This window comes from Copadichromis virginalis, linkage group LG3 (genome assembly GCF_057382275.1).
Source record: "Copadichromis virginalis isolate Kocher_CV1m ecotype Utaka linkage group LG3, C_Virginalis_male_GT1.1, whole genome shotgun sequence".
NCBI lineage: Eukaryota > Metazoa > Chordata > Actinopteri > Cichliformes > Cichlidae > Copadichromis > Copadichromis virginalis.
In genome coordinates this window covers 23,395,333-23,456,138 of record NC_140620.1, presented here as the reverse complement: position 1 = coordinate 23,456,138, position 60,806 = coordinate 23,395,333, and the positions used below count along the sequence as shown (strand labels likewise).

At 40.2% G+C, this 60,806-nt stretch overlaps 5 protein-coding genes and 1 long non-coding RNA gene across 6 annotated transcripts; 3 read left to right on the top strand and 3 right to left on the bottom strand.

Moving 5' to 3' along the window:
* Window positions 1-5,029: 5,029 nt before the first annotated feature.
* On the top strand, window positions 5,030-9,576 carry LOC146713511 (high affinity immunoglobulin epsilon receptor subunit alpha-like). The gene is made up of 7 exons (XM_085438412.1): window positions 5,030-5,060; window positions 5,259-5,300; window positions 5,523-5,783; window positions 5,865-6,110; window positions 6,266-6,418; window positions 6,582-6,641; window positions 9,494-9,576. Exons 1-7 carry the CDS (start codon window positions 5,030-5,032, stop codon window positions 9,574-9,576), a joined length of 876 nt encoding a protein of 291 aa, XP_085294538.1.
* A 1,604-nt stretch (window positions 9,577-11,180) lies between these two features.
* LOC146713510 (cell adhesion molecule CEACAM20-like) lies at window positions 11,181-13,147 on the top strand. The gene is made up of 5 exons (XM_085448517.1): window positions 11,181-11,223; window positions 11,425-11,469; window positions 11,799-12,059; window positions 12,142-12,387; window positions 12,832-13,147. Exons 1-5 carry the CDS (start codon window positions 11,193-11,195, stop codon window positions 13,026-13,028), a joined length of 780 nt encoding a protein of 259 aa, XP_085304643.1. The 5' UTR covers window positions 11,181-11,192; the 3' UTR covers window positions 13,029-13,147.
* A 9,015-nt stretch (window positions 13,148-22,162) lies between these two features.
* LOC146713507 (G2/M phase-specific E3 ubiquitin-protein ligase-like) lies at window positions 22,163-42,993 on the bottom strand. The gene is made up of 5 exons (XM_085438398.1): window positions 42,887-42,993; window positions 42,596-42,685; window positions 42,176-42,480; window positions 41,882-42,060; window positions 22,163-22,387 (listed from the first exon to the last, which is right to left on the bottom strand). Exons 1-5 carry the CDS (start codon window positions 42,991-42,993, stop codon window positions 22,163-22,165), a joined length of 906 nt encoding a protein of 301 aa, XP_085294524.1.
* Window positions 23,821-27,772, bottom strand: LOC146713509 (uncharacterized). Its single transcript, XM_085448520.1, has 4 exons — window positions 27,051-27,772; window positions 25,561-25,716; window positions 25,390-25,479; window positions 23,821-24,547 (listed from the first exon to the last, which is right to left on the bottom strand). Exons 1-4 carry the CDS (start codon window positions 27,156-27,158, stop codon window positions 24,236-24,238), a joined length of 666 nt encoding a protein of 221 aa, XP_085304646.1. The 5' UTR covers window positions 27,159-27,772; the 3' UTR covers window positions 23,821-24,235.
* On the bottom strand, window positions 38,913-40,507 carry LOC146713508 (uncharacterized). Its single transcript, XR_014917992.1, has 3 exons — window positions 40,351-40,507; window positions 39,524-39,616; window positions 38,913-39,151 (listed from the first exon to the last, which is right to left on the bottom strand). It is a non-coding gene; the product is annotated as an uncharacterized LOC146713508 (long non-coding RNA).
* Window positions 42,994-49,961: 6,968 nt separating the features above from the next.
* Window positions 49,962-58,123, top strand: LOC146713506 (uncharacterized). Its single transcript, XM_085438383.1, has 3 exons — window positions 49,962-50,032; window positions 57,386-57,711; window positions 57,832-58,123. Exons 1-3 carry the CDS (start codon window positions 49,962-49,964, stop codon window positions 58,104-58,106), a joined length of 672 nt encoding a protein of 223 aa, XP_085294509.1. The 3' UTR covers window positions 58,107-58,123.
* The last annotated feature ends 2,683 nt before the right edge of the window (window positions 58,124-60,806 follow it).

The following is a 60,806-nucleotide window of genomic DNA, read 5'->3' as shown; positions in this document are numbered from 1 at the left end:
GTGGTCGTGTACCCAGACAGAAGAAGTGGTGTCTTTTTTCATGCTGCAGCAATATCTATTAGAAAGCCGAAATACAATGCAGCCAAAAAATATCATGTGCCTGCATTTGTTTGGCAAAACTTTATGAAAGCAGAAGTCATAAGCTGAGTCAGAGTTTTTCCCACTTCCACTTAACATATAACCCTGATAACCACATGCAAAGTAGCATATACTGCTACATGTCTGTCAACACTTTTTGTGGCTGGTTTGTGGACATAAGTGACCTGTGACTTACTTTGCACTGAAATGTGTGTCTCCACTATCACATATTATTTTCATGTACTATGTTAGAGAATAAAAACAATTTTCTATTTTAGAAAAACATGGCCACAAACAAATACGCAAGTCTCTTCACTACTGTTTCCAGCTTCAGTTCAAAAGTGGTGTGTTTACTGGGATCAACAAAAGCTTCATCACAAAATGTGAATGGACTTTTTAAATATGGAAAACAGATGAATGAGGAACTCATCAGTGTTATAAAGCAAGCACAAGAAGGTGCAGGTTAAATGACAACAGCTAGTATTGTAGATGGGTGAAGGAGCCATGATTACATCCCTCTCTGGTCTGTGGATGAAAAAAAAATAAGATGTAATCTGCACAATGAGGAGGTTAAGCTACAGAAAGCTAGAAACACCATTTTATACCATACTATGTTTCTTTAGTTGTTCACAAGTTGTAATTTTAACAGTTTGGACTTGCAGGACATGCATGAGGAAATGCAGTTTCTGGGAATTTTCACCCCCTGATTTTTATTTAATTTCTGCTATCCCAGTCAGCTGGAGACTCAACGCACAGAGTGAGACATGTTCAGAGCCCACCTGTTATATTTACCTCATGTTCAATCTTTTTTTTAAATGTAACTTTCATGATATAGGAAACTGCAGCAAACGATGATTAGTAGCACAAACAGATTGTTTCTATAAGTAGAAGCATTTGGTTTAATTAAATGTAGTTTTCTTTATATAGCGTCAAATCCTAATAACAGTTGCCTCAAGGTGATTAATAATTTTTTATTCTTTACTAAAAACCAGAATAGGATATATTTGAATTGACAAAAATTAGTTGTCTTGTTGGTATTTCCTGCATCTTTGTTTGTGTACGTGTTAAATATTCAAGGCTTTGTATTTTGTTTTTTGTTGTTTATTTTATTGGTATTCTATATTTTTCAACGTTTATCCTCAACCTCCCGTTTTATTTTGATAATAGTTCGTTTTATGTTCACAAACACAAAGAATACAAACTGCTTCTCTTTAAGAGATCTACTCTAGCACAAGGTTGTGAGTTACAATAGTTACATATGGGATGCTTGACAGAATTTGATTTCCCTTGCCTTTCTGTCTTTACCACCGGCACACACTCAACTCTGGAGTTCTGACATCCAATGTAACTGTAACGCAGGAGGTGCAAGGGAAAACTATGTTTACTCAATCTCCATTAATGATTTTATTTAATCTGAAACATACGTAAACACACACTCCCACATGCTCATACACTGCAATACAGCAATGATCTAAGAAAAAATTGGGATCAGACACAATTCCCTCTAATGATACCTCCTGTCTTCTCTCTCTTGCGCTATGTGATCACACAGATCATGTTTGCTGCCAATTAGTTCAATACTGTGTCATTTACACTAATTTAAATGTTTCCTCTTCTATCAAGCAACTGAACAAGTGGTAAATAAGTGACTTTAATAATGCCCATTAAATACCAAACAATATTTCCTAATCATTATTATTTTAAACATTGACAGAAATCACAATACACCGATATTTTAATGGTTTTAAAGATGCTATCAGGCACATGTACACACTGTCAAACTTGTAAACTTTTTGTGCCCAAAAATAAATCTTGCAATATTTCATGACGACCAGCAGATGGCAGTTGGGCTAAAATGAACAAATTTTAGCCCAACTGCCATCAATAAAAATAACTCACTGGAAAACTAAAAACAAAAGTACAGACTGTACTTAAATAGAACTACAAATACTGATTCATCTTCTTTACTCAAGTGAAGGTGAAAAAGTAGACGCTCTAAAAAGTACGCAAAGCAAGAAAGTAAAAGTAGCCCCATAAAAAAAACATTTCCATGAGCTATTTTTATGCAGAACTACCTGCACATTGTGCTAATGTAATGTGCTGGAGCCACTATAGGGAAGCTGTACAAACAGATACTTACAAATAGCTCTGACAGCACTGAGCAGCTCCTTCAGTGGCTGCGGCATCCACGATGTGGGATGGAGAGATTTCGTAGGTCTTTCCTCCCCACTGCTGTCAGACTCAAACAACAAAGACTTCAACTGATCAAACACACACTTCCACACATGTGCAATAGCAATAACACTAAGTGCAATACTCTTTTCTGGCATTGCTGTATTATACTCAATTGTATATAGCATTTGTATTCTATTTTATTGATTATACATAGTATTTAATTTTATTTTATTCTATTCTATTGTGTACGGTATCTTATTGATATCTTATTCCAGTGTTTTTCTGTAATTTTTCTAGGCAACTTTGCACTGTTCACACCTGTAACAAAACAAATTCCCCACACGTGGGACTAACTTTTTTGTTTTCTTTTTTTCCTGTCCTGTCCAGCAGTGTAACAATCAGAATTGTTGTCTGAAGGCCAAAGAAATGCCCAAAAGATTTATTTCAAAAGTGGATAATTTTGGCTGTTGCTTTACTTGTCCACTATCCATATTTTATTAGAAGTGAATTAGTTTTTTTTTTAGTTTTTTTTTAAATTTTGAGTTATTAAAATCACACAAGATGAGGAGAAGGAAAAGAGAAAAGAAAAAAGAATCAGGAAGAAAGTTAACAGAAGGAGAGGGAGAGAAAAAAAACTAATAAATTTGCTTGACCTCCAGCTGAAGAAAAAAAAATGTGAGAAAAAGCAACACAGCAGGAAATCCACAGAAACAACCAACATTGTATAAGTAACCGTAAATAAGAAATATTAAATGTTATTGAGCAGAATACAGTATTATTACAGTTTTTTTCTGATTGCTTAAGCACATTTTTTGTAACTATTGGCTAATTTTGCAAAACTCTACACACAAATAAGAAAACCTGTCACCCAATAATCAAAACATTGTAGTTCTCTTGCAAAAGCAAACACAGCTAGATTAACTCTTCACACCTTCATAAAAATGGTGTTTCCGTATCAAACAGTACACACAAGCCATCATCTACTAAGCACACAATGCGCCAACTGCACACTGATGGTATGAATACAAAACACATCTGGCTTTTGCTTTCTCTGTGCACAAGGTAGGCTATGTCAGTTTGAGCTCATACTTCTGTCATAGATCCATAAGCATAGAGGGATCCAAACTTCAAGTACTGGTGTTTATTCAAACACATCAAAACAAACACAACTGTTTATTTCCAAGTATAGGATTATTTGCAATCGCCATAATGACTATATGGGTTACTTGGTCTGCAGTGAACATGCTTCCTCTGCCCCAGCATCTGGTCATCTAGCAATTCTGTAAAGTAACAATTTCAGTATTTTCACATCAATGGTATTGGTGTGTTTCTCATTGGCATATGGCAGTGCTACAAATCTTTGTGCGAAGTGACTGTACTCACCGATTCTCATTTCAAGATGTCCTTATGGTACTTGCTACAGTGTAGCGGCTCGAGTTAGGCTGGACCCGTTGGCCAGCTACCCTCAGGGTCATTCCACGGTTGATTACATGGTCCACTATTGTAGCTCTGATGTCATCAGCAATTCTATTTCTTACTCTTCCTACCCTTCCTCTCCCCCCCTCCTCATCTTCCTCTCCCCCCTCCTCATCTTCCTCTTGCTCCTCCTTGTCCTTGTCGTCCTCTTCATCCTACTTCTTCACCTCCACGTCCTCTTCCTCGGCCTCCTCTACTTCTCACTCTTTCTGCTCCCTCCATTGTACTCCGCACACACAGCTTACCTGTATTATAGTGCTTAGGCTGATTGCAAAGTGAACTAATTATCTAAAAAAGTTTTCACATGTGAAAGTGTGCCAGACAGTTGGCAAATTAGTGTTAATGATAGCCATACATGTGTATACTTTTGCTAGGAGTGTGTTGGAAATTTGGTAATTGAGTGTTGTGCAGTGAATTGTGCCTACAGTTTTGCAAAGTGTGTGTTACAAAATTGCAAACTGAGTGCAAAGCAGTTTTTGTGCTTTTAGTTTTGCAGACTCAGTGAGTGGTTTTGCTATAAGTCTGAATAGTTTTAGAGATTGTGCTACAGGAATCACAGTTAGGGTTTAAGCATTCAGAAAAAACTGTAATACATGACATGTTTAGAGTCAGCAGCCGACCAAGATCAAGCCCAAGAGTGTGTCTGTACATCACTGTTTGTGCACCTGTGTGAACATGTGAGTGTTAAGCGTGCTTGTGTTCATAAGGTTTCTCCTTTTAAGTATCTAATAGTAGGTGTGGGGAGCCACAGTCCTGCCCTCCAGGACATGAAGCAGGCATGGAGGGGACTCAGGCCCCAGAAATCCAGAGGCCTCCCAGACCAGGAGGATAACAGCAGGGGCAAACCCCTCAACAGGTAAAATGGAGAGGTGGGCACCGACACTACAGGTGAGGCTGAATAAACAGACCGTCTGGACTCCGTTCAGGGTGCCCACCCCCAAGGCCCTATATGTATGACAGTAGGGGTGAGAGGACAAATAACAACAGTGATATAAATGATGAGGATTTGTTTATTACTGTCACAATGAAAACCATGTGTTAACATGCTGATGCATGAAACTAAGAAGGCAGACATGATAGATATGCAATGACTGCAAGTTGTATTAAAAGCAGCAGTTTGTTTTCTCCCCTTTTATAGTGATCTGAAACTGCGGGTAACTTTAATGTAACGTAGCTTATTCAAATACTATTTTAAAATGTTTAGCATCGCTTCAGCTGCAGAAAGAAGCCACACAGGAAACACCCCCTGCTCACTGACTTAACATTTGTCAAGTGTGCACATAGTCAGCAGCAAGACAGCATGGAGGTCAGAGCTCTGTGCATCAAACTGTGTACGTACTTTTTTCTTTTTCTACATTAGAGCTAAATTATAAATAGTTTAGTAAATTTAATAATGAGGTTTAGATGTAATACTTTTCTTTTTTTTTAACTTTCAGAAAATATTTTCTAATTTAGTTGTGCCATCCTGAGACGTTATTATTATTGCACTGTAGGCCTCAATAATTTGTATCTCTTTTTTGTCTCTTCAGTTATGACTCTTGTGGTCCTTTGTGCACATGGTCAGAAAGTTGGCAAGTATCAAAAAATTGCTTGTTGATATGGATGTTGTTTAGTATTTTGTGTTTTGTGGACCAAATATATGAAAAGTAGGAAAAAAAGTATTCTTTTGTGATCATGTATATAAAGAGTTATGGTGCATATTTTCAGTTCATTTTCCTTTTTTCCTGAAATGTTGTTTTCTCAATATTTAGGTAAAGCTCATCAGTGAGTCTTTTCGTTTGTTCTTTTCTCAGATGCAGTGTCCTTTCGAATCAGTCCAAACAGACTGCAGTTCTTTGAATATGAACCAGTAACATTTTACTGTGATGGGGTCCTTTATTGTCAAGTTGTTCATAAATTCAAAGGGAAAATAGAATCATGTAATAAAACTAACATGAAAACACCAACAGGATCATACTGCACCATTTCAAATATTTATCCAGATGATGGTGGAGAGTACTGGTGTGAGACTGAAGGAGGGAAAAGAAGCAACAAAATCAACATAACGGTCACTGGTATGTTTACAACAAGGTAACAATATTTTGTAATTTTAAATTATTTTATTGTCACATGAATCACAGACTTGTCTCATACAGTTGGCTCTGTGATCCTGGAGAGTCCTGCCATTCCTGTAATAGAAGAAGGAAATGTGACTCTGAGCTGCAGAAACAAGATGGCTTCTTCCAACTTCAAAACTGATTTCTATAAATATGGACATCCCATCCATAATAGCTCCACAGGAAACGTGACAATCCACAGAGTTTCCAAGTCTGATGAAGGACTTTACAAGTGTGGGATTTCGGGAGTTGGAGAATCATCAGAGAGCTGGCTCAGTGTCAGGGGTGATTTGAAGCCTTTATAACCTTCCTGTTGTGTTGTCTGATTGTCCGTCCCTCAGGTTTTTAGAAGCTTTTAATGCCAGATATGTAACGTTTTAAACATCATCTCAGTATAAGGAAGCTTGAATTAACATTTTATCTTCCGCTTATTTTTTTAGCTTTTAATAATTCAGCAACTAATCCAGACATTTACAAAGATACAAGACTTTTCACCTGTGATGCCACACCTTGGATCATTTCCACTACTGTATTCGGTGCTCTGTTGTTGTTGGTGGGACTGTACCACTTTGGCAAATGTTGCTGGGAGAGAGGTAAAAAAAAAACACCAATTGCTGCTACCTAAATGTTTTTACATGGATTATGTTTATTATGTGGTTAAGTTTAGTTGGTGCATAATGTTTGAAAACAATGTTCATTTCTTTCTCGCTGGCTATGTTAATACAGTTTATTTTATTATTCTTTTTTTCCCTTCAGCAAATTTCTTCTGTCCATCAACAACAGTCAATGGTTCAGGCTCAGCCAACGATCAAACAGGTCAGAACACAAACACTGTGGCAGTGTTGTTTTTATACCATCAAACTGAAGGAAACTGGAAGATATATAATTTGAAACAGAAATGCTCTTATCGATTATTTGGATATTGTACTGAAGTTATACTGAGTTTATTTTTTAATTTATTTATTTATTGATAGGCTAAGGCTATAGACTATTTATTAAGCTAAGCAAGAGTCTGTGCCTGTTTTCATATATTTTGATAACTTTTGTTATTTTACAGCTTCCACAGCGGCCAATATTGTGAATCCAGTCAGAGAAATGTATGCTGTTATAAGAAAAAAAAACAGGAAGAAGAAAGGTATTTTATAAAACATGTCTCTAAATTGACAAGCAGACAATCATAATTAGTTTTCTTGTTGCTATTACCTGCATTTTTATTTGTATATCTAATCATTTATAAATTTGGAGATTTTAGTGATAATTTTCAACGTGTAGGATATTTTTATTTTCTTTGTTGAGTGTTATATAAAGAACAACCATGTTTTCTCTCCTTTATGCAAAGTATTGAGTAGGAGCCAGAAAATTATACCATAGCTTAGCACACATTAAAGGGTTGTTTGTTTGTTTGTTTTTACCTCAGAGTCCTGCTAGCAGCAGGTAACATAACGGACTGATAGAAATGGTATTGATTTTCATTTCTAACTCTGAATGAGAGATTTTCCTAAAAATTCACATGAAATTGAATGACCACAGTGAATGATAACCAGAGATCATCATCCGTTATATTACTGTTAATATAAGTGATGACCTCTCAGCTTTACTGCTTTCCTCTATTAGACAAAGATGTACTGTCCTCTAGATCCATATTCTACAGCTCAGGCTGTCAAATATGTGTCCAGAATATGGGTCTAGTGACACTTACCCACAAGTTGCAACTCAATTAAAAAAAATCATCGTAATGGGCCATCCACCTGGGGACTCACTCAATGCTCATGTGTCCATAAGTGCACATGGCACCAGAACACCCTAGGCCTCAGGTCAATGATCAACTTTGTAATCGTATCATCAGATCTACAGCCATATATTGGAAAGTTGCGTAAAGAGAGGTACTGAGCTGTCAACTGATCACCACCTGCTGATCAGGTGGATCACACTGTGGGGGAGGAAGCTGGACAGACCTGGGGTGTGTTGGGAATGCCTAGGAGATGACCCCATCCCTACAATCTTCAACTCCCACCTCCATCAGAGCTTTGACAGCATTCAGGGGATATTGGGGACACTTAGGCCAAGTAGAACACAACTCAGGCAGTGGTTTGAGTGGCTGGACTTCGGAGAGGCCATGGAAAAATGCTTTCGGACTACCTTGAAGAGATTCTGGTCAGACAACTCAGGAGGGGAAACGGTAAAGTGTGGGTGGAGCGCTGCTGACTTTGACTGAGGATATTCTCGGGCGGTGGAAGGGATACTTTATCAGTGGGATTACCTCCTTAATCCCACTGACACATCTTCCATAGGAGAAGCAGTGTCTGGGATAGGGGTGACAACTCTCCATCACAGGGAGTGAGGTCACTGAAGCAGTTAAACAACTCCTCGGTGGCAGGGCTGCTAGGTTGGATTAGGTTCACCCTGAGTTCCTGAAGACTATGGATGTTGTAGGGCTCTCTTGATTTACACACCTCTGCAATGTTGCATGGAGATCATGGGCAGTACCTATGAAGTGGCAGACCGGGTGGGGGTGCTTCAGAACTTCAAAAAGGGGGACTAGAAGGTGCCAGGGTGCTGGAAAGGAGAATCTGTCCATTATTCGAACATTTGATTCAGGAAGAGCAATGCGATTTTTGTCCAGGTTGGTGGAACACTGGACAAACTCTTTACGCTCTCAATGATACTTGAGGGTGCATGAGTTGGCCCAACCAGTCTGCATGTGTTTTGTGGACTTGGAGAAGGCATTCGAACCATGTTCCTCAGGATGTTCTATGGGAGGTGCTTTGCTTCTTATATAACTGTTGTTAGTGATTTCCGGTGTCCCATCTGCTTTATCAGTTTACAGCTCTATAAATACCATTACGTGAAAAAAAGCTAATTGTGGTGTCCATTAATCTGAAAATGTCACATTACTTTATTTTGCAAAACAGATGCAAATGCAAGTTTGTTGTCAGTGATGCAAAGTCTGATACTGAGCATGTCTCTAACTTAGATGCGGTCTTGTACTCAGAAATAAGTGCCGTTTCTGTTCAATATAGTCAAAGAAAATTATGTGGCTTTCTACTTTTGTTTGACCACACTGTGTGAAAGCAGAAGTCATAAGCTGAGTGTTAGCGATGATGAAGAAATGGTTATGAGACATACTCAGCTTCTCTGTGCTTCCCTTTAATTAATTACAATAAACTTATACTGGTCCACTGGTTCCCGCACTCATATTAGTTCCTGGGGTGGAGACAGCTGGTGTCCAGCCATCACCTGCTCCCCAGATGAGGATAGCCATAACCCAGTTCATTCCTGCACCTGTACATGTTCCTCATGCAGGGGCAGCTGGTGTCCAGCTACTTCTTGCGCCTTTCCCTGTTCCTAGTGTCATGATCCCCGTCCCTCTCTGGCTGGCTCGTGATGGCTGCAGGTTTTGTTTATGTGTTGTTCTCTCTCACTCTCTCATGCCTGCCTGGGTGGAGCTCGTTATGGGCTCTTGCTCTTGGCCCGCACACCTGTGCTGATTGCCACCACCTATTAATGATCAGTGCCATAACACCAGGGTGCTCTGTAACTATTTAATTCTCTGGCACGGAGCAGTTAGTTGTGGGAACGTTGAACTTGTGTTTGTTCTCTCACCTCTTTCTTAGAAATCGCTCTTTGTTTACTCACCTGTTGAACTAACCTGTGCTCTCTATATATAGATTTCACTGGACCTTGTGACAGACCCTCCCTTGTGATTTCTGTGTACGGCAGCATGAGTGGAGATCTGGATGAGAGTGGCTGAAGAGGAGTGAGTATGTGCAGAAGAGAAGTGGTGGTGATGGTGCTGAAGAGGAAAGTGTGTGTGTGGATTCCCTTTGCTCTTCCCCCTGGACCCCTGCCCAACTCACTGTTAAAATATATATATAGCACTGTGGTTCACCCCTTTTCTAAATAAACTGTCACCTTTCTGCTTGCCAGAACTCTGTCTGTGTGTGAGACTGTCCGTTAGGAAGAAGCAAGCCCATCCCTCCAACCATACCCATTTCTCAGGTGGGGACAGCTGGTGTTTAGCCAGTCCCAGAACCCAATGAGAGGGCTCTGCGCTGCTGGCCGCACGGCCGACCTGAACTGCTCTGTGTAGGCCACTGGCTACGTGGCCAGGCCCCTAAACTGCTTGTTCTTTTTTTGGAACTCTAATGACCCAGTGTTTTTGGACTTTGTTTATTATTGTGGTGATATGTGTTTCTTATTTATTTGGTATTGTTTAGTTTCCTTCTGCTTGTAGTTTAATCATGTGTATTTCTAGTTCTTAGTTACTTGTTTATTTGGTCGGTTCTCTTTCGTGTCCTGTTTGTCTTGGTCTTGCCTCCCCAGAATCTCCTGTGTTAGTTAGTTGTACCTCACTGTAAAGTCTGTCTTGTCACCATGTTTTTGCATCTGTTTCCCATTCATGTCTCTGTGTGTCTGTCCGGTTTCTGTCATGCTGCATGTCCTTCACTCACTCGCCCCCATTTTGTGTCTTCGTGGTCTTGTGTCTGTTTCCTTCCTCTGTTCTCTGTATTTAGACAAAGTGCATCTCATGTGTTTCTTGTGTTTTATTATTTGTTTTATTCTGAGTCTTTTGTTGTGTGCACATGTTCAGTTTTGCTTCCCCTGTCTCATCAGTTAGATTATGTCCATCCATCTTCCGCAGGTGTTTTCCCTCTGCCCTGATTCCCTCTTGCGCATATATGGTCTTTCTCTCTCTTCATCCAGTGTCACGATCTCGTTCTTGCTGCATATTTTGCCTGTTTGGATCTCTGAGTGCCTGCCAGTTAAATTATTCAAATTTAACTTATAACTTATAATATAAATATGTTATAATATAATACAAATGTAACTTAAATTAATTATTCAAATAAAACTGATTCTGAGTCCAGTTCAGCCTTTGACTCCCTCATATTGGGTCCACAACTCTTCCTGCTAAACACAGCATAAGATGACAAGTTTGCACTGAAATGTGTGTCTTCACTATAAAGTATTGTTTTTATCTTCTGCAGTAGAAGATTAAAACAATCGTCTATATGTATCAGAAAACACCAACTTTTATGTATGTATTCAAATAATTCTGACATTGCTTGAAATAGTTATGTGGATCTCTTTTTCGCTGCTTCCAGCTTCAGTTTAAAACTGGCTTCATCACAAAATGTAGAGTAACTGTTTGATTAAATAAAAAAGCAGAAGAATAACGAACCCATTGCTGCTCTAATCCAAGCATAAGATGAAGGTTAAATAACTACAAGTTTCACTGAAGGCAGCATCAGGCTGTCTTTGTGTCAGATGACCAACCACAACCTCACCTCTGGTTCTCTGAAAACTATTTAGAGTTCTTTCAAATTAGTCACAGAAAGAGAGTCTGTTGGTCTGCAGCAAGACATCATGGAGGTCAGCGCTCTCTGCATCAGACTGTGTGAGTACTGTCTCCATTTATGCATTAAAGCTAAACTATAAAGACTTTGGTAATGTGAAAATGTTGTAAATTTAAAGCTATCATACTGAGGACCCTTTTGGTGGCACATTAGAGATGTAACAAATACCATTTTTAGCTGCTAGATTCAACAAGTTTTAAAAGTGAATATACTGATTTTTATCTGTGTTTTTGGCTTATCAGTGATGATCATTGCAGTCCTGCTCTGCTCACATTCTCAGAAAGCTGGTGAGTATAATCTGTTTCTCATTGGTATGACCATTAATTTTATTTTTTAGTTCGAAGCAGTAGGCAGTTTAAAAGAAGTAAAAAAGGATGTGCCAGTTTAGCTCTGAGTACAGTGTCACAGGCTGGCGTCCAACTTTTGGCCCTGTACTGCATCTCTTGTCGTTCTTCCCCCTAATTCTGGGTTTAATCACTGGGAAAGTTCTCATAGCCAATTACCCAGTTATGATGAGGATTTTATTTACTGTTATGCTTTCCATTTTGTTTTATTGTAAGAGTAACTCCAGAAGTTTTTGAATTAATCAGTAAACTGTCTCTTTTTCTTCATCTAGATGCAGTTTCTCTTCATATTTATCCAAACAGATTGCAGTTCTTTGAATATGATGCAGTGACATTTTACTGTGAAGGAGTCGATTATTGTGAAGTTATGCATAAAGTCAAAGGGAAAATAAAAACATGTCCCAAAACTAACAAGAGAACACCGACAGGATCATCCTGCACCATCACAAATGTTTATCGTGATGACAGTGGGGAGTACTGGCAAGAGACTAAAGGAGTGATCAGAAGCAACAGTATCAACATCTCTGTCACTGGTATGTTTGCAGTGAGACAATATTTTGTGATTCATTTTAATTACATGTAATATCAACTAAATATCAGACTCATGTTACTTAGCTGGTTCTGTGATCCTGGAGATCCCTGCTGTTCCTGTGATGGAGGGAGAAACTGTGACCTTGGGCTGCAGAAACAAGACAACTTCCTTCAACTTCACAACTGATTTCTATAAAGATGGACTCCACATCAGCACCAACTCCACACAAAACATGACCATCCACAGAGTTTCAAAGTCTGATGAAGGATATTACAAGTGCAGCATCTCAGGAGCTGGAGAATCACCAGAGACCTGGCTCAGTACCACAGGTGAGACAATGAAGAGGTATTTTTTTCTCCCTTTTAATGCCAGTCGTATTACAACTGTAATATGTGAGTAATGTGTCAGCTATAAAGAAACTTAAGTTGTTTCTATTCTGTCAGACAAAATCAGCAGAAATTGTAGTCTAACTCTATTCTCATCACTCCTGTCTCCTGCTTTGTGTGATTAAAAACTGTTTCATTACTAAATAATTCACTATATTTTTGTCACACGAGTGACATGGTTTCTTCCCTAGTTAAGCCTTTAACAGTTTGGCAGTCTATGGGGATTAACTAACTTTCCCCTCTAGTTGGAGGAACTGCATCTCTGGCAACTTCTCAGCCCTTGAATTTAATTAAATGTAGATCCAAGATAAATAACCAAGGTGACCACATATAGTTAATTAATTTCTATCATCTCTCCAGTCAATCACTTGAAAACTCATCACACAGACACTGAGATAAACCCCTTCTCAGAGGCCAGCTGTCATATCTACCTCGTCTTACGGACCGTGTTCACCATGGTGATGGTGGCTCTGCTGCTGGTGGTGGTGGGACTTCTTAATTCTGGGAAATTCAGAGCCGCAAAAACTAACTCAAGTTCAGTCCCATGTAAATGTAAATGTCATGTTACTGCAAGCAGTGAATGATTACAAGTAGCACAAATAGACAATAGAAAGCTGTACCTCATTACTTTACTTTACCTCACGCTCTATTTGATGCATCATGTGCTGTGACTGCTTAGACACAGAGTGGTTAGGACTGTTTTTTATAGGGGTTTTTTTTTTTTTTGGCAGTGGTCAATAATGTCTCTGCAAGACATGCACAATTATGTGCATGTGATGTGTCTCTGCATCAAACTTTAATTTTCATTATCAAACTAAAATGTAGAGATTGTTACATTTATTGTTGTTAAAATGCTGTGATGTTTTAAATGTTGGTGACACCTCAGAGCCAGACCATGTGAAGTCGAGGTCGTGTGGGTAGTGCCGCACTCCCTATGTTAAAAAAAAGACAACACAGTACGTTTTGCAAAAGGCAAAATACAAAAAAACAACACAAAAAGGAAAACAATTACACTTTAAAAATGTCATTATTGAGGAAATGCATGAGAAGTAATAAGTATTCATTATCCAATTTATATTGATGCACAGACTCATACCTCTCACTGATGAATGTAGTTATAGACATTTTGAACACTGATCAATTTCCCAATTGCCCCTCATGAAGAAATTATTACCATTTAAGCAACATTTGAGGTATTATAACCATGTACCTGGATGATGGTGATACGTTGGCCTAATATGAACCTCTGTAATATTTTGGTGTCTGTAATTGAGCTATTTGTATATATTAGAGCTATATTTTGTAAACTTTATAATGTATTGCAATATTTAATTAGTTCACTATGTTACTGTTAATGTCTTGGAGCAACTGTAAACCACATAGGGATAATTAAAATATTATAATTCTGGTTCTATTTTATTGCCAGCCATTCACACAAACACTGTTTTTGTATCTAACATTCATACTCTGATGAACACAGACCAAGTCAAGCATTAGTATCTTTCCCAAGGATGAAGTCACCTCACTGACTGCTACATAGAGATTGGAATAAAGAAGAGTTGTCCATTTCCTTGTTTACTTACTGATTCCATTTATCAGTTCAAGTTGCACAATCAGCTGATTTTAGTTCATATCCCAGAGAGAAAAATAATAGCACTTTTTACTACTATTATATGTATTATTACTTTTTTATTGCAAAAAGGGCAAGAGCGTAATGGTGAAGTGGCAACTGGACAAAAAACTGCATTATGCAGTATGTTAACACATCTTGGTTCTTTGCAACAATCTATAAAGGCAGCATGCTAATGCTAAGCTAGCCAAGAAACAAAAGTGATACTAAAGCTGAGTGAATGCCTACCCCAGTCCAGCAGCCAGACTGTGAACTTAACTCATTCACTGCCATTGACGTCTATAGACGTCAATTGAAAGGCTTACATTGACTGCCATGAAAATGGCTGGCAGTGAATGAGTTAAGCAAGTAAAAAATGGATGGGCAGCCAGGCTCCAGTTTCCATTTCCACCTGTTCTTGGTTCTGAAACCGAATGATTGTGGTGATCACATTGTGCTGGTTTTCATCTTTGCTTTGTACTACCGGCTTTGTGTTCATAACTAAATACCAAAGACAAATATCATATCTGTGTCCTCATTAGGATAGGGATTTGTGTCGTAGCCTATAAGTTTATATTGTTAAATAGTAATTATGAGATGGTGTGTTTCAGGTTATTTTACAGACAAATGCAAAAGCAATTTAACAAGTTGTATACTGAGTTACATTCTCCTGGAAGTTAGATATTCACTAATGCACCACATTGCTTTTAAGAAAAGTGTTTTAAATGTGTAATATTACATTTTTTTGAGTAATAGCTCCAACACTGATCGCAAAAAAGATGTGAAATGCCTCCAACATACACAGCCATCTAACCATACAGCAGGTAATTCATTTGCAAATGTAATGTCTTCCACATGCTGCTTAGTGATGGTGGTGACTGTCAAAGTGGAGCCAATGAGAATCGATAAGAACATGGATAAGTGATATTGATAATGGAATTGGATCTGCAAAACTTTAGCAGTGGCTGCCTTGCTATAGACCATAGTTGCCAACAATAATGTGCAATGATTAATACAAATACAGTATATAACTCTAGGTGAAACACTTTAATATGCTGATGTGCTGAATAATGATAAAAAAAAAATAAAAAGCTAAAAAAATTATTGATATATTTGCAGCTGGTCCTAAAGATGATTTCTTATATGCACATCTGGTTATTATTCTTCATCATAGTCAAAATTGTACTCAGGGTCAACAAGCATGTAGTGTTTTTCTGCCTGACGAAAGTGAATGCTGCAATGTTCATGATTTACTGCAGGTGGCAGAGATGGATTGAAATGAACACATGCTGCCATCAATGCAAAGGGACCCACTGCAGGGCTCTAGACTAACTTTTTGCCATGGGCGTACCGGTACGCCTAACTTTAAAAAGTTAGGCGTACCGGCACAAAAGTTAGGCGCACAAAATTTTTTATAATAACTGATATAATATAATGTGTTTTTCTGGATACACTGTGCTTTTTCAGCATTCAAAGATTGATGACACCGTGTCAGAGCACTGGCTATGAATTTCAGAAGGATCAGGCTTTAACTTAACAGAAAAGTTAGCAATAGTTCTTTTCCTATTACAGCTACATCCACTTCTGTCGTGCCTAGGCTGCTCATAGGGCTGGGTATCATCACTGATTTCTATAATCCATTCGATTCTGGTTTTCAAAGTCCCGATTTGATTCAACTTAGCCTCAGACAGTCAGAAATATTATAATTCTGATCATTTATCAGTACTGACTTCATCAGAATTGTGAACATCACAGCAGATGCCTTTGTGTGAAAGTAACTGAGAATAAAACACCAAAAAACATAAAGGAGATTTTCCTGGTCTGGCTTTTTATAGCAGATAACCTTAAAAATATTCTACAATGTTCTGCATATAAAGTTTAAATTTCTTCAGTATTGAACAACAGAAAAAATAGGCTTTCTTGTCCGAGGTCATTTAAGTGAAAAAAAGAAAAGAAAAAGACAGCAGCCACAGCGCTGTAAACAACGGTAGACTGGTGGGTAATAAGCGAATGAATAATACAGAAAACGGAGATTGGAGACGGGAAACTGTTCTTGAAGTACAGAGAGAGAGAGAGAGAGAGAGCTAGCTGTGCATGAAGTGTGATTTTAATAGTCGTGGAAGCAAAACAGCAAAATTCATGACGACATTGATCAAATGTGAAGCGCAGTTTGCTGCTTGTTTTGCTGCTGGCTCAGTGAATTTTGGTTGGAGAGACAAAACCTGCAGCTCAGAATCAGCGCAACAAGACGTAATCACAGCGCGGACCGGACGCATCAGAACCGCTAAGCTCCGACAGCGTGTCCGTCTGCGGGCCGTCGGGTGAGAAAGCCGAGAAAGACAAAGATGATTCTCACGGTCCGCTCTGTGTTTACGTCTTTGTGTGGAGTCCATGTACCTGCTCTCATCTGCTGTTTGGTTGTTGTTGAAATGGTTTTGTGAGCTTTAATCTGAGAATCTGGCGTTTCTGGCAAAACACAGTTATATTTAAAAGTCGATTCAGGATTTAATGAATTGATATCGCTTTATTCAAGCTACTCACCTCCCACTTCCACCTGCACTTTCAACTGGACCACGGCCAGTCAGAGCGGTCCCGCCCCTGACTATCTCTGATTGGTTGAGTCCACAATAGGGGCATAATGTGTGTCTGTTGTTGACCACAGGGAAGGTTGCAGATTTTTTTTTTTTTGCTAGCCGAACATTTGGTCGCACAGGTTCAACCAAAAAGTTTTTTGAGTCGCACCACTGAAAAATTTGGTCGCATTTGCTACCAAATTTTTTATGGCCCTCCTTGTCCTCCAGGTGCAGATCTGCCTTTGTCTATCAAGTGTATTTTCATTCCTGCTCTAAAGTGGGTGTGTCCATTCACCTTCCAGCTGACACAGCTGTCCTGAGACCTGTACAAGAGGAGTTTGACTTATCCGTGTAACTTCTGTATATTTTTATATATTTTATTTTATTATTTTTTACTATTTAATTTGTAAAAATGTGTATACACACACACACACACACACACACACACACACACACACACACACACGTAGAAAAACATTTAGTATACACATCCAGAAATGCATACACTATTATATATTGTACATATATTTATTAGTTTCAGGTTGGCCATTCTTGTATTTTGCTCGTTTGTGTTGTTGTGTTTTGCACATCTCTGTTGCTTGTGGGGCTCGCACACAAGAATTTCACTCGCATGTGCTGTGCCAGTGTGCCTGCACATGTGATGTGACAATAAAAGTGATTTGATTTTGATTTGATTTGATTTCAGGGTTCTCCTCGAGCGTTTCTGTGTTACAAAGATGGTTCAGTTTTTACTGGTGTAAATCACTTCAGGAACTTAAAACTGCATTTTTTGTTTGTGTATTAATTTTGTGATTTAGAAAAATATAATACTAGCCTATAGTATACTTGATTCTAATCTGTTGCATGGTCTCTTTTACTTTAGTGCTATTTTAGCTACTAGAACATAGAACACACAGCAAGTGTACCTGTTCTATCTACAAAATTAATGTTGCTTTGATCTGCAACAAACTTAAGCAATTTCCACCTCACCATCCGATCATGTCTCTGATACTTCTTGTGTGGAAGAAAACTGCCTTTGTGATTGATCAGATGCTGCCAACACCACCACTGTCATGTGTTTCCACATCCCAGATCTGCTGCCTGAGCAAGTTAATATCACGGTAAATCATGTAATAGATATGCTGTTCCACTGTGTGGTTGTCACACTTTGTAAGGAAGCTTCAGTACCAGCAACGGACAATATTTTATTTCAAGCCAACATTTAAAGAGACACTACTAACACATTTACATCTAGGTTAATAATATTCTGGCATTGAATGGCTGAAATGTAATTCTTACCATCCTTAGTAAGTAACGACTTGTTGGTTTTAAACATATTATCTCCTCCTGCTGGTACTGTAACTTCGTATCCATTTCACACTTAGGAGAGGCAAAGTGTGACGTCCACCTGAGCCAGATACTTCAGGAATCAGCCTGCTTAATATGCATCTGCCATTCTACTGGAGAGCTGAGAGAGTTTTAGAGTTCTGAGCCTTCTGAGAGACTAGAGATTTATCTGTGAAAGTAATTAGACAGTGATTTAGATTTAGACCTGATAAAGAAACTTTTGATTAGCTTACCTGAGAGTTGAGTTCTGGGAATCTAGTTACTCTGCCTTCCCTGTAAAATACTCCAGACGTCATGGAGGTCAGAGCCCTCTGCATCAAACTCACGGAGTACTTTCTTCTTTCCCAGATTAAAACTAAAATATAAGGAATCTGTTTAAGTTAGTAAAGTTTTTAAATTACTGTGTTGTTTTAAAAGTTTTATGTCGAGGAATCATAACAAATGCACAATGCTAAATAACAAATACATTTATCAGTAGCTTTAAAGTTTAGCACTTTTTTGTCTTTTCAGTGATGAGTGTGATGATCCTGTTGTGCACACGATCAGAGTTGGTAAGTACTGGCTAGTTAAACTGCTTGAACATCATTTCATGCAATTTGAGATTTATTATTTTACCCTGTGATTTCATTTAGTTTGCTTTCCCATTTTAGTTATTAAAAAAAATACAAAAAAATAAAGTGAATCTTTATTTTGACTCAGATGCAGTTTTTGTGTTTTTCAAAACAGATTACAGTTCCTTGATTATGAGCCAATAACTTACTGTGATCCTCTTAACATACACAGGTACACCGTACAACTGGTGAACACAAATGTCCAATGCATTATATTTCAACATTAAAACATATGACAATATAAAATTCCGAAAATATAAACAAACACACCAGTGGACAAACTGGTGTATTTGGAAACTTATTATTTCTTCCTTAGCTTGATAATCACACGGCTAGACAGCCACCATGAGCAGCTTCTCTGACCTTGATTGATTGATTGAATCTTTATTTTGAACATGTTGAAGAAGTATTAAAAAAATAGAATTAAAAGAGACAAATGAACAAAGCAAACAAAAGGAAAACGAGCAACCACAACTCCAAATAACGTCCATGTTCAAAAAGGAGCAGGAAGAAGCATAAGCTTATTTAATCCCACCCCTTTTCCACTATCTAGTATCAATAGACTACAGAAATACCTCCTTGCAATTGCATTATATGTTATGTGTAATTTTTTTTTTAATATATACACATATATGTTTCTATCTATCCATACATACATATATACACACATACGCACATATACACATTTTCAATAACCCCATTAACACCTCAAGGATACAAAACCTACATATACATATATATATATATATATATATATATATATATATATATATATATATACCCATACCAACATACCCGTGCATGCGCACACACATGAAAATATTAGACAAGAACACCCTATCAAATCTCTACCTTTTCCCTGTACCCTGTAAAAACCATATCCTTAAACCGCTTTTTAAACTGCGCCATGCTTGGACATTGCTTCATATCTTTACTTAGTCTGTTCCACAGCTTCACTCCACACACAGAGATGCAAAAACTTTTTAATGTTGTACGGATACGAGGATGTTTTAAATTTAATTCCCCCCTCAAATTGTATCCCCGTTCCCTTTTAGAAAACATTTTTAGAATATTGTCAGGAAGCAGGTTATTTATTGCTTTATATATAATTTGTGCTGTGAGAAAATGAACCAGATCTGTGAATTTTAGAATTTTTGATTTTAAGAATAGTGGATTTGTATGATCTCTGTAACCTTTTTTCTAAATAGAAGTGACTTCTGCCCTTACCTTAAACTTACTTAAATCAATTATTTTGCATGTGTCAAATTAACAGTATACTAATCCTGTATACAAATAGGAACATTTTAAACATGTTTAACATAAAAATAAAAACATAAAATAAAATGCATTAATGGCATTAGCATTACAAGAGCTCTGCCTGGTGGTGAAACACTAGCATTTCAACAGCTGTTACATCCTTGATCTATTGTTTTCAGTCACTACACAAAGCTCATAACCTTAGATAAGTGTGGAGCTTTAGATTAGACTGGTTAATGTAATAACAATGTAGTAACCCAATTAAATACAGTTGTTCCAATTTAAAAGCAGTGCAGCTGGATTTGATGTGCTTGTGTATAATTTATTGTAGTTCATGTGTATTTAATCATCTGCTTTCAGTTTCATTTGCTTTGTCCTTGTACACATATATGAATGCTTTTACAAGAAAAAAGCTCCTGCAGCTTTCAAATGCACCTAGTGTGGTCAACCACTACTCGGAAGGTGTCATATTGCTTTCTCAAAACAGAAGAACCAAGTTTGTGGTCAGCAATGAAGTAAACCTGTTTGAGACTGAACATGTCTTTGGCTGAATTGTGGTCTAGTACCCAGACATAATAAGTGATGTTTTGTTTCATGCTGCAGCAGAAGCTATTTAATAAAGCCAAAGAAAATTAAGTGCCTTTTACCATTTGTTTGGTCAAAAATGTGTGAAAGCAAAAGTCAAACGCTCAGCGAGTTTTGGTGACATAATGATAATGAATAACAGGATATGGTTTAGCTGTTGTGATGAGGTGCTCATTCAACATGCATAGATGCTCTCTGTCGGTGACCAAGTAGTAAAGCAGTATAGAGCACACAGGTGTTTAGTTCAAAAATAAAGTTTGTATTTACCCAGAAATGTGAAAAAATGATTAACAAATCCAAAGCTTGGACTGACAAATAAAAAGGTAAATCAACTCAATAAACTAAACTCAAAATAATAACAAACAAATCTCAAACATACATAAGCCAAACTGACCTCTTGCATTGACATATCAGGGAACTTTATTACTGGTTTAGCTAAAATATATAACACATGAAGAGAAGACAAAATGGCTGCCACATAACCAACCAACACAAAACAATGAAATAAACTCTAAACACCTTCCAGGCAATGAAGCATGTGGTTCAGTCCATTGAGACTCTCAGGAGAACTTCAGATGCCCCAGCCCTTTACCAGTAAGAAAAAGCCAAACCACCAGGTATGTCTAACAAAATAAAATTGGTATTAATACAACATAAAATATAATTTAACCTTGCAGCATTGATATGTGTGCACTTCATATAAACATTGCAAGGTGTGATGGAGAAATGAGCTAATTTAATAATGAAATAATATATTGGACGAGTAGTGACACGAACTACTGGTGTGAGTCTTACCATGTGTGGCTTACCATCACACTCTCTCAAACATTTTCTGAGTATACCTGAATGGAAGTGTGACTTACATTCATGTAAACCTGAACTATGTGTGAATAACGGAATTGCAATTATTTATCTATAGCGATATTAACTATCCTGTGACGAAAAATAGCTTCAATGACTTTGGTAATTCCTTGAGTGGGCTGAGTACCCCTGGAAGATGTTTCAAATGTTCACTACTTCTGTGACATATCTCAGCACAGTTCACCCAACTGTGCACAGGAAACATGAACCAGTCTACAAGCTGCATCAAACACAGCATTAGTCTGAATGGGTTTTTTGTTCCGCCCACTGACAGTGAACTGAAACAGTGAGGGTTGACTTAACACAAAAGCAACTGAGCTTCTTTGGAAACTGTAAAACTATATTGTTTCATTGCCTAAAGTCATAAAAATATTAAATTAATATTAAAATTGTTTTAGTAGATGCCCTCTGAAAACTGATTTTATACGTCAGTCTTCAGTCTGCGGCAAGGAGACATGGAGATCAGAGCTCTCTGTATCATACTGTGTGAGTACTTTCTCTTTTTCCACATTGCTATAAATGCTAAGTTAATAATTCTGTAAAAAAAATATGACTTTGTTTTTGTTTCTTTTTACTTTAAGACAAAAGCATTTTTGTGACAATGAATTTATTAGTAGCTGTAGGATTCAACATGTATCTTAGTAAATCTTTATCTCCCTTCAGTGATGACCATCATGACTCTGATGGGTGTACAGGGTCAGAAAGTTGGTGAGTACCAGCTGTTTGCTCATCTATGTGAAAAATATTTAAGATTTCAGAGGAGACAGAAATTTAGTCAAAAAAGTAGGAAGCAGCACAACTTGTTCTTTTGTGAACCGAACAGCGTGCGACAGTGGCTCAGGAATTAACTTGTTGTTCATCAGATCACACGGATGCTACTGAATCAGTTTTTTCATATACATCTGAAGGTCTGAAAATGTCAGTGGCTGCTGTGATGAGCAACTGGCCATCCTGAATTTAGAAGGAGTAATGAGGTACTCCTCCACAAATGCTTGTTTCTCACAAGGCTTGACGTTTCTGAGGCATCCAGCAGTTTGGAAGATTGTGCTGTTTTGCAAAATAAGATTATGCAAAGACTCCTCTGATTCAGCTTTCAGGACCTATAAAAAAAAAAAGGTTTACTGTAAGAAAAACAAAAATATAATTTTCACTACTTTTACAATTCATTCAAACATTGGATTAAAAAAGTAATCAATTTGATATTTCACTTGTGTTGTTGGGAGGTGGAAATCTGTCCTTTTAGATTACAGAATCTACACTGAAAAAAATAATCAGTGGGATAAACATAAAAAAATTATTGTAATCGGTTGCACGCAATTAAGTTATGTTTTGTCAGCCTTATTTTTTCATGTTATAACTGCACACAAATATTTTTGTAACATGAACATGATTTTTTCATGTTGTTTTGTATCCTTTTCATTCATGTCAAATATTTATAGAAACTACTCGTTTATCAGACATTAACTGGTTATGTAAAATGTAAAGAGTTCTTTTATGTTAATTGTATTTGACTGCCATGTGTTAGATTGGATCGACAAGATAATTTTATGCTATATACACACACACACACACTGTATGTACTGTATATTTTTCTTTCAATCAAAACATTTTTTAACAATGACCTGTATTTTTCAAAACAGTATACAATTGGAAGTTGTAACAGAGGTTCAGATTATACATGAGTCATCTGAATGCATCTCTTCCAAAATGTACCAAACACAAACAACTTCTGGATCTTAATTCAACATTCTAGGGCCTATGAAAATGTTAACGCTGAATTTTCTAGGAATACTGGCCCAAAGGTAAAAGGTGAGAAATCCTCGGGTAATTTTCAAAAAAAAATTTTTTTAAATGTAAGGCACTACGGCAACAGGAATGCAAATATTAAAATGTGACGAAGAAAAGCTTGAAAATAACATTTTCACCCACAAACACAAAACCAAGAGCCCTAAAATGTGATTCGTTTTGGCTTCCTTCTATAAGTGAAAAATCACAATAACTTATACTAACAAGCAAAACAAAACAGTGGTTGGACATCACAACATAACCAAAATTACTGTAACCATGTCCAATAAACTTAAAAATTGTATGCCTTCTAAACAGCTGCTTCAATTACTTCAGGCTTTTGACCTGAGAGCAGTTACCAGCTTCAAAATGACTTTGGTGACGGCAATGATGCAACGATCATTTTACAATTGAATGGGACTGAGTTGGCAATTACATGTGTTACGGCCCTAGCAGGGCCTCCTCCTGAAGGTGCCTGTGTGGGCGTGTCCCACCACCTCTTCTGCCTGAGGTGCCACCTTTCCCTGTTACACAGCTGACTCACATCAGTAATTAAAAGTATTTAAGCCCAGGGAAAGGTGAGCGCTGGGCCAGAGTGCCAGTAGTGTAGTTAGAGCTTGTGAGCTGAGCTGAGCTGAGCTGAGCTGAGCTGAGCTGAGCTGAGCTGAGCTGAGCTGAGCTGAGCTGAGCTGAGCTGAGCTGAGCTGAGCTGAGCTGAGCTGAGCTGAGCTGAGCTGAGCGGTTGTGGTGTTTGCAGCTAGTGAGCTGTGTTTTTGGTGGTTTTCAGCTAGTGAGCTGCTCTTTCTTTTTGGCTTACGTTTTACTTTATTGACCAACGCCTGAGTTTTGTTTGTTTTCTTAAATGGTAATAGCGGCTTGTCCGTCTCTTTTAGTTAGTATAAATTGAAACTTTAATAAAACTCTTTAATTTAACCCTTTTGCCTCCTTGACTCCTTTTTCTGACCCGGTCACTTTTGTTACTTCCCCCTCCCTGCCTAGACCCCTCAGGGGAACGTAACACATGCAATGTCAGTGGCAATACACCTATAAAATTGTGAGAAAAATTAGTTTCACTATATACTGTAATTTTACCAGTGTTGGCAAAAAAGAATCAATGGAACATATTCAGAGAGGTAGACATATTGTTTCCATGTCATAACTGTTCACTCGTACAGTCTGTTCTTGAGAACCTGTGCCTTCTTTGAAATGCTGTTCCCTTCGAGCTCCATAAGCAGTTTCTGGAATACCTCGAAGGTATACTTCAGTTTTGGTGGGTAGGTCAGGTTCAAAGTGTACATTAATCCAAATAGCATAGCAGCTGCTAGGGCACAGTTGTCCAAATCCTGCAAGACTCTCTGGCCTTCCAGGACTATCCCAATGTCCTCAGGGCTGTCACTGGCATCTCTTGACTTGATGATATAGATTCCCATGGTTGTTTCCTCAATAGATTGTTGGATAACTCCTTTATCTGTGTCCTGGAAAATACACATTCCCAGAATTAAATTCAACAGAACACTGGTCATTGCAAAGAAGCAGAATACTGTCAGAGAATGAAGGAGTGTTCAACTATGAACACCTCTTCATTCTCTGAAGAGGTGTTCAGAGAACACGTGGTCCTAATGCATGTAGAAGGAAAAAAAAAAAAAGGTAAAACACCTAAACATAATATCTTCTCTAACCCATATAGACAATTCTCTGTATCTCTTCCTTGGTTAAGGTGACATTCAACCCCATTTATTAGTAGATAACTACATTTTGCCATGGTTTAGAAAGGACGCTGAAAAAAAGCAGTATTTTTTACAAAGTGAATGACACAAAACAAGCTTGTCGATTTAGTCTGGTTTTTGGTTATTATGTTAATTTTGTCAAAAGCAATAACCGTGGAGATACTAACATCTGAACTGTGCTAAACTATGATCCAAAACAAAGACGTTAGCTGGATCCAAGTATTTCATAAATATTTTTTTTATAAACACTTCCAGGCCATACAGTATTTTGTCTAATAAATAAGGTGGCCCCAATATTTATTAAATATGTCCATTAAAAAGTGAAATTGTGGCATGTCAGCATGTATATAAAACAAGGTTTCATAGCTAAATATAGTCTAATCCTTTTCACATATTCATTTTAGAATAAAAAAAAGACAATCCGACATGACTTTGTTGTTCAGTTGTCCACGCGTCATTGTGGCAATAAAAGCCTTTTTCAGCCAAGGGGTAAGAGATTTTAGATTTTTAAGTTTTGGGAGGGGGGGTTTAGTTCATGAAGCAACCACATTTATTTTCAATAAAAAATGACCTTCTATAATAACACTTACCACATGATCTGTCATTAAATTGCTGGGGTCTTCGTTGAGGTACACACAGAGCCCCTTGATAATACTTTCACGCACAAGATCAACATCATCCTGGCAAAGGGTGACAAGCAGCACTTTGTTAAAATTATTATTTTCTCTAAACTGTAGACACAAATTAAAATTCTTTCTTACCTGGGCCATGGGTTCCAGAATATTCTGCAGTCTTCTTCCTATGTGTCCTCCTTGCTTTTTGAACACGTTTATAAATTTGTCCGATAGCACATCTATTTGCGAGAGAAATTGGGACTGCAGTGGCATGGTGGTAATCTGCCTAAATTCTGCATTTATCTAAAAAGAGAAGTTGACACATACAAATACAGTCACGAACTCAAATGTGACAAGGTCACATTTACAAAAACTTATATTTTTTCTCATATTACTAATTTTTAGCTATGCATCCCACTCACTTTTGTGGTGAAATGGACTGATTTTTATATAGTGCTTTTCTACTCTCCCAGAGTACTCAAAGCGCTGTATACAACATGCCGCATTCATCCAATCACATCAATTCACACAAACACTGTTTTCTAAGTTTTTTAGTGCTTGCTAACTACCATTCATACTCCGATGAACGCATCAGAGAGCAATTGGAGTTAGTATCTCTTGTAGCCGAAGGATACTTGGCATGCAGACTTGAGGAGCCAGGGATCAAACCACTAAGCTTCTGATCAGTAGATGGCCTGCTCTACCTCCTGAGCTAAAGCCTACAAAAAGAACAATGTCACAGGCCACACAGATTGACAACCCTCCATCAGTAGAGCTTAATTTCAACAGGCTTCCAGAGGAAAAAAGTTACACAACTGCTCGCGTTAGAAGTGGCTTATAACAACTGATAGTATATAAAAAGAGAATGATGTCACCACTTGTTAATTTCTAATTTGAAGTCTTAAGCTGTGCGTTTCCACAGTTGCCCTTCCAGCTTTCTTTTAAATAGCACGTCATTAGCACAGTGTAGATCTGCCTATGGAACCAAGAGACATTGTACCCTCATTAGTTAATCAAAAATCGTTAGCCAATGAGCATACACTAGTCCACTGTCCTTTTCCATATTAATGGGTACAATGAACACCATGTCATAATGGTAAATGGCCTGTATTTATATAGCGCTTTACTAGTCCCTAACTAAGGACCCCAAAGCGCTTTACATATCCAGTCATCCACCCATTCACGCACACATTCACACACTGGTGATGGCAAGCTACATTGTAGCCACAGCCACCCTGGGGCGCACTGACAGAGGCGAGGCTGCCGGACACTGGCGCCACCGGGCCCTTTGACCACCACCAGTAGGCAACGGGTGAAGTGTCTTGCCCAAGGACACAACGACCGAGACTGTCCAAGCCGGGCAGTGAAACTAGCAACTTAGACCACAAACACTAAGGAACCATAAACCATATTTACTGAGGTCAAAGATAAAGTCAGCAGACCTAGAAACCATTTCTATCTTTTATATACAGTGTATGCTTCAGGTGCTATAATCAATAACAAAAAATCTTTACAATTCAAAATGACTTTTGACATTTTCCACAAACCTGGCAAACAACGTAAATGTTGTCAATGTTCTATTACAGGATACCATTAAAACACAATGATCTTCACAAAAGAATTCACAAATTACATACCTCGCTCACTTCAAAGAGTGCTGGCCATCTTGCCTGGAAGTCGCTGATCATGGGTGTGTCACAAAGTACTTCATGTCTCCTATATGCAAATGTTTTCTCCATTTTCATTCTCACCACCTCCCGGTTGTTTGTCTTCTTCACATCTAAAAGAAGCTCCCCTCTCACAGTCTCAAGGCTATCTTCAGATTCTCCAACCGGATAGGGGAGACATAGTTTACTTCAGACCGCCGTGGTCTTTTAATGGCAAAAGCAGCACTTGATTTGCCCCCTGGTTTCTGTGTCACAGAGTTCATAACCACCTCAGGGCATCCTAACTTTCTTAATTGAGTGCGGTAACTTGCCAGTTTTTTCTTTAAGCTAGCTTTCCATCCAGCATATCCTGTGAGGGAGCCCCTCTCAGTGAGACAAGGATGTTTTGAGATGAGGGCCTGACCAACTGTGTTAAAGTCTTTATCAGTGACATAAACTTTGTATCTGAGGCCTTCAAGAATTTGCGACTTCAGTTTAGGATCTGGAGTAAGCAATGTGCCCTTTTCTTTGTATGCTGCATTGCCTCGCTCAAGTTTTAGCTCTGCATCAAAGGAAAACTGAGGAACACAGAAAACCCTTGGCCACAATGCCCTAGAGGTTGATGAGCAGGATGCCTCAGATTCTGGTGATGAGAGTATGTCTGTATCAACACATCCACTGGACCGGGAGGTGGAATCATCCAGACCAAAACTGCATGAAGCATCAGCCTCAGCAGACTGTGTAGTTAAGCCTTTAGCCAGGGAAGTCATTCTGATTGTTCCCCTATCTTGTATTTCATCCATTGAAGTAAGGCTCATGAACTCATTCCCAAATAGTGGATCCATGAACTGAAGCCGGAAGTTGCTATTATTGAGGCCACACTGTCTTTGCACTTCTTCAATAAGTTCAATAACGGATCCTGGAAGTCCACAGTGAAAAGTCAGCCTCTGACTGCTGTTGTCTCCCAAAATCACTTTGAGAATTGCTGGGACCATTGTATATCCTTAATCTGCGAAATAGATGGAAAAGAACACTATACTTTAAAAATGTGAAATGATCAATCACAAAAACACGTCTGAATAATTAAATCTCAAACTTAAAAATTACATAACAGATAATTAAAAGATTGATAAGCTGCCCACAAGAAAATTAACAATTTAAATTGGAAAAAATAGAAAAATCAAAAAAATAAACATTATGTCTGCATAGCCAGTGTTTAACAAACTTATTACACCACAAGCCCCCCCCAAAAAAAGAAAGAAAAACGAAATATTTCAGAATTAAAAGTTTAGAAGTCCTTTTCCTTTTCAGTGCATTACCAACATTTTAACATTAAGAACAGGAGTGAGGAGTTTAAAACTGAAGTCATCTTTTTATACGCAAATGTGAGCTGGCATACTAGACTTCTCTGAGAAATCAGAAATTAATCAAGCACAATCCACCACTAAAATCTATTTTTCTGTTCAGGATTGGTACTTAACTGAAATTTCACAGCAAAAGCTCAAAATCTTACCAAGTATATTTGTCTCTTTTCTAGTCAAAATACAGAGTTACATTTCAGTGAGATATAGTAACTTGTTTTTAGACAGTGCATCTTAAAACTGAAGAACTTTCACCTAATACAAGTTATTTTTGCTTGAAATGAATTAAAAAAATCTGCCAAGTGAACAAGTGAAAATTCTCCAGTTTCAAGATGCACTGATGATTTTTTTTGACTAGAAATAAGACAAATATACTTTGACCATTACAGAAACATAAACAGGAAGCACATAGAGTGCAAACCTCTGCCAAGCCAACTCACTCTCTGGGTAGAAGAGATCAGAGAGCCAAAGAAATTTGATATTTAGAATCCCTGTATGACTATATTTTGTAAATATAACCAATGGCAGTAAGAAACATAGTTTTAAATAGCTCTATATAACATTACTGTCACTTCGACCTTTAGAAAAATCTGTTGAGCTTGAAGGTCAGAGGTCGAAAGTGACATAATATTTAAAAAAAAAAAAGTTAAATGATAAAAACTACACTTGTAATAATCAGTTTCTAAGTTAAAAGACTTTTTGTGAATTTTCCACCAATAAATCCTTAAGTTGACCTTGAAGACATCACTTCCTTGGCGGTGGTAATAATTTTGGTAATTACCAATACTGTTAATATAGGGCAGATCTACATTAAACCTTACATTGGGTGGTCAAACAAATGTGTTAAGCACTGCACATTATTTGTCTTGTAGCCCTATGTCCAAAAAAACCCCAAAAAGTGCAGTCAAGTAAGAACAAAACTGCAAACTAATCAAAACTCCTAATTAACCAACCTTTTATGATGATGTGTCTTTTTAAGGTCACCATTCGGATTGGGCCAATCATGTAATCAGCCAACAGATAAGTGTCACAGAGTTCACTCAGTGCTAGAAGCTTGATTTCTCTTGAATGGGACATACTTAATTCAAAGGCTGTCATGGTCCTGGGCCATGTGGGCCCAGTATTCTTAGTTCCTTGTATTTTTGTATTTTGTTCCTTATTTAGGCCATGTTTCCTGAGTTGCCCTGTTGTGTTGTTCCCTAAGTGTTTTCCCTTCGTGACTCTTACCCCCTGTGTGCCCCTCTGTGTATTTATGAGCCCTCGTCTCTCTTTGTGTTTTATTCTATGTTTTCCCCAGCCCGTTATGTCTGTGTTCTCCCCGTGCTCTCTCTCCTCCTGTCTGAACCTCTGTACTTCCTGTTTTACTTTGCCCGTCTCCCGTTAGTGTTGTGTTCACTCCTGCCGTGTCTTGTTATGATTATCAGTGTCACCTGTGTTCTCCGTGTGCTCCCACTTCCCTCGTTAACCCTCTGTGTATTTATGTCTGCGTCTCCCTCAGTTCTGTGTCGCGTTCTCCCTCATGTTGTGTGTGTTCCTCCCTGTGTCTCTTGGCGAGCTTTGTATTTAGTTTTCCCAGTTTAGTTTTGTATTTCCTACGTTCTGCCTCTCCAGAATTAAAGCTGTGATTTTTTTGAGTTCATCCCCGTGTCTGTGAGTTTTGCATTTTGGGTCGTCCTCCTGCCTGCCACACAGCGATCCACGACAAAGGCTCTGTAGTGTTCATTGTACCACCCACACAAAAATTTGACATTTGATATTAATGAGAAACAGGTTCTCATTAATAACACACATCTGAATAATTTCGGCAAACTCTGGTAATCCGGATGTTGAACCATGAGTAACTATCATCCCTTCACTGTAGGTTATGCCAATAACTGACACGTTTTTGGCCAGATATACTTCACATGTACCAGGGTGTTTTGACCTAATAGCTTGACAAATATCCTCTTTCAGTAGATCAACTGGAACTGGGGACGCATGATGTGTCTCTAGGTTGCATTTACCATATGACGGTGAGCTGATGTGGAAAGAAATCATCAGCTGATGTTTTGAAGTCAACGGTACATTTTTATAGCAACTGGTGTGTTTGACAATTTGCTTAAAAAAAATCGATGTTTGGCTTCAAATCGCATTGTCCATACTGCTGAAAGAGGGCCAAAATACCTTATCATCTGAGGATAGTGCTCAAGAAAGTGATGCTTTGGTAGAGGTCTGACACAGGAAAACAGCTCTTGGTGTCACGGTCCTGGGTCTCCTGACCCAGCGTTTTTAGTTCTTTGTGATTTTTGTATTATTGTACTTGTGTGTGATTTATTCTATGGCTTCTAGTTTTGATCCCTTGCCCTTCATGTCTCTCTGTGTCCCCTCTGTTCTGTGTAATTGTGTGTCTTTGCATGTTTGCGTTTCTTGTTTTCTGTCACTCTGCATTGTGCATTATGTTCTCATGGTTGGTCTTTTGTTACTCTCTCTAGTCTAGTCTCTTGTGTTCCAAGCTGAGTATTTCTGTCTGTGTATTTTGGTTCTTAGAGTCCTCTGCCTTATGGTTTATGTCTCTGTGTTTCTTAGTTGCTGTCTCCACTGTGTCAAGTTCGCGTCTCTGTGTGATACTTCCTGTTTTACTTTGATGGTCCGTGTCTTATGTGAATGCGTCCTGCTTTGCTTGTCACGTCAGTCCTGATTTCTCCCAGCTGTGCCCTCCTGTGTCTCATTCCCCTCGTTACTTCCCAGTGTATTTAAACCCTGTGTTTCTCTGAGTCAGTGTCGCGTCGTCCCTCATGCTGTGTGGATCTCCCTGTGTCTCTCTGTGAGTTTTTAGTTCCCAGTTTAGATTAGTTTGTATGTTTTTTCCCTGCCAGCAAATAAAGCTATGTTTTGAGTTCACCTCCCCGAGTCTGTGAGTCCTGCATTTTGGGTCCAACTCCTGCCTGACGCACAGCGATTCATGACACTTGGTACCTTTGTCTGTGTTCAACTATTTTGCTTTCAAGATATGAGATGGACTCATCAGTATGTACAAGGGGAACAACTAACTCAACAATATCTTTTAAAACCATTAATACAACCTATGCTGGCTCATTTTCTGGCACACGATGTCCTATTAAAAATGGGAGCAACCTCAGCAAATTCCAGTTTTGAAATGATAACCATCTTTAACAGACCTGTACTCATAAGATGGGTCAACTTCAGTTTCGTCCTTTCCTCTATGACTTTCAAGTACCTTATCAAGAATTGCTTTTCTATTTAAACGTTGCTGTAATGATTGTAACAGTGGGACATACTGAAATGTGCGCTTCTTTTTTTGATCAAGTATGTAGGTAACTGGTTCCACAACACCAAACGTTTCCCTGTAAAATTGTTTATGTTGATATGTGGTGCTAAGAGGGCCTCCTTTTCCTATTGCTTTTTGAAGAGGGTCAGATAAACAAACTGCTGCAAGGATTTCTTCAACTACAGAGTCTTCAACTTGAAGATGGTGATGGCTAAAGATGTCAGTTATGAAGTCTCTAGATACTGGGACTGATGCAGCGCTTTTTAAATGATAAAGTTCTTGTAAAAATTCATCAATAGCTGTACCTGGCACATGTACTAAACACTCCAACTTCAGTAAGGCCGCTGCAAGCTGCTGCTCTATTGCATTTGGCAGGGCTTTATCTTGATCACTGCAATCTACCGATATACAATTTGAATCCTCCTCGACAAATTCCTCACACTTTTCATCAGGAAATTATGACAGAGATGCTACTGTAGATTTCTTCACAGTACCTGGTTTAAAATCTGCAAGGTTATGGGGTGTATGTCTGCGACTCTTGTGAGATTTAAAGGTTCCATAAATACAAGTCTGAAAACTGCAACCAACAAACATGCAAGAAACATTTTCATTTTTCTTTAGATGTGAGTTGATATGAATAAAGTACTCCCTTTCATTTGCCAAGTTTTTGCAGGAACATAAGTGACAACTAACTATAGATAACTCTTTCAAAATCTGACTGTCTTGTGAAGAATGCACTCTACTTTGATGTACATTTAAGGCGTTCCATGTCTTAAATGTGCATGGGCATTTTGAATACATACATGGATAACGGGAAGTACGTCCAAAGTGTGGATGTTTGAGTTTGTAATGATTAAGTAGCTCCAATATACAATGGGGCAAAAAAGTATTTAGTCAGCCACCGATTGTGCAAGTTCCCCCACTTAAAATGATGACAGAGGTCAGTAATTTGCACCAGAGGTACACTTCAACTGTGAGAGACAGAATGTGAAAAAAAAATCCATGAATCCACATGGTAGGATTTGTAAAGAATTTATTCGTAAATCAGGGTGGAAAATAAGTATTTGGTCACCTCAAACAAGGAAAATCTCTGGCTCCCACAGACCTGTAACGTTTTCTGTAAGAAGCTTTTCTGTCCCCCACTCGTTACCTGTATGAATGGCACCTGTTTGAACTGATCATCTGTATAAAAGACACCTGTCCACAGCCTCAAACAGTCAGACTCCAAACTCCGCCATGGCCAAGACCAAAGAGCTTTCGAAGGACACCAGGAAAAGTATTGTAGACCTGCACCAGACTGGGAAGAGTGAATCTACAATAGGCAAGCAGCTTGGTGTGAAAAAATCAACTGTGGGAGCAATCATCAGAAAATGGAAGACATATAAGAGCAAAGATCCCAGAACCACACGGGGGGACCTGGTGAATGACCTGCAGAGAGCTGGGACCAAAGTAACAAAGGTCACCATCAGTAACACACTACAAAGGCAGGGAATCAAATCCCGCAGTGCCAGACGTGTTCCGCTGCTGAAGCCAGTGCATGTCCAGGCCCGTCTGAAGTTTGCCAGAGAGCACATGGATGATACAGCAGAGGATTGGGAGAATGTCATGTGGTCAGATGAAACCAAAGTAGAACTTTTTGGTATAAACTCAACTCGTCGTGTTTGGAGGAAGAAGAATACTGAGTTGCATCCCAAGAACACCATACCTACTGTGAAGCATGGGGGTGGAAACATCATGCTATGGGGCTGTTTTTCTGCCAAGGGGACAGGACGACTGATCCGTGTTAAGGACAGAATGAATGGGGCCATGTATCGTGAGATTTTGAGCCAAAACCTCCTTCCATCAGTGAGAACTTTGAAGATGAAACGAGGCTGGGTCTTCCAACATGACAATGATCCAAAACACACCGCCCGGGCAACAAAGGAGTGGCTCCGTAAGAAGCATTTGAAAGTCCTGGAGTGGCCTAGCCAGTCTCCAGACCTCAACCCCATAGAAAATCTGTGGCGGGAGTTGAAAGTCCGTGTTGCTCGGCGACAGCCCCAAAACATCACTGCTCTCGAGAAGATCTGCATGGAGGAATGGGCCAAAATACCAGCTACTGTGTGTGCAAACCTGGTAAAGACCTATAGTAAACGTTTGACCTCTGTTATTGCCAACAAAGGTTATGTTACAAAGTATTGAGTTGTATTTTTGTTATTGACCAAATACTTATTTTCCACCCTGATTTACGAATAAATTCTTTACAAATCCTACCATGTGGATTCATGGATTTTTTTTTTTCACATTCTGTCTCTCACAGTTGAAGTGTACCTCTGGTGCAAATTACTGACCTCTGTCATCATTTTAGGTGGGGGAACTTGCACAATCGGTGGCTGACTAAATACTTTTTTGCCCCACTGTACCTTTAACTGATACTGAGCACCCTTTACACTGCCACATTCACTGGAGAAGGAGGAGAGGGAGAGAGACAGATTCATTAACATTTGCAATGCAATTTAGTAGAGCTTATATGTACTTAAGCTTAAAGTACTGCCCTATTTATAGTTCAAACACTCACCACTCCTACAGAGCCTTTAGGGACACTCAGGACAGAGGTAAATTTTGTTTCACAGGCAGAATACGATATCTAGAAAATATCAAATTTTGCCTCAATTATAAAAACATTTAGCATCTATTAAAGATGTAGACAAACTGTTCAACATAGTTCTATGTGTGTTTTAAAAATAAACTAATCATGGTTATTAATTATACATTAAAGTAATTTTCCATCTGATTAAAGCATTACAGATATATGGTAAATTACTACGCACCTTTATCTGAAAAAAAAAAAAAAAAATTCCATGTGGCAACCCAAACCTAATCCAAAAACTTAAAACTAAGTACAATGTTGATAACTGGAATATTACACATCTGTATCCTACCACCAAAATTCTCTTTCAGTAATACTTAGTTACATAATTTAATTTGATCTTTCTGAAAAATAAAATTTACAAAAAGTAAGATTGTGGAGGTAAGTATCAACGACATAGCTCTCAGTTCTCACTCCTTCTTTATTCGTCTCCAACATCAACTGCGCATATCGCGCCACAAAACACAGGAACACACTTCCTATACACTGGGTGTGAGTGGAGCCCTCTAGTGGTCCACCACACATGCCCCCCCCCCCGAACACCCAGCAGAACTAGTCCAGGACCCGGGGCTTAAGCAAACGGCCGGAACGGCTGAACTGGGGGGGTGGGGAAATGACAGAGGGCAACCCAGCCCGGGAGCGAGGCTGGCACTGGCGGTCAGAAAAAGCTGAAGACGACTCGGACTCCGTTGATTTTGGGTCGCTCCTGGGGGAAAAAACAGAATCCATCAGCCCGGTGGCAGGTGGGCGGCCGCGGCGAGGGGCCTGGGCCGGGACCACCTGATCCTCTTGCATAACATGTGCAGGCTTAAGTCTGTCAACAGAGACAACTTCCTGCCGACCGCCAAAGTCCAAAACGAAATGTTTGTTGCCTGGTTTAAGAACCCTGTATGGCCCGTCATATGGTGGACGCAGCGGAGTCCTATGGGCATCGTGCCTGACGAAAACGAAACGAGCAGAGTCCAATGAACTCGGAACAAAGGTGTCAGGCAGGCAGTGGTGCACAGGACCAGGAACAGGAAATGAGTTTCTTGGGGGGCGAAAAGGCAACAAAGAGGTATCGAAACATGGGGGAGGGCTCTCAGGTAAGAATTCCCCGGGGACCCGGAGAGGCTGGCCGAGGACCAGTTCAGCCGGGGAAACCCCGAGGTCTTCTTTAACCGCGCTACGCAAACCCAGCAAAACCCACGGAAGACGGTCGACCCAGTCGCCACTTGTCAAGGAAGCACGGAGCGCGGCCTTAAGTGACCGGTGAAACCGTTCGCACATCCCATTAGCTTGCGGGTGGTATGCTGTGGTGCGGTGGACCTTGACTCCCAGGCCGTCAGCCATAGCAGACCAAAGCTCGGAAACAAACTGGGGGCCCCTGTCCGAGGTAATGTCAGCAGGGGGGCCAAAACGTGAAACCCACGCTGACAAAAATGCCCTGGCCACCGTCGCCGCTGTCGTGGACGCCAGGGGTACCGCCTCCGGCCACCTGGTTGTGCGGTCCACCACAGTCAAAAGGTGCGTGAAACCCTGTGACTGCGGCAAGGGACCAACCAGGTCCACATGAACGTGATCGAAACGCCTACCCGGGACACGGAAAGGTTCGAGGGGTGCCTGTGTGTGCCGGTGGATTTTCGAGCGTTGGCATGGGATACAAACTGCCGCCCATTCTTTCACCGTCTTGCGAAGGCCCGGCCAAACAAACCTGGCGCTGACCAGCTTGACTGAGGCCCGGACGCCGGGATGAGAGAGGGCATGCACCGAGTCAAAAACACGACGACGCCACGAAAGGGGAACCACCGGGCGGGGGCGGCCGGTGGAAACGTCGCAAAGAAGGTGCGGACCGCCGTCCCACACCAGGGTGTCCTCCAGCACGAGGCCCGTTTTTGTTGACTGAAGGGCAAGGACGTCCGGGTCAGCACGTTGCTCGGCGGCCATGGCAGCGTAGTCGATGCCGACATACACCGGAGAAACCAACACACGTGAGAGACAGTCAGTGACGTGATTGGACTTACCAGCCACATGCTGAATGTCTGTGGTAAACTCAGAAATGGCCGCCAACTGGCGCTGCTGGCGTGCGCTCCATGGGTCAGAGACCTTGGACATCGCAAACGTCAAAGGTTTGTGGTCAACGTACGCAGTAAAGTTGCGACCCTCGAGGAAAAAACGAAAATGCCGTGTCGCGAGGTGCAGGGCCAGCAACTCCCTGTCAAAAACACTGTACTTGCGTTCAGCATCCCGGAGCATACGACTGAAAAAGGCGAGCGGTTGCCAGAGACCTGAAACCCGCTGTTCCAACACTCCGCCCACTGCCACGTCCGAGGCGTTGGTGGTCAACGCGATCTCCGCCGACGGAAGCGGGTGGGCCAGCAGGGCGGCGTCAGCCAGCGCAGACTTGGCTGCGGAAAACGTGCGGACGCGTTCAGGCAGCCAGTCAACCGGATCTTTGGCTGTTTTACCTTTTAGGGCAGCATAGAGTGGCTGTAGCAGGTGGGCAGCTCTGGGGAGAAAGCGGTTGTAAAAATTTATCATCCCCAAGAACTCCTGCAACGCTTTAACCGACGTGGGACGCGGGAAAGCCGAAACGGCCTGGACTCTGTCGGGCAACGGAACCACACCTTCAGCGGAAATGCGGTGCCCGAGGAAATCCAGAACAGGCAACCCAAACTGGCACTTGGAAGGGTTGATGATCAGGCCGTGCGCTGCCAAACGCTGGAAAACCTGGCGCAGATGGGACTCGTGCTGGCTCGCTGAGCAGCTGGCCACCAATATATCATCCAGATAAACAAAAACGAACGGCAGCCCACGCAAAACGGAGTCCATCAGCCGCTGAAAGGTCTGGGCGGCACCTTTCAGGCCAAACGGCATGCGCAAAAACTCGAACAAGCCGAAGGGGGTAATGACAGCGGTTTTAGGAACGTCTTCGGGGCGCACGGGAACCTGGTGATACCCCCGCACCAAGTCAATTTTAGAAAAAATCGACGTTCCGGCGAGATTGGCAGAAAAATCCTGAATGTGGGGGATGGGGTAACGGTCATTCTCCGTGGCATTATTTAAACGGCGGAAATCTCCGCATGGCCGCCACCGACCGTCCGATTTGGGCACCATGTGAAGCGGAGAGGCCCATGCACTGTTCGAACGTTGTACAATGCCAAGGCGCTCCATGGCTACAAACTCTTCCCGAGCGACGGACAGTTTCGCGGGGTCGAGGCGGCGCGCGCGCGCAAACACCGGGGGCCCGACCGTGGGAATATAATGCTCAACCCCATGCTTCGTTACCGTGCTAGAGAAATTAGGGACAGACAGCGATGGAAACTCTAAAAGCAAACGCTGAAAAGCATCCCCGGAGGTCACTACATTAGCCCGAATCAGGGGCTCGGCGGCCCGAGTAAAACAGGGTAGCGAAGAAAACAAGAGAGCATCGATTAAACGTCTGTTAGCGACATCGACAAGTAGTCCATGAGCACACAGGAAATCAGCACCCAAAATAGGTACAGAGCTAGCAGCAACAACAAAGTTCCACTGGAAATCCCGGCCATGAAAACAAACAGTCACCAACCTTTCCCCAAACGTTTTGATGGGAGAGCCGTTAGCTGCAATGAGCTGCGGCCCACAGTTCGCTGCTAGTCCGTCGGCAGCGGTAGGGGGAAGGAGGCTCTTCTGGGAGCCGGAGTCCACGAGAAAACGTCTCCCGGAGCGCGAGTCCTCTATGAAGAGCAGCCTTTCTGTATTGCCAGCGGTCGCGGCTGCTACGGCGCGCTGGCGGGTCCGTTTCCCTGGGCCGTGAAAGCGCAAGGCGGCAGGCAGCGACGCGCTCTGTCGCCAAAACGCTGATGGTAGAAACAGATGCTCTTTCCGCGGTGCCGGCGTGTAGCAATCCCTGCCGTCAGCAAGGGGGCGGATGCTCCGGGGGAGGCAGGTGGAGGCGTGGAAGGTGCCGCCGGCGTGTCCGTAGCCAGGGCGTGAACGTCGAAAGTGCGGCTAGCCAGGAGAATACGATCCGCTTCTTCAGCCAGGGAGCGATAATCCTTCGCAGGCAGAAGCGGAGAGTTCGCGAGGACAGCTCTCACGGCGGCCGGTAGTTGGCGGAGGAAGAGGTGCACGAAGAGGAAACCACCGTCATCCGGCCCGAGCAACAATAGCATGTTCTCCATGAGCTCGAGCGCGGTACCGCCACCCAAGCCTGACAGGTTGAGGAGCTTTTCGGCTCGTTCGGCGTCGGAGAGGGCATAGCGCCGAAGAAGCAGCTCTTTGAGGGCGGCGTATTTCCCTTGGGCGGGTGGGTCCCGGAGGAGCGCCATCGCGCGACGGGTGGCCAGCGGGTCGAGCGAGGCCACCACATGGTGATACTTCGTGTCGTCAGCCGAGATGCCGCGAAGGGCGAACTGAGCCTCCACGTGTACGAACCATGACGGGGGGTCATGGAGCCAAAAGTCCGGCAGTTTCAGCGCCACAGCGAACGTAGCTGCAACAGGAGGCGGAGGTCCGGCGGCCGCTGATGCATCCATAGCGGAGTGTGCGTTATCTACGGCCCGTTGCATGCTCGAGTCAGGGGTCACCAATGTGGAGGTAAGTATCAACGACACAGCTCTCAGTTCTCACTCCTTCTTTATTCGTCTCCAACATCAACTGCGCATATCGCGCCACAAAACACAGGAACACACTTCCTATACACTGGGTGTGAGTGGAGCCCTCTAGTGGTCCACCACAAGATAACATATGCAAATCTTCACTAACAAACAAAATATTATTACAACATTAACTTTAATACCACTACAGAACAGCACTAGATAATTGCTCTGAAGTGACAACAATCTGCCTCTCAGCAGGGACAAGCACCAAATATCTGTAAAGAAAAAGTCAATACATTTCAAATAATTATATTGTCACAATGACCCAGAAAATACAAAAAACTTACAATTTCTCTGGCACTAATGACTACTGCAGGCCCTTCATACCTTTCTTTTTTTTGTAAAACATTTTTACTAACACCAGTTAACTAAATGCACACAAGTTTGTTGGAAAAGATGTTAACACGCATAATACTGCCCTGCAGCTTAAGCTAGCATTATCGTCACTTAATTTGAGGAATAATTCTTATTTTCCATTATGTTGCTCAACAGTAGTATATATGAAAAACTACCTCGGTAAAAATTCACACATCTGATAGATTTTATCTTCATTTCCTTTCGGAAATTTAGTTTTAAGTTTAATTTACCTCGACAAAGTAGAGCTCTGCACCAAACGTACGCCTCCCACGAAGAGAAGAAATGGCGGACACCACGGTCAATCTTCCCTCGCAGAACACACCCTATAGGGGTAAATATGACCTTACATGAGCACAAATTTACTTTATTTTGTGGCAGAAGACAGTCGTATCCCTATTAGCTTGTTTAATGGTTAAGCCACTGCAGTTACCACCACTTAGTACAGACACTGATGCAACTTTGTAATACTCAGTAAACTTAGGCTGAAAAAAGATATAAATCTTATTTGATTATTACTAATTTATTTATCACATTTATCACACATTTATCGCATAATTTCTGTTACCATTAGCTAACTGGAGCCTTACGTTGGCCTTTCATGGTTTTTGATAAACAACCCATATTCTGCCCTCACTAGGGTGTAAAGCTGGTTTCTAGCTTGGCAGATAGCTAACAGGTCCACAATAAACATCCAGGAGTCAGCGGATACGTTTTAGATGTTTACTGTTGAAGCACTGTAAATCTAGTACAGAAACAAATATAAAATATTACATTTCTGCTGTAATTGCATTTTCTTTACAACATCAAACATTAAGTCATGCACTACAATGTATATAACACATAAACACAAACTTATCCAAACCCTTTCACTGGTTATCAGGCTCACGCATTTAGCGATTAGCTTAATGCTAACATTACATGGGAAATCCCATAGATGGGCTAACGTGTTAGCATCGCGGCCGTTTTTCCTCACAAAAGAAAGTTTTCCACACAAATCTCTAAACTGCTACACATAACTATCGCGGGAAAGCTTACAAAACAGATAGCAACTACTTACAGGCATGTGCTCTCTCAGGCTGAGCAAGAAAAAGTGAACAAAAAGTGGAATAGACGACAGTTTGTCTAAAGGACTGTTTTTCACTGGTGAGATACTACGGCAAGTCTGCTGGTACAAAAAACACACACCCAAATGATCATGCCTGCCTTAAAGGGGCAGCACAACCCACATACCAGAAAAATAACATTACACCAGTAAAAGTCCACATAACTAAAGGGTCTACACTTTTTCTCACTGGTGTTTTAGCTTTAAATTCTTATTTACCTTCAAGTAAAGAACTCCAGACGGTTTCCAGTTTCCAAAGCAAGAGACAAAAATGGCGGACGGTGCAGGCAATCCGGTTGTTCAGTGATGACTCGACGAATCCTACTTCCGGGTCTAAAGTAGTCTGCATTTAATATGGCTTTTGTGTTGTTAACATGTTTAATGTTATGTATTTTCTTCTATTTGATCTCAAAAAGCTCCTAAAACAGTCAGTGATCCCTGTTGACCTCCCTCGGCTTTTATTACCGCTAATCATTTATTTAAGCTCAGTTTTTAAAACCTTAGGGTGTAGCTACAGCCCATCCCATGCAGCAGTATATGAATGACTAACCTTGTATTGTGGATGGATTATCTCGGTAGTTCTCCTGGTTTTGTCCTTTTACAGCATCCTGCCATGCGATTACATTTGTTCCTGACCACCGAGAACACTCACGTTTAACTTTTATTGAGTGGAAAAAAAGTTAGCTTGTTTATATTATGCTAACATAGCTGTGTCGCTAGCGGTCACGTAGCACATCATTATATACCAGCTAGCCCAACTTCAGTAACCCTACAAACGTCACTGCTGTCTAGTTTTCTGTCTTCATTTATGCTGGAAGTGATAGCAGAGCTGTACGTTTTAATTTATTTCCAAAACCCCGCAGTCAGGACATGCTATATTGTATTTAGATAGAAGCTAGCGAGCTAACTGCCTGCTAACTTCTAACTCCGTTAAATGTCATAAATTCCATTTTCATGGATGCCTGGATGTTAAACTCAATCGTTACACCTGGTAGAGCAGAACGCTGATCATTTTATTAAAGATCAAAGACTTTAGACAGTTTTTCAACTCTCAGTAATGCCATAGTGATCGTTTGATATATGGACCTGCAGCGGAGTTTAGACCCAGACACGGCCAGTGACGTCAGACTGAACAATCTGATTTTTCCTCCTGAACATTTTCAGGGGGTGGAGCTTCAGGAGAAAATATCACTGCTTTGTTTCTTTCCAACATGATTTAGTCTAATACACTGAACATCCTTAAAGAATATGTGAAAATGAAAAGACTAAATTATGTTGAGATGAGAAATTGAAATTAGTCAAGCTGGATATATGAAATCCTTATATGCAAATTCAACAACCAGCCTATTGCATTTTTTCAGTGTACCTTGAACCTACTTTCAAGATATGATCCAACCTGGATAACTTTTATCATGATTAAATCTTTTAAACTGGCCCCAAGTGTCTTCTAAGTAAACCCATTCCCTGAGCCTAGGTAATTTTCTACCTGATGTAGAACTTTTGTGATCTCCTCATCTTGCACATCTTCTACAGTGGCGCTGAAACTCTGATTCCCTGTGATGTGGTTGACCAGGTTCTTGGAGAGGAAATGTGGTGCTGGTCCTCCATGCACAATGGATACAGGGATCATCTTTCCTGCTAAAAAGTACTCATCTTGCCTGGCAGCTGTTATACAGGGCACATAATTATCATGGTTAATTGCTATTAAATATGCTAATGAGAAAAATAAGCCAATTTTTATTAAAATTTCCATTGTAATAATTACGGAGAAAACATCCACCTCTTGAATTAAGATAACGGCTCTCTGGAGGTCCATCAAAGATGGGGCAATTTCTCAGACTGCCCATAAGAAGCGTGAGGAATTCACGCCTCGGGCCACCTGTATCCAAACCTTCTTCAAAGCTGCCAGCATCATCATTAAACTTGATGAACATGTCGTAGTTGTCAGAGTATGTGCTGCGTCGAAATCCTCTAACAGCTCCATCCCATACAGCTGACCTTGATATATTGAACCTGCTGACCTTCTTGTGGTCAAGTTCCAGTGCCAAATTTGCAATAATTTCATGTGCCTGCAAATTGGTGTCTCTAAAAAAAAGGGAAACTTATTTTTTAAATGTGTATATACTTCTCTTATGATTGCATGATGTCTTGTACAGAACAAGATGGCAGTTAATTGGATTCAAATGTTTAAATTACTGACACAGGTTCTTCTGGGGGCTCAGCTTTGGCTTCGTTAGGAGTAGGATCTTCATCATCAATCACAATCAGTTCAAACAGCTGTGTGTAGTTTCTGCAGAGTGAAAACATGTACACAAAGTGTAGATGCAAAAAGACAAATGCATAAACATGCAGTTCCAGTTTTATAGAACGGTTCTACTATTTCTTTTTCTGAAGAATCTAATGTAAAAGAGTCAAACTACATACATTTATAATAATTGTGTGTATATATTTTGTGCAACCCTCTGGAATAATTACTCAAGATACAACGCACCTGTAACAGGAGCTCTCGACAGTGAGGCATTCAGTAGTGCCTGTATCGTTTTCTTCTTCCAAATCTATGACCTGGAAATACAGAAATGAGGACGAATGAAAATTCATATTTGACCAATTGATAACTATTTTAATATAGGGAGCCTATTTCTCCTCCCCTTCTGGTCTGCTCATGGGTCCCTGAACAAAAGAAAAATGAATGGAAGTGACTGGAGCTATAAAAGTTATTTTCTGGTCTGCTTTGTCTTACTCTCTGAATCACACATATGTTGTACTTCAATTTAAAAAATAAATAATTGTGTTTCAACTATGTCTGTAATGTAATTTGAGATTTGTTAGCTTGTAAAAATTCGTCATTAAAATGACTACAAGTCAGATGTCGCAAATATGACATCGCCTCAGAAGCTTTTCTCCCCCAGCGTAGCTGCTAATTACCACATGGCCAGATTTATAGTGGTTTTCTCCACATCATCCTGGAAGAAGGATTCGAAGCTCGCTAAACAAAACTAAGCTTTTCCTCTTCTCTGTGTCTGGTTCGATGATGTCAATTTTGTGAGAGGAACATTTACATTTCGCCACGTCTTTTCAAACAAAACCTAAAATAACCTTTGCCACCTATCGCTTAAGCACTTTTTGGCATCAAAATGTGTTTATATACTTCACGGACATCATATTTTAATTCCATGGCACACATCAAATGGGACCAGAAAATAATTTTTATTGGCTCATAGACTCCTATTTTTTTAGCAGTAGGGGACCCATGGTCCGGAAGTAGATGGATGTACCTTAGGTTCCCTATCCCAATAGATTATCTAAAGGTACAATAAGTAAGAATGAAATAAGAGGAACATCCTGTGGTCAAATTTGTGTACTGCAGTCTATCTTTATAAACAAACGAGTGACTCTCCCTCCTCCCGTTCCATGAGTTTCATGGCTACGGATCAGCGCCAGAAGATTCTAGATGACATAAATCAATAAATAACAAACATTTTATTATGCTTATTAACTTACTCAATGGGAGTGAGGTGTCTCCGATGCAAGATGCGTGATAAAGCCTCTCGCCACAGCCGCTGCAAAAGTTCGGTGACTCCTCAACCAGCTTTTTCCCACAGCTAGGACAAAACATTCCGCCGTTCTTGTTCAAACGAAATGCGCTACAGGCAGAGTAACTTCCGGTTCCAAAGACAAACAGCGCGGACATCCAATCAGTGAGGTCTCCTGTTGCCGACTGGTGCCTACCCTTTCCGGTTTTCTTAATGTAATTGTGCTTCTTAATTTGATTTTGTGATTCTCAGTTTTGTTTTTGTGCTTCTTAATTTGATTTTGTGATTCTCAGTATTGTTTTTGTGCTTCTCAATTTTGTTGTTGTGTTTAGCAATTTGTTTGTGTGATTTGCACTTCAGGGCCACCGCATCAGGGCCTATACTGGTGTTTTTAAAAGTTATGTTTGACTGTATGACTTTTCTGGGATGCTTAGGACTCATATTGCACTGCTGGAAATAGTTTATTTTGATGCATATGCTGCTTTTTTGCAAATTTGCAGTATAATATTCATTTTCGTTTTTCCTGCAGTGTATAAAAATTGGTGTATTTCAAAAATAAAATGATGAAGACACTCAAAATAAATTTCCTGTGGTGGGAAACTATTTTGTGCAACTTTTTTGTATTTACAGTTTTGAGGGATAAGCCTCTTAAATTTCTCTAACTAAGAAATATATGTTAAAAAATCAAAAACGATTTTCAATTTTTTTGTAGTTTATTGCACTTTTTTGCAATTTATGTAATTACTATGCACTTAAGGAATACATATTATTAAAATCTGGGCTATAATTGTTGTATTGATGTATAGCAACTTGAAATGCTCCCAAAAATGGCACCACACCATGTAAGAATATAATATAACCTCTGGCGGACTTGGTTCTATGGTAGGTCTTAAAGGGTTAAATGCACAGAGGGAGCAATCAGTGAATGAGAGACAGAAGGGAAGCATAGCTGGTAGTGATGGGATTTCCGGCTCTTTTTAGAGATCCGGCTCTTTCAGTTTGGCTCACTAAATAGAGCCGGCTCTTTCGGCTCCGAACCGGCTCTTCAGGTTGTTTTGTTGCTTTAATTAATTTATTATTAACAATATTATAAAATTATGCACAAAAGGAATTACTAACGTAAAAAAGAGTGGTTATATTTATATATGTTTATATATAAATATATGCGGTGGTCCCTAGAGACAAAACACGTACAAACTCCAAGACACATTTCTAGCATGAACTGAACTTCCAAAGCAGAGCTACTAGATCACTTAAATTACACAATTGAAAGCATATGTGTATTCTTTGTGTATTTATACACAGGCACTCATATATATTCAAATAATTTTTAAAAAAAATGTTCATTTACCTGTTATTAGGGCTGTGCGATATGACCCAAAATTCATATCTTGATGTTTTTTAGCTGGATGGCGATATAAGATATATATCTCGATATATATTTTTTTAAAGCCATAAAGTAAGAACAAAAAGAGAGTTCTTAGTCCAAGCTGTGTCCCAGATGTCACACAGGCACTTTTATTAACATAGAGCAGATGTACATAAAATTTACTCAAAAATAATTTATGAGCATTTATTAAATAATAATGCTCCATAAATAAAAGAAAACAGTGTTGTTTTTGTGCATAACAAAAAGCTCACAATTGTGCAGTCAAAATGTAAACTAACAGACGCTGAGCACAATAACAAAGACAGATTTCACAGCTGCTCTGTTCCCAATTTGTACTGTGTGACTGACAGCCTGGAGTTTGTAATCCGCTTCGCAACCACGTCTCTTAACAGGTGCCATTTATGGTCCTTATACACAGTAGGGTAATATTACGTTGAAGCACAGTACGTATCACTCCGCGAGGCTAAGCCGTAATGCTCCGACAATCCATCAAGCGGTGCAGCACCGTAGCTTACCAAAGTCGTACTAAAACATTTTTTGACAGATTGCTGAGCGCCATGTTCCACATAAAATCGGTTCGCGGCCATCAAGCACAACCAGAATTCATACATAAGGTGCGCTGTCAACTTTTGAGAAAATGAAAGGATTTTAGTCCGTGCAGCACCTCTGGGCTGCATGGCGTTAGTGTGGTTAGCTAGCTAACACGTTGACGCCGTCCAGCCCCACGCACGGGCGATGCGCAGTAACTCGTTAACGGAGATTTGCCGTGTCCATCTTGTCGCTTCCTGCAGGTGACGCGATGGGGGAGGAAGGGGAGTTGTGTTCAGTGAAGGAGAGGCGAGGCCGAGTAACGTTGCGTAAAGACAAAAGTGGACGCAAGAGAGGCAAACTTGCGGCTCCACAAGTATAGTTATAACGTAACATAGACTATATCAATATAAAGGATATTGTCACATCTTATATCTCATATAAAAAATATATCGATATTTTTTAATAACTCGATATATCGCCCAGCTCTACCTGTTATTACCACAAAGCAAATCCGGTTGTTGGTGGTACTTGCTGGCTTTCATTTATGTTCTAGAATCAATTCTCACATTAAAATATCGATATTTTAGTAATTTAGGGTAAATTTGTAGTTTATCATTAACAGGAACACAGTGGAAAGAAACTATAACATTCGGATTGTCTACATTCAAAGGAACTACTTCCCCTTCCGCCTTTCATAGTCATGTGCGAAATACGGCTGTATAAATGTCTCGCAGCCCCTTGGCGTGCACACTCACAACAATGGCTGAGCGTAATTGTGCGGACGTATTTTACCTCCACAAACAGCTGAGACGTGGTTTGTGATACATATGGCAAAAAAGTGAGGTGTTGTGGCCATACTTGCCAACCTTGAGACCTCGAATTAGGAAGACATTCAAAAGGGCTGTTGGGGGGGGGGGGGATAAATACATTTTACAGTGTTTATTTATCGGATAAAATACGTTAAATGTCACCATTATTATTGGCCAGCCCGGAAACAGCGGGGGTGTCCAAATTCAGAGGCTGCTTCCACCTGAGGACCCGGCCTTCGTGGTCTAAAGAAAGCCGTCACGTATACGTCACGAGCTCCCTCGGTGGTGTGAAACTCTGCCGTCTGCTCCTTGCTATCTAAAATATAACAGGGCGCTGGCGTAAACTCTCGACCGTCTCACACTTTGTTTAATTAGTTTTCTGTTTAACGTTTATTCAGTTGTGTGAAAACCCCGCAGGAACCCTCCCAAGGGATTATTAAAGTTAAATTTAATCTAATATAATAACTTTAATTTCAGCCAAACCGATTTACTCACGAACAAATAAAACACTGAAAAAGCCAAACAATAGCATTTTTATGTTATCAATAACTTATATATCATGTTTAACCCGAGTAGCGAAAGACAGGGGGGTTTGAAAACGATGTGTTGATCGGCTCAGATATTTAAAGTTTACACAGCTACATTCTGAAACCTGAAAATATGTTAAAAGTTTTTTTGCGACCCAGAAAGAGAAATAAGAGTGATATTAAAACTAAGTCGCTGCCGTCATTGTTGGAAACTGGAATTGGCTGGGGCGCGCTATGAATTCTGCATATAGTTTTTCAATTTTGTTGCCTGGGTGGAAAATCGGGAGAAATTCGGGATTCTCCCGGAAAAATCAGGAGGGTTGGCATGTATGGTTGTGGCAACATCATTAACCTTGTCAAACACCTCAGAGTAAATCATATCACAGAATATGACGAGCATATGTTGAGATGAACTGAAGAGGAAGACAGGGACAGGTGACGTCTCTCACGGAGTCCTTTAGTGCTGCAGGCAGGCAAGGTGTTCAAATAGTGCACAACTTCAGTTTTTTTATTTCTATATGATGAACTCTGCATTATTAAGTGATAAGAACAAGAAATCTGATGTCCTGTAATCATTATGACGCTATAATTTGAGATACAATAAATAAAATACGTTTTTGTACAAAGTATTGGTATCGGATCAGTATCGTCGATACCACCCTGAATATTACTTGGTATCGGATTGGAAAGGAAATCAGTGGTATCGCACATCACTACTACCTGGGCCAAGAAACACCCATTGGGTCAAGATCAGAAACATCAGCATTGGCTGTGCATGGCTGCTCTGTTTTGGACTGAGCTTTGGAGCTCTAGTTTTGCAAAATGAACTCTCCATACAATTGTTATGTGTTTTGATTTTATCGGTAACAGTCATATCTTTTTGCAGCCTGTTCTCTGTGTTCTGATTCATCCAGGGCCAGGGGAAGCAAGTGGAGAAAAGAAACAGGTTGACCAATCAAAGCAAAGAGCCTTCTACACCATCACAGTTATATCATCTGTGCTTTATCTGTAGTTATCAGGGCAATTGCTGCAGTGGAACTTTTATGTTTTTAAAAATAAATACATTTTTTAAAAAGAAAAACAAAGTACAGGTAGCTTTCTTCACAATGTTCACTGCCATGCAAACAGGACCTGCTCAGCATAGTTGGTTTGTCCTCAGTTGTTCAGTTACAGAGGTTGTGACAGTGTCTGCTTGTAGTTTTGGTTCCTAAATGTAACTCAGCTGCAAGTGAAAAAGAATGAAAATAGTGATTAAAGCAAACTTAAAAGCCTACTACCTTGCACATGTAGGGTCCTGTTGTGTGGTTGTTGTTTGTTGTGAGTGTGTCTAGCTGGCAGCTGGGACGCTGCAGCCAAGGTGCATTGTAACAGCAACCAAGTGAAATAAAAAGGAAATGTCAGCAAATGGAGACTTGTGGTCACGTCATGCCTCATTCCAGCCACAGGTAGACTTTAATTGTATTGTTTGCTTTTCAGATTGTTGCACTTATCTGGTGGTTTTATTTCATATAGGGGTGTTAGGATGTGTTTTTGAGTGATTGTACATCTGCTTTTAGGTGATTGCTAAGATTTAATGGTGGGTTATTTAAAATTCTGAGAATATTCAAGAAGTTGGTTGTATTTTGCATTTGCTATAAATAGTTTAGGATGTTGGTACATTCCATCATTCTGACATTCCTGCTCAGGTGGAGCAGATGCTGCAGATGGAAAGACTATGGACTTGGCATGTGACTTTTCCACATTGGCAGCAGGTAGTCACAACTCTTCTGCTTTTGTCGGAGCAAAACTCGCATTGCCTCCTGCTTTTCGTTTTAGTGCCTGAAGAGGGGCCTGCAGCAGCAGCACCCTGCGCACTTCTCACCAAATCTGCTGTGAGTGATGAGCGGGGAAGGTAGCCTCTCTTCGCTATCTGTGGCTAGACTAACATCTCTCCCACCTCCTCAATGTACAGCCTCCTCTTGTGTGATTTGGCCTGCTGCCATGATGGGTCAATTTCGTTCCACAAGACGCAGCCATTGTAGAGGGAGACATCAAGGAGGTGGTGGAATAGGGCCAATGGCTACCGTGCTGTGTGCCTCCTGCATGAAGAGGTGGCGACAGCCTAACATAAAAAGAAAAAAAAAGACCAAATACATTAAACCTATGTATATTTTACACAAGAATAGATGAGCAAGAATTAAAAAATGTGTGCGTAACTGATGGGTAATGACACCTACCCTATCAAGGTTGTTGACACCTCCCTTACATTTGTTGTACTCAGTTATCATTTTTGGCTTTCTCTTGGCGTCATCGGTTATGGATGAAGTCTGGTGCTTTGTGCCCAGCAGGAGGCTGTTTGTTTTGTGTCGGGGGACGTAAGACACCAGGGTGTGCGTCTTTGTGAAGGCGAAGATGTGTCCCTGTCATCTCCAGGACCACCCTCATCCCCTGGTTGACCTACGCCTGTTTACCAGCTGCTTGGTGGAAGAAAGTGCAAGTGTAGACTTGCACTTTCCAGGCGTATGACGTCTTGACATCGCGTAAGCCCCAAACCTTCAGGCCATACTTAGCAGGCTTTTTTGGCATGTACTGCCTAAATCCGCACCTGCCTTTGAATGGCACAAGTTGCTCGTCCACACACACGTCTCTGTCTGGGCAGAACAGCATCTTGAGGCGGTGCACCCACATGTCCCAGACTTTGCGTATTGGAGCCAGTTTGTCACCACGGCGTTGGGGTCGGGAAAGTTTATCATCGAAATGCAACGCCCTGGTGATGTGAAGAAATCTTTTTACCGACATGGTGGCCCGGAAAACCAGCCGTCTGGTTTTCTCACTAAAGAGGTTGCGCAATGACTCGTTTCTTGAACGGTACACACCGGACAAGATCAGCAGTCCCACATAAGCCCTTATTTCATCCGTGTCCACGTCTCTCCATTGTTCGAACCTGCGACTTCCTTGTAGATTTGTCATTTGTCATCGATGCAATGTGCAGCACTATTTCATCTGTGAGAAACAGCGCAAAGCTGGGTCGCTAATTCGGGCAGTGGCATAATGTGTGGGTCCCGGGATAAGTTCCGTGGCTGCGGGGACATAATGGAACGTCCATCCCTAGTGAAAGAAGAATATATGTATGCGAGAGTGAAAGAATGAATTTTGGCTTGTACAGCCCCTCATATATATGTATGTATATACATATATAGCTATACCACACACACTCATCTGCAAAGATGAGTAGAATCCTTGTTCACCACTCTCCTTGGTGGAGCGATACGTCTCTGGAAAAACAAACCAACTGGATTTACCTTCCAAACATTGATCAAGTATCCAGCTGTCTCTCGCACTATGTCCCAACAAAGTAAAAATACAACTGGAGAATGGGATGCAAGGTAAGCAAATCCCAACAAGTCTGTAACTGTGAAAACCTTCACACTTAGGAAAAAAGTTCTTATTCCCTCCGGTACTCCATGCACTCAATGCGTTGTTTTTCTGCCTTGCTGGCTATCTGCTCTGCTGCAGTTCTTCTTCTTGCCGCATAACGCAGTGCAGGACAACTTTAGCGCCATCACTGCCCTCTTTTGGATATAATTGGTACTGCTACTACTACATTAAACATTAAAACACTGGTTTGAACTGCAGTGGATAACCTTGAGAGGGTTTCATATGTATATGTTTCTAGGGAATTTAACGTTTGTAGAGAATACTCCTTCAGCTGTGTTGTCTGCAAACTCTGCAGGATGCACATCTCTTCATAAACTGTCTGCATCACTTCCTTTTTCATCAATATATTTGTGTTTTAGTGGGTGTATGACGAGTGCTGGACAACTGGCTGATCTTCTCCTCCAGAATATTAGTCCTGTGAAATTCGATGGTGACACAGACAACATCATATGATGCAGAACCCGTTGCTTCATCGCTTATAGATGTACCTAGAGTACTGACTGCTGTGTTTGTTAGAGGAAATGTAATGGATGTGATGACCAGACCATGTTCTCCAAACTGGAGGCATGGTTCATGTATTACAGTGTCATCAAAATGACAACCCAGAGGCGCTACAAGGTAGAGTCCAATCATTAACCTCAGATGAGTCCAATACATCTTCATCAGCATTCCTAAAATCTGATGATGGGATCATGAAGCTTTCTCATCTCCTTGATGTGAGTCAGTCAGTTGTGTAGCATCGTTCACATGTGTTTTCCCTCTATCATAAACTTCACCATCATCTTCATCAGTGGAAAATCGCATATGTTCTTTTTTTTTTCTTAGAAGCAAATAACTCCTCATGATCTGGTTTCTTCTCATTTTCATTAATGTGCATCTTATCCATCAATTTTTTAGGCAAAGAGTTTTGTTCTTAATTATTTAGTTACTGGCGTTTAAAAGTTAAAGGCACTTAATAAATAAACTTTGCTTACTTGTGCCATTGTTTTCCAAGCCGAACCATCTGGCAGCTCTCTGATCAACATATGTTGGGATGTAACCAGACAGGGTCTTCACTGTGGCATCAAGCTGTAATAACAGAGATATTTATTACTGTACAGAAAAACAAATTACTGCTTTCACGTCACATGTTTTTACATATATTAATGGTACACCAGAATAAAAATGTATATGCTTTTCACATGTGTTTTGATAATTGTTTATGTCATTCTATGAAATCTGTTATTATTTTAGTGTCAGCCATCAGTCTTGAGAATTTATTCTTATCCTTGCTTTAAATTGAAGCCAAATATCAATATAAACACGGTTTAATTCATTTATTTTTAGATAAGCAAGGAAACGAAGAAGTTGTAAAACTGCTATGATTGCTAACTTAGCAATATGTCACATTTTTAGATGCTGCAACTTCGCATAAAGTGAGTTTTACAAATTTACCCATAGAGAGAGTAGTTCTGTGTTCTTGTAGCATTTACAAGAGACAGTCTTCAGGTACATCGTGATTCCCGAAGAAATCTTGGAAGTGGGCTATTCTGGTTTGTGTCCAAGTTGAAAGCAGCACATTGCAAGTTGCCACTGCCAGTTCTCAAGAGCGTGGGCTCTCCACACCTACCATGCATTTGGATTTCTGAACACAACACGTTTTATGTTCGTGCAATAAAAAAATAATAATCTAATTTTTTTTATGTTTGTACAGTATATTTCGTACATTCGTACAATATAATATTTATATTGTATTGTATTTATTGTATTTATTTATATTTATATTTATAGATATTATGTTGTTGAATGTGAAAAATATATTGTACAAAAATGAAAAGCATATTGTTAGAATGAAAAGATCTTCTCATTATAATGCAATATAGCTCCTTTTTTCTTTGGCCTGGTTGGCAGCTCTCCGCTTCCATAAAGAATGGAAATGAGATCCCATAAATCTTCTCTATGTACACACAGGTGGCATGACACTGCCTAATTTGAATAAACAGCTGCTTTTAATTACAGGCCCTTTGAACACTATCAGATCTAATGAAGTGAATGAAAACATAGACATTAAAAATCTCTAACACTACTTTTTCCACATTGTTGATAGTCCAAAGTACATGTTACTATATGTCACATTTAAAAACTGAATCTAAACCAGTTGCATCAATTAAACAAACTGCTTGTTAGTTTTGGTTTGGGTGAAAATAAAAATTCTATTTTCACTACATAAAGTCTCCACATAGTTAGAAAATGCAGATGTACCTACTACACTGCTCTGTGACCCAAATTAGAATAGAATAGAATAGAATTCAACTTTATTGTCATTGCACATGCACAGGTACAGGGCAACGAAATGCAGTTTGCATCCATCCAGAAGTGCTTTAGTGATATAGGTATATTACAATATATATTAGCAATAGTATAGATATGTAAGTATATTACAGAAATGAGTCTATTATGGTATGTTATAATGTACACGGTATGAAGTATGTTGTGAATATTCTATAACTATAAGTATGTACAGGCTGTAGTGAGTACAAGCTATGTACAGGCTATGAACAGGATATAAATATGAAAAACTATACAGAATATGAAATAAATAACTTTACAGAAATCTGAGATATACAGCTATACAGAAATGGGAACTATGCAAGTTGTAAACAGTTGTAGGATTAAAGATTATAGAATGTACAGAATGATTATTTACACAGAGCTATACAGTAGTGCAGTTAAGATAAGTGAGGGTGTAGATAGTTTCTACAGAGGCTATATAAAGTGCTAGTGGTTGTGAGTGGTGGTTCACTCCATGTTATTATTGTGTGTTTGAGGGTACAGTTGTCTATTGTGGGGGTTCAGTCCATGAGTTTAACGTGGGTCAGATGTCAGGAGGCAGAGTTCAGGAGTCTGACAGCTGTGGGGAAGAAGCTGTTCCTGTACCTGGTCGTCTTAGTCCGGAGGCTCCTGTAGCGCCTCCCAGAGGGCAGGAGGGTGAAGAGTCCATGTGATGGGTGACTGGGGTCTTTGATGATTTTCCCAGCCCTTTTCAGACACCGCTTCCTGTAGATGTCTTTTATGGCAGGAAGTGGTGCTCTGGCGATGCGCTGGGCAGTTTTCACGACCCTCTGCAACGCCTTCCGGTCCGAGGCAGAGCAGTTCCCGTACCAGACTGTTATACAGTTGGTCAGGATGCTCTCGATGGTGCAGCGATAGAAGTTCACCAGTATGTCTGAGGACAGGTGGTTCTTCCTCAGAGTCCTCAAGAAGAAGAGGCGCTGGTGAGCCTTCTTGACCAGCTTGGAGCAGTTGGTCGTCCAGGTGAGATCCTCGGAGATGTGGACTCCCAGGAACTTGAAGCTGCTCACACGCTCCACAGCCGTCCCTTTAATGTGGATGGGTGGATGTGGGTCAGCATTCCTCCTGTAGTCCACGATGAGCTCCTTGGTCTTCTCGGTGTTAAGCAGCAGGTTGTTTGTGTCGCACCACTCAGCCAGACGATCCACCTCCTCCCTGTAGGCGGCCTCATCGTTGTCACTGATGAGGCCAATCACCGTGGTGTCATCTGCAAACTTAATGATGGTGTTGGAACCATCAGCAGGTCTGCAGTCGTGGGTGAAGAGGGAGTAGAGGAAAGGGCTCATCACACAGCCTTGTGGTACACCGGTGTTCATCGTGATTGTAGATGAACAGCGGTTATCCAGCCGGACATGTTGGGGGCGGTTGGTCAGGAAGTCCAGTAACCATTTGCAGATGAGGGAACTGATGCCCAGGTCTGTCAGTTTCCTGATGAGTTGTGAGGGGTGGATTGTATTGAATGCTGAACTGAAGTCTATAAACAGCATTCTGAAGTACAAGTGCATTGTGAAGTACAATTTGCTGCTGTAATTTACATTAAGTGCCACCTAATGATTCATGCAAAAAGCTCACATAGTTCTACTGCTGTGTCAACTGTGAGCACCCTGAACACTAGCAGAAGCATCAGCGCACGTTTAGGGTAAATAGCAGTCAGTCAGTTTGGAGACGTGAACTAGAGGAAACAATTCAACCAAAAGGTGCTCTTTAATATCTTTTATTATAGTGATACCTTAATTTTTAAATGCCTTGCTTTTTCATACATATTTAAACTGTTGTATCTTTTTAAACTAATGTAACTGGCATAAAAGCAGATGAGTCTTGAAGATTTGGGGGGATTTTAGATGATTCCTTCTGACAGCAGCACAGACAAAGGTTGCTCTGTGTTAACTATAAATTACTTAGATTTTTTATAAATGTTGTCCACTGTACAGATGTTTTTGTACTGCTTTATGTGTGATCAGATCAGACATCTTCTTAATACTTGCTTGTTGATTAGGTAGATGTAAGAACTTTGACTGGGATTATATAATTATATTATATCATGGATGAGGGACACAATTTGTTTTGTATTGGAACATACACTGCCAGTCAAGTTTGGAGACACATTCTCATTTAATGGTTTTTCTTTATTTTACATTGTAGATCTTCACTGAAAGCATGAAAACTATGAATGAAAACATGAATTTATTTCATAATTTTTTTGTTAACTCAAAACACGTTTTATATTTTGTATTCTTAAAAATGACCACCCTTTTCTTTGCTTACTGCTTTGCACACTCTTGGGATTCTCTCAATGAGCTTCATGAGGTAGGCACCTTGTTTTCCAACAGCCTTGAAGGAGTTCCCAGAGATGCTGAGCACTTGTTGGGCTTTTTGCCTTCACTCTGCAGTTCATCTCACCCTAAATCATCTCAATTAGGTTTAGGTCAGGTGACTGTGGAGGTCAGGCCATCTGGTGCAGCACTCCATCACTATACTTATTGGACAAGTAGCCCTTACATACCTCCTCCTCCGTGCTTCATGGTGGGAACCACGCATGTGGAAACTCTGTTCACCTTTTCTGTATCAAACAAAGGCACAACGGGTGGAACCACAGATCTCAAATTTGGACTCATCAGACCAAAGCACAGATTTTCACTGGTCTAATGTCCGTTCCTTGTGTTTCTTGGCCCAAACAAATCTCTTCTGCTTTTCCTAAGTAGTGATTTCTTAGCAGGTAGGTGACCATACCCATATGGAAAAGATATATATAAATCGTATAAAGTTTTTATCTGTCTTGTGTGAAACTTGTATGAAAAGCATACAAGAGTGAAAACAGATATAAGATCCCTTGAAAAATTATATAAATAAAACTTGTATGTTTTGGATACTTACTAAAACAATATATGAAAGTAATGAGAAAGTGGCCACTTTCATGAGTAAATCATATAAGCCTTATATGATTCACTATATGAAGTAGGCCACATCTTATGCAAACCATTACAGGTGACTACCGTATTTCCTGGACTACAGAGCGCACCCAAATATTAGCCGCAGAAGCTAAAATCAGTGGAAAATCCTGTTTTGTACATACATTAGCTGCACCTGACTAAAAGCCGCAGGTGTTTCAATGTTGACTTATCATATGTAAGAGAATATGCACAAAGCGAATTGTCAGGAAAGAGATGGCTGTTTGGAGACACACCCCTTTTATTAATATTTTGAAAAACAAGTTATGGGTACATATTTGCATAACTTTTTAGGTATATGTACAAGTAGCGGTAATTACAAGTACAAAACATGTACTGTGCTTCATAAACGAGTAACAAATGTAGTACATAACAATAACCTACAGCACACCAGAAAAATAGATTCGGACTACCTTTTAGGCTCAGGTGCAGCTACATGGCTTTAACAAGAAGAAAAGTCAGTCATTCACCATCTTCCTCTTCTTCCTGCGCAATAAAACCACCAAAGTCCTCTTCTCCAATGTCGGAAACGAACAGGCTCAGGGTGGCTTCGTCATCCACTCTCCGCTTCTCTCCTCCGTTGTCACTTTCAAAACCAACCAAACAAATCCTCGTTGTCAGCGTCAGAGTCGATCACCCTCAGAAGGGCCGTGGCAGTGTCCTCCTCTCCATCATGCAGCTGGACTGCTGCATGATGGAATCCGTTGGTGATCGTGGATGTTTTCACACTTTTCCACACTGTCAGAATCCAATGGTGGAGTTAGGCATAACTTGCTTTTTGCAAGTTTATCGCCACTCATCATTCACACCTCGAGCTGAACGCGTAGCGCTACTTTGAAGTTTGTTTTTCGCGCTACTTCGTACGGCACTACGTTGCCTGGCGGATGGACATGTGACCAACATACCACTCTTGAACCCCGATCCTTCCGCCAGGCAACGTAGTGCCGTACAACAGCGGAACAAACAAAACAAATCCGCTCATGGACAATAAATAGAAAAGCCGCACCTGACTAAAAGCCGCAGGGTTCAAAGCTTGTGTAAAAAGTAGCGGCTTATAGCCCGACAATTACGGTACATAATGAAGCTCATTGAGAGAAGGCCAAGGGTTTGCAGTGGTGTCAACAAAGCAAAGTGTGGCTACTTTGAGGAATCTAAAATATAAAACATTTGGTGATATGTCTCTATTTTCCTTTGCTACATAATTCCATATATCTTGCTTTATGTATTTGCTATACTAACTGGTCCATGACTGCCTTAAAGTACAGTTCCTTAATACGATGCATCATAACTGAACTTTCAATCCGTCCCCTTTCTGTCTCTCTAATCATTTTTTTTTCTTTTCAGACCTACAACAAACAGGAGATATGTCACTTAACTCCACCTCAAACAATTTTCTGGACTATTTTTGCTCCTACAAGTCACAAAAATTCATTCCGTTCTATGCAGTGAGATTCATCCTCATACTCACTATTTCTGTTCTTGTTTTTTATGTGGGTCATCAAAGATGGCGAAGGCAGCGCTCCTTTAAAACAGCAAGCCACTCTGACATCTTCACCTACCACGTGGCTGCCATGGAGCTAATCTGGGTCTTGGGGTGCTTCCTCATCTACTATGGCACATACACTAATCACTTAATGAGTGAGACTGTAGGATCACACGCGTCTCGTATTGCTTATTACGGAGAGATATTTTTCCACATCCTGACCTGTGTAGAGCGTTATCTTGCTGTTGTTCACCCCATCACCTACATGAGTTTAAGAAATGCCCGTGGGGTCAGGATCAGAAACAGCTGCATTGGCTGTGTTTGGGTGCTGAGCTTTGGACTGACATGTGTTAAAGTTTTATTACCTCCTAATTACCAAACTGCCCCACTGTTCTGCATTTTGGCTCCCTCCATAATAATCATATCTTTCTGCAGCCTCTCTGTACTCTGTGTTCTGATTCGCCCAGGGCCAGGGGAAGCGGCTAGGCAAAGGGAGACGTTGCACCAATCAAAGCTGAGAGTTTTCTACACCATCCTGGCTATAACCTGCACTGTGTGGCTATGGGTTGTTGGTTTTCTTGTATCAAATTCTCTCAAGCAGTCACTTCTGCTGAGCAGCACTGGCAAGTGTTCAATGTTGATGTATATGGTTTGGTTTAACTTGCCCAGCAGTTTGGTGTTACCTCTGTTATATCTGCATAGGGCAGGAAAACTCTCATGTTGTAGTTATACCAACAAGTAAAGACAACCACAGTCTTAGTGTGTGGTGTGTGTGGTGTAATGTGTTTATATCAGTGTGTTTTGGGCTGCTCTTTAAAGAAGGGAAACTTCCATCTTAATCTTTTTGGGAAGAAAAGCCATATTTCATCAGCTGCATACAAAAGAAAGTGATTATAAGGTACATACTGAGTTGATCATGTGTCGTTACAAAGTGTGGCATCACATAATTATGTTAAAACTTTGAAGAAGGTTCTGGGTTGATGGATCAGTTTGCCATATTGATTTAATTCTTTGTTTGAATGGGGAAAAATGCAAAACAAAATAAATGATGTCTTCCAAAGTCACATACAGAATAATGGCTGCTGTCTATGTAAATGACAGCACAAATCATCTTTACTGTTTGTACAGTGCTTGTTGGTGCTTTGTGTTTGCTTATATGATTTATTATATAACTTGCCGAGAAGTGAAATTAAGCTTTAACCACACACATTGATGTGATATTATCAAACTGTGTACTCGCATAAGGCCTGCCATGTAGAAATCATTCATAAGCCTGGAAACTTGCGGGCCTGAAATATGAAAGAACATTCTCTTCCCAATTAGTATATTGTTGAAAACACATGATTGTACCAAATTCCATAGATAGGGCTGTTTAAGGCAGGTTTTTACCAGCACATGTTCTAAGAAATTAATTATACATTATAGTGTAATATACTGTATATATATTTGTATTTTAAACAGTACTGCAGTGTAGAATACTTTTCTGAAAATAAGTAACCAGCTGAAATCATGAAAGACAGAGACTAAAAATAAAAAAATAATTTAATGCATCTTATTCGTCAATGCTTTTTCCAAAAGCTCATTTGCTAGTTCTGGGAACTGGTAGCTAATGTCTGCGTCCAAATGGCAGAATGAAACTCAAATCCATAGGGGAAGTTTCTAATTATGTAGTTATTGTTATTGAGGGTTGTAGGAAAGCATATTGTTAGAAAATGGGCCTGGCTATAGATTATTACCCATGCTAATGAAAGCTTTGCCTAATTCCAACTTTAAAGCAGATTGTGTTTAGCTCTGTACTGTATGTGATGAAGATTCTGTGGCCGGATTAGTTGTTTTTTGTATTTACAGTAAATATTGTAAATAGACTTCTGTTGACAGAGCTGGTAGATGTAAGGTGGTAGACAGTGGATCTCTTAAATTTGACATCTCTGAACCAATGTGTCATGAGTTTTGCCTTCCCATGCATCACACCTGCATCCCATTAAGTAATATCTGTAGGAAGGCTGCAAATTATTGAGATTTTCCATTGCACCTCACATGAGCCTATCTTAAACACTACTGAGAGTTGTCTGGTATCCATCTTTAGATTTTTTTTTTATGCTGTTACCAAATTAAAATAATCAAAAATATCTACTTCCCAAATGAGGTCTCTTATCACTGGAACTTTTTAACTGGCTTGTTTATCTCTGCTATTTATCCCCTTTTCCAAATTTACAGGCACCAATAGAGGCTCACAAAGTTGTCATATTATTTGACGGTTCTCACTGTATGACTTCAATTCAACCACTGCTCTGTTATTCACCACTCTACTGCCTCCACGTCACCACCCCCTATCGTCATTTAAGCCTCCATCACTGCAGGTAGCAGTAAACTTTAAAGCATTGATTGCCGGTCATCCACTGCAACATGTCCATCTGACGTAAGAGCCAGACCTTGGGCTCCATACAGAGTAAGTAAGTAAGTAAAACTTTATTTATATAGCACCTTTCAAGATAAAAATCACAAAGTGCTTCACAGAAGCTGAAACCTAAAAATAAAAATCAACTAAAAGCAAGTTTAAAAAGATGGGTTTTTAGCTGTTTTTTAAAAGTGACCACTGAGTCCACAGATCTCAGGCTCAAAGGGAGAGAGTTCCACAATCTGGGGGCCACAGTTCCAAAAGCTTTGTCGCCTTTTGTTTTCAGCCTCGTGTGCTGGACAGCAAGCAAGCCCTGGTCACATGACCTCAGGGACCTGCTGGGAATGTATGGATGCAAAAGTTCACTTATATATGTTGGTGCTTGTCCATGCAGGGCCCTGAAAGTCAAGGTCAAAACCTTAAACTGGATCCTGAATTTAACGGGGAGCCAGTGCAGCTGAATCAGCAGGGGTGTGACATGGGAAAACTTGGAGGACTTGGTCAGAAGCTTTGCAGCAGCATTCTGAACAACTTGCAGACGATCCAAAGAGGCTTTACATAAACAAGTAAACAAAGAATTACAGTAGTCCAGACGAGATAAAACAAATGCATGAATGACAATTTCTAATTCGGAGCGCGATACAATGGGACTCAGCTTAGCAATGTTTCTCAAATGATAAAAACAGGAGCGAACCAAAGATTTTACATGGGCATCCAAAGTCAGAGCTGAGTCAATACTAACACCAAGGCTCCTGATAGACGGTTTTGCAAATGTAGCAAGTGGACCCAAATTTTCCATAACACTAGGTACAAAAGTTTTAGGAGCACAAACAAGAACTTCAGTCTTCTCCTCATTTAGTTGAAGAAAGTTTCCAGCCATCCAACATCTAATGGAGTCTATGCACTTGTGCAAAATTTGTAGCTTGGAAACATCATGGGGCTTAAAGGAGATATATACCTGAATATCATCTGCATAACAGTGATACGAAATGTCCTTAAAAGTGCTCAATAAGTGTTGAAGAGGAAGTAAATACAGTAAGAACA

Coding starts and splice junctions, on each gene's coding strand:
- LOC146713511 (XM_085438412.1), top strand. CDS start 5,030: ATGGAGGTCAGAGCTCTGTGCATCAAACTGT. Junction 6,419..6,581: donor CAAATGTTGCTGGGAGAGAG/GTAAAAAAAAAA, acceptor TTTTCCCTTCAG/CAAATTTCTTCTGTCCATCA. Junction 6,642..9,493: donor CTCAGCCAACGATCAAACAG/GTCAGAACACAA, acceptor CTCTATATATAG/ATTTCACTGGACCTTGTGAC.
- LOC146713510 (XM_085448517.1), top strand. CDS start 11,193: ATGGAGGTCAGCGCTCTCTGCATCAGACTGT. Junction 11,470..11,798: donor CTCACATTCTCAGAAAGCTG/GTGAGTATAATC, acceptor TTCTTCATCTAG/ATGCAGTTTCTCTTCATATT. Junction 12,060..12,141: donor TATCAACATCTCTGTCACTG/GTATGTTTGCAG, acceptor CATGTTACTTAG/CTGGTTCTGTGATCCTGGAG.
- LOC146713509 (XM_085448520.1), bottom strand. CDS start 27,158: ATGAAAATGGAGAAAACATTTGCATATAGGAGACATGAAGTACTTTGT. Junction 25,717..27,050: donor CACTCTTTGAAGTGAGCGAG/GTATGTAATTTG, acceptor TTCTCTTTTTAG/ATAAATGCAGAATTTAGGCA. Junction 24,548..25,389: donor ATTTAATGACAGATCATGTG/GTAAGTGTTATT, acceptor TGTATTTTCCAG/GACACAGATAAAGGAGTTAT.
- LOC146713507 (XM_085438398.1), bottom strand. CDS start 42,993: ATGAATTTTCATTCGTCCTCATTTCTGTATTTCCAGGTCATAGATTTG. Junction 42,686..42,886: donor GTCGAGAGCTCCTGTTACAG/GTGCGTTGTATC, acceptor TTCACTCTGCAG/AAACTACACACAGCTGTTTG. Junction 42,061..42,175: donor CCGTTATCTTAATTCAAGAG/GTGGATGTTTTC, acceptor CCTGTATAACAG/CTGCCAGGCAAGATGAGTAC.
- LOC146713506 (XM_085438383.1), top strand. CDS start 49,962: ATGGTGGCCCGGAAAACCAGCCGTCTGGTTTTCTCACTAAAGAGGTTG. Junction 50,033..57,385: donor AATGACTCGTTTCTTGAACG/GTACACACCGGA, acceptor GGGTCATCAAAG/ATGGCGAAGGCAGCGCTCCT. Junction 57,712..57,831: donor GCTGAGCTTTGGACTGACAT/GTGTTAAAGTTT, acceptor TGATTCGCCCAG/GGCCAGGGGAAGCGGCTAGG.